Source organism: Nicotiana sylvestris, chromosome 11, assembly GCF_000393655.2.
Source record: "Nicotiana sylvestris chromosome 11, ASM39365v2, whole genome shotgun sequence".
Lineage (NCBI taxonomy): Eukaryota > Viridiplantae > Streptophyta > Magnoliopsida > Solanales > Solanaceae > Nicotiana > Nicotiana sylvestris.
Window position 1 is genome coordinate 85,439,018 of NC_091067.1, and position 72,089 is coordinate 85,511,106.

Below are 72,089 nucleotides of genomic sequence, written 5' to 3' on the forward strand. Positions count from 1 at the left end.
CTTCCCTTAATTAGGGAATTCAGATTCAAATGGGTAAAAATGATTTAAGGAAAGAAATTGAATAAGCACTTTGTGCAAAGCATTCAATTAGGGGCAAATACATAAAATGTTATTTAATGATAGGATTTTGAAGTACACGGTTGTACAAATAAGGTAAGAAATCAATTAGTAGCCCGTAAATCAATGGTCAGGGATCTTGTAATTACTGATCCATGAATGAACCAAGTCATAAAGCTGAGAAGGGTTTTAAAATTAAGTCGAGTCATGAGGAAAATCAGCAAACAAGGAAGGAAAATCAACTAGTCCTATTAAAAAGAAAGTCTGAACTAATCATAAATTTGAAAACCCCTTTAGAGGGAGGTTCATCACATATAAAGAGCATACAAACATGTTGAGTTGAAAGAAGGTGTTGTGCCATTGCAAAATCAGTAGGTAGTGGTTCGTCACATAAGTCAGTAATACAGAAGAGAAGTATCATTCTGATAACATGCAAAAGATCATGTAAAAAGAGTTTAGAATTGCCTGAAAACTAGGATGACCAAGCTCAGTTCAGAGACTCAAAATTGGTCTGAAAGAGTTGGGGTTTTTGAAATAAAACCTTAGTTCAAGCAAATCACATAGCCAAACCTGGAAGAACCCCCAAATTCTAGGGTTTCCGCCATTAATCGAGTGTAGAGATGAGAGGGCAAGTAATAAAATTCGAAACAGGTTCAGAGGTCTCAGAAAAGAACTGAAACTTCTAACATATTCCTTTCAGCAACAAAACTCATGAGAAAACAAGATAGAAAAGCAACATGCAGAACACAACAGAAGAGATCAAAGAAAATAGAGTAGGAGAAGCTAACACGAAACATAATGGGAAAAATTGATAAAAACAGTAGAAGAAGCATGCTAAGAAGTTCTAAAAGAAACATAAACAGAGCTCAGTAGACGGAACTTAATAAGAAACACTTAAGAACATAGTAAAGGAAGTTACAGTAGGAGAAACACACAAGAACACAGTATAGGAAAACACCGTAGAAGAAGAATACAAGAACACAGTAGAAGAAAATACAAGAGCACAGTAGAGGCAAATACACAAAACGAAAAAGAAAGTCAGAGCAACATTTAAATGCTTTTCAGAAAACCCTAGATCGAAAAAGAAATGGTTTTGAAAGTAGTTTTTTGAAAGAAAAGCTAGAAAAATCGTTTAAAAGCTTAGGGAAAGCATAGATACATAACGGAACTAAAGGAATCGGAAAAACCTCGAAGGGTTAGTGTTTCAGAAGAACCCCAGTAGTGAGAAAAGCTTGGAAAAGTTACCGATCTAAGTAGGAGAGGTCGTGGTCAGGCTCAAACAACCATAGTACGCCGAAGCAAAGCCGGAGATGACCATGAAACTTCGAATCGACAGAGGTATGGATACGACCCTTCATGGTCAGGCCTTGAATGTTAAGAAATCAGGCGCATGGATTCCATAGTAGGCCGGTGTAGGGTTTCTATAGCCTTGGAAGCCATGGATTCCGGTGGTTTTCTAAGTGGAAATGGTAGGAGGTGGCTAGGGTTTGAGAAGTTTTGAGAGGGTTTGAGAGAATGGGGGGTTCAGAGGCGACTTGGTAGGTGGAAAATGATTTAGGTTTAAGGGGGTAATGGGTAATTAAAAATGGTAAGGTTGAAATGTGGTTGTTGATCATTTTGATCAACGGCCTGGATTAAACGGGGGGCGGGCGGGTCATTTAAACGGGCTGTAGGTCGGGTAATTTTAGGAATTGAGCGTGTCATTCGAAATTAAAATTAGGTTGGATTAGGTGTGCAAATTAGGCTGAAACTGAAATGAAATCTGATTAGATTTTAAATAGCCACTTTTCCCCATTTATTTTTATAAAAATAGCAAACTAAAATCTGGAAATAAATTTTAAGTACTAAAATGATTTATAATATATAATTATCAATTTAAAAATACTGGACTTAATTTTTATAAATATGAATGCAATCAAATCGTAAATGAGGCTAATATTGCAATTACATGCAGTTGAGCTTTAAAAATACTAAATAAATTTGTAAAAGCATGCAAAAATTATTTGAGCTGTAGTTTAGCATAAATATGAGAATTCAACAAGTGAATCACCAAAAATGATAATTTTTGGCACTTATTGGATTTTTCTTGATAAAATAAGCCAATAAAATTGATTTTAAAAGCCTTTAAAATTAAGAAAAAATAATGAAAATATTTGTAAATACTTATATATGCATACATATGCTATTTTCAAAATTATTTTGCATATAAAAATATACAGAAAAAATTGGGTATCAACATAGCGTTGTTCTCCCTTGATCCCTTGTCGGGACTCTATTTGTGAATTGGTTTTAAATTGTATTTGTGGATCGGGTTGCACGCCGCAACAATGATATAAATGTATCGTGTTGTACGCCGCAACAATGATATAAATGGGTTGGGTTGTATGCCGCAACAATGATATAAATGGATCGGGTTGCACGCCGCAACAGTGATATAAATGGATCAGGTTGCACGTCGCAACAATGATATGAATGGATCGGGTTGCATGCCGCAACAGTGATATAAATGGATAGGGTTGCATGCCGCAACAATGATATGAATGGATCAGGTTGCACGCCCCAACAATGATATGAATGGATTAGGTTGCACGCTGCAACAGTGATATAAATGGATCGGGTTGCACACCGCAACAGTGATATAAATAGATCAGGTTGCACGCCAAAACAGTGTTGTTATTTTTTGCTGTAGAGCTTAAGTTTTTCTCATGTATTTCTCTTAATTACTGTTGGTATTGATATTCACCGCAGCATGTACCCCCCTCCCATCTTTACTTATTTATTCTGTATCATTTTCCGCTGCATATTATATACTGCACAGGTTTATTTGGAGTCTAGTCCTAGACTGGTCACTACTTCGTCGGGGTTAGGCCAGGCACTTACAGGACATGGGGTCGGTTGTGCTAATACTACACTCTGCACTATGTACAGATCCCGGAACAGCAACTTTTGGATAGTAGCATTGGGTGACTGCCTTTAGTCCAGCTAGAGATCTCGAGGTAGTTCTGCAGGCATCCGCAGGCCCGGCGTTCTCTTCTATCTTTAGTTGTATTATGTTTTCATCTATTTCTGAGACAGACAATACTTTTCTTTCAGACGTTTGTATGTAGTATTCGTAAATAGTTCGTGTTATTGTGACACCGGATTCCGGATAGAGATGTATGTTGGTGTAGTTGTACTGGTTATGGTTATTTCCTCAAATTAAGTCTTCCGTTTGTTCTTATTTATCGCTAATGTTTCAATGTTGATTACATGTTATTTTAAATTGTTAAAAAGGGGTAATAAGGGAGTTAGAAATTCTACAATACGCGGCTTGCCTAGCTTCCACGAGTAGGTGCCATCACGACTCTTGAGGGTGGGAAATTCGGGTCGTGACAAGTTGGTATCAGAGCTCTAGGTTACATAGGTCTCACAATACACGGACAAGATTATAGAGTCTGAGGTATCGGTACGGAGACATTTGTATTTATCCCCTAGAGGCTACAGAGTTAGGAAAAATCTTCACATCTATTCTATCCTATCGTGCGATTTTGTTTTCTTACTGCTAAGTTGAAACCTCTACTCTTGTTCTTTCGCGAATGGCGAGGTCACATATTGCTTCTTCAGCCGAGTAGCCGCACAGGCCGGTGATGGATCAGCTATGTCTGCCGATGCTTTGTGTATATTGGACAGGTTCACCAAGATCTTCACTACTACTTTCAGCGGTGCATCTTTTGAGGATCTCCAGGATTATCTAGATAGTTGTCATTAGGTTCTTAGGAACATGGGGATAGTAGAGACCAATAGGGTCGATTTTGCTACTTTTCGGTTATCTGGATCCACCAAGACTTGGTGGAGAGATTATTGCTTAGCCAGACCAGCCGGATCACCAGCTTTGAATTGGGAGCAGTTTACTCAGCTATTTCTGGAGAAGTTTCTCCCTATTACTCAGAGAGAGGCCTATCGGAGGCAGTTTGAGCATCTCTAGCTATGACAGTTACTCAGTATGAGACCAGATTCATCGACTTGGCTCAATATGAGACCAGATTCATACTTCCCACCGAGAGATAGGGTGAGGAGGTTCATAGAGGGACTTATCCAACCTATTCGACTTTAGATAGGGAGACAGGGAGTGAGATTTCTTTTTAGGAGGCGGCTAATGTGGCCAGGAGAGTAGAGACGGTTCTGTCATAGGGAGGTGGTCATGGGCTGGACAAGAGGCCTCATCATTTAGGCATATTCAGTGGTGCCTCGTCTGGAGGTAAGGATTCATATGATAGGGGCCATCCTCCTAGGCCCTTTCAGTCAGTACTTCAGGTTTATCACGGTACTTCAGGTTGTCGTGGTTCTCATATGCAGTATTCTGATCAGCAGTCCTACAGTACACCACCAGCTCCTATCAGTGCACCACCGCTCCAGAGTTTTCGGGGTGGTCATTCAAGTCACTAGGGTCAGTCTCAGTTTCCTCAGCCGCAGCACTCAGGTGGATGCTATGAGTGTGGTGAGTATGGTCATATCTGAAGGGCTTGTCTGAGATTGGTGGGTACTCAGTCACATCTGCAGGGTTCCCGTACTATGTTTCAGGCACTAGGTATTCCACCGCCTGCTCCGCCAGCTAGGGGTGGGGGTAGAGGTGCTAGAGGTGGAAGTAGAGGTATTAGAGGTGGAGCTCAGACCGCTAGAGGTGGAGGCCAGTCAGCTGTAGGCCGTCCCAGAGACGTAGTCTAGGGTGGTGGGGCCCAGCCTCGATGTTATACTATTCCAGCCAGGCCTGAGGCTGAGGCTTCCGATGCAGTTATCACAGGTACTGTTCTGGTTTGTGGCAGGGATGCTTCAGTTTTATTTGATCCAGGGTCTACCAACTCATATGTGTCATCTTATTTTGCACTGTATCTGGTCATGCCTAGTGATTCCTTGAGTGCCCCTATATATGTGTCTATACCAGTGGGTGATTTTATTGTGGTAGATCGAGTCCATCGTTCTTGTATTGTGGTGATTGGGAATCTTGAGACTCGAGTAGATTTGCTTCTTCTAGACATGGTTGATTTTGATGTTATATTGGGGATGGACTGGTTATCACCTTATCATGCTATCTTGGACTGTCATGCCAAGACTATGACCTTAGCCTTGCTGGGTTTACCTCGTTTAGAGTGGAGAGGGACTCCTGGTCATTCTATCCGTAGTGTTATCTCTTATGTGAAGGCTCGGCATATGGTCGAGAAGGGGTGTTTGGCCTATTTGGCTTATGTTCGTGATTCTAGTGTTGAGGTTCCTTCTATTAATTTTGTGCTTGTTGTTCGTGAGTTCCCTAAGGTATTCCCTTCAGACCTGTTGGGTATGCCACCCGATAGGGATATTAACTTTTGCATTGATTTGGCTTCGGGCACTCAACCTATTTCTATCCTGTTGTATCGTATGGCCCCACCCAATTTGAAAGAGTTGAAGGAACAGTTGCAAGACTTGCTTGAAAATGGTTTCATTATACCTAGTGTTTCGCTTTGGGGTGCGCCGGTTTTGTTTGTTAAGAAAAAGGATGGATCGATGCGAATGTGTATAGATTACCAACGTTGAACAAGGTTACAATCAAGAATAAATATCCAGTGCCGAGGATTGATGATTTGTTTTATCAACTTTAGGGTGACAAGGTATTTTCAAAGATTGACTTCAGATCTGGCTACCATCAGTTGAGAATTAGGGCATCCGATGTCCCTAAGACAGCTTTCCGTACTCGATATGGACATTTGAGTTCTTGGTGATGTCATTCGGGTTGACAAATGCCCTAGCAACTTTTATGGATTTGATGAACCGAGTGTTTAGGCCTTACTTGGATTCATTCGTGATAGTCTTCATTGATGATATTTTGATCTATTCCCGCAGTCGAGAGGAGCACGAGCAGCATCTTAGAGTGGTTCTTCAGACTTTGAGGGACAGTTAGTTGTATGCCATGTTTTCGAAGTGTGAGTTTTGGTTGAGTTCAGTTGCATTCCTGGGTCATGTCGTATCAACAGAGGGTATTCAGGTTGATTCGAAGAAGATTGAGGCAGTCAAGAACTGGCCTAGACCAGCATCAGCTACGGAGATCCAGAGTTTCTCGGGATTGGCAGGCTACTATCGTCAGTTTGTGGAGGGGTTTCATCCATCGCAGCCCCGATGACTATGTTGGTCCATAAGGATGCCCAGTTTAGGTGGTCGGACGAGTGTGAGGTAAGCTTTCAGAAGCTCAAGACAGCTTTGACTACAGCACCAGTGTTGGTTTTGCCCACAAGTTCAGGGCCATATACAGTTTATTGTAATGCATCTCGCATTGGTCTTGGTACAGTGTTGATGAAGGATGGCAAGGTCATTGCTTACGCTTCGCGACAGTTGAAGATTCACGAGAAAAACTATCCAGTTCATGATTTGGAGTTAGCAGCCATTGTTCATATGTTGAAGATTTGGAGGCATTATCTGTATGGCATGGTATGTGAGGTGTTCACGGATCACAAGAGTCTGTAGTATTTGTTCAAGTAGAAGGAATTGAACTTGAGGCAGAGAAGGTGGTTGAAGCTATTAAAGGACTATGATATCACCATCTTATATCATCCGGGAAACGCCAATGTGGTGGTCGATGCTTTGAGTAGGAAGTCAGCCAGTATGGGCAGTCTTGCTTATATTCTGTTCAGTGAGAGGCCGCTTACTTTGGATGTTCAGGCTTTGGCCAATCAATTCCTGAGGTTGGATGTTTCTGAGCCCAATGTTAGCTTGCATGGTCGCACATTCTTCCTTATTTGAGCGTATCTGTGATCGGCAGTATGATGATCCCCATTTATGTGTCCATAGAGACACGGTGCAGCACGGAGGTGCCAACCAGGTTACCTTAGGTGATGATGGAGTTTTGAGATTGCAGGGTCGAGTTTGTGCGCCTAATATGGATGAACTTCGAGAGTTGATTTTAGAGGAGGCTCATATCTCCCAGTACTCTATTCATTCGGGCGCTGCGAAGATGTAGCAGGATTTATGACATCATTATTGGTAGCATATAATGAATAAGGGTATCGTTGCATATGTGGCTCGGTGTTTGAATTGTCAGTAGGTTAAGTGCGAGCATCAGAGTCCTAGTGGGTTGTTCCAGAAGATTGAGATTCTTGAGTGGAAGTGGGAGCGGATCACTATGGACTTCGTTGTTAAACTCCCACGGACGCAGAGGAAGTTCGATGTAGTGTGGGTTATTGTTGATAGGCTGACCAAGTCAGCACATTTCATTCATGTGGCAGTCTCCTATTCTTCCGAGAGGTTAGCTGAGATCTATATCCGGAGATTGTTCGTCTTCATGGGGTGCCTGTGTCTATTATTTCGGACCAAGGTAAGCAGTTTACCTCACATTTCTAGAGAGCAGTTCAGCGAGAGTTGGACACACGAGTTGAGTTGAGCACATCATTTCATCCTCAAACGGACGGGCAGTCCGAGCAAACTATTCAGATTTTGGAGGATATGCTCTGAGCTAGTGTCATTGACTTTGTAGGCTCGTGGGATCAGTTTTTTCCTTTAGCGGAGTTTTCCTACAACATCAGCTACCAATCAATTATCCAAATGGCTCCTTATGAGGCTTTTATGGTAGGCGGTGTCGGTTGCCGGTTGGATGGTTTGAGCAGGGAGAGGCTCGGTTGTTGGGTACGGATCTAGTGCAGGATGCCTTGGACAAGGTCAGGATTATTCAGGATAGGCTTCGTACAGCTCAGTCCAGGCAAAAGAGTTATGCCGACCGCAGGTTCGTGATTTGGCATTCATGGTCAGTGAGCGGGTATTGCTTCGAGTATCGCCTATGAAGGGCGTGATGAGATTTGGGAAGAAGGGCAAGCTTAGCCCTAGGTTCATTAGCCCGTTTGAGATTCTTGATCGAGTGGTTGAGGTGGCTTATAGACTTGCATTGCCGCCGAGCTTATTAGCCGCACATCTAGAATTTCATGTGTCCATGCTTTGAAGATATCACGGCGATCCATCTCACGTGTTAGATTTCAGCACTGTCCAGTTGGACAAGGACTTGTCTTATAAGGAGGAGCCGGTACCTATTCTAGACCGGCAAGTTCGTCAATTGAGATCGAAGCGTTTTCCTTCAATTCGTGTTCAGTAGAGAGGTCAGCCTACTGAGGCATCGACTTGGGAGTTCGAGTCCGATTTGCGGAGCCGTTATCCCCATCTTTTCCCTGACTCAGGTACTTCCTTCTTATGTCCGTTCGAGGACGAACGGTTGTTTTAGAGCTGGAGAATGTTATCACCCAAAAGGTCATCACTTGTTTTTGAAATGAGTTATATGTTCCGAGGCCTTAAAAGCCTCTTTCAGCTTCACCTCAATTTGCGTGTGCAGTCCGGGCACTTAGCCGGAAAGCTATTATGTGAAAATCTGTGAAAAATATTGAATTTTGACTTAAAATGCATTTAAGTTGACTTCATTTAACATTTTGGGTAAATGGACCTGGACCCGTGATTTGACGGTCCCGGAGGGTCCGTGGAAAAATATGGGACTTGGGCGTATGCCCAGAATCGAATTCCGAGGTCCCAAGCCCGAGAAATGAATTTTTAAAGAAAATTATTTTCTGAAATTATTTATGAGGTTTGGAAATAAATTATGATTAAAACATGATGGTATCGGGCCCATATTTTGGTTCTGGTACCCGATACATATTGTATATGTGATTTAAGATAAGTCTATAAAATTAGGTAAGTAACGGAGTTGAAACGACGTGAATCGGATCGTTTTTGAGAAAAATTGAAAATTTTGAAGTTCTTAAGAAATTTCATGATTTTGATGCTAAATTCATAGTTGTTGATGTTATTTTGGTGAGTTGAGTGCAGGAGTAAGTCCGTAGGGTATTTTTGAGGTAGTGTGCATGTTTGGTTTGGAGCCCCGAGGGCTCGGGTGAGTTTCGGATAGGCGTCGGAGTGTTTTTGGACTTAGAAAAATCTGGTTTTCTGATGTTGCTGGTGTCCAGTTATTTTGTACCATGCGATCGCATAGGAAGGTTCGCGATCATATAGTGTAAATTTTAGGGTCCTATTTTATGCTATTCGATCGCATAGGTCCTTCCGCGATCGCGTAGAGTAAATTCTGGGAGTCACAAATTGTTCTATGTGATTGCATTGTTTCTTCCGCTATCGTAATGTGTTAAACAAAGCGTGGGAAGGGAATCCATTTTCTTCTATGCAATCGCACTGCCTTGACCGCGATCGTAGTGGCCAATCTCCCTTACCCTATGCAATCGCATTCCTTTGTCCACGATCGCAAAGGGCAATTTTGCCCAGTCATTTAAACAGAACAGAACACATACGGGATTAAACCAAAATTTCATAACTTCTTCTTCCAAACTTCAAATTGGGCGATTTTTGAAAGAGAATTTCACCACAAATTCATAGGTAAGTAATCGTAGACTCATTTTCTTCAATTTCCATTAACACCCATTATATTTCTAGGCTTAAATCATGTCTTTAAGGGCAGAAAATTAGGGATTTGGGTAGAGTTAGGGCTTTTTGTATATTTGGGATTTAGACCTCGTTTTGAGGTCGATTTTGGAACTAATTATATATTCGGGCTCGTGGATGAATGGGTGATCGGGTTTTGGTCCCAACCTCGTATTTTGATCAAGCGGGCTCGGGGTCAATTATTGACATTTGGGAAGAATGATTGGAAAGCTATAATTAAGCATTGGGATTAGATTGTTTAGCGTTTTATTGATGTTATTAAGTCGATTATCTCTAGATACGATTGATTTGAAGCCAAATTCAAAAGGAAAAGCGGTGTTTGAGGTTTGAGTTGGTCGTGGAAGTTCGAGGTAAGTGTTTTGTCTAACCCTAGCTTGAGGGATTAGGAATTGTGTCCTATTTGCTACATGTTACTTGTTGAGTACGACGTATAGGAAAGGTGACGAGTATCTATACGTTGGTGTCAAGCATGACCATGAGTCTTAAATTGAAATTGCGGCATTCTTAAATAATACTACGGATGCTTAAGTTGATGATTTTCTGCATTGAGCAAGGATTATGATTATTCTCGTAAAAATTACTTGTAATTGAGTATTGGTGTTAGTTGAGGTAGTCAAATGTTGGAACAAGTTTGGTTATAGCTGATTCTCCCTTGCTGGGATGTATTTGCTTATACTGGTGATTCCCTTGCCGGGATAGCATTGTTTCTTCCTTGATCCCTTGCCGGGACTCTATTTGTGAATTGGTTTAAAATTATATTTGTGGATCGGGTTGCATGCCGCAACAGTGATATAAATGAATCGGGTTGCAAACCGCAACAGTGATATAAATGAATCGGTTTGCAAACCGCAACAGTGATATAAATGGGTCCGGTTGTACGCCCCAACAGTGATATAAATGAATCGAGTTGCACATCATAACAGTGATATAAATGGAACGGGGTTGTACGCCGCAACAATGATATGAATGGATCGGGTTTCACGCCGCAACAGTGATATAAATGGATCGGGTTGCACGCCACAACATTGTTGTTATTTTTTTGCTGTAGATCTTAAGTTGTTCTCATGTATTTCTCTTAATTACTGTTTGTATTGATATTCACCGCAGCATGTACCCCCCTCCCATCTTTACTTGTTTATTCTGTGTCATTTTCCGCTGCATATTATATACTACACAAGTTTATTTGGAGTCTGGTCCTAGCCACGTCACGAAGTCGGGGTTAGGCCAGGCACTTACCAGCACATGGGGTCGGTTGTGCTGATACTACACTCTGCACTATGTGCAGATCCCATAGCAGTAGCTTTTGGACAGTAGCATTGGATGACTGCCTTCAGTCCAACAAGAGATCCCAAGGTAGTCCTGCAGGCGTCCGCAGGCCCGGCGTTCTATTCTATCTTTAGTTGTATTTTGTTTTCATCTATTTCTGAAACAGACAGTACTTTTCTTTCAGACATTTATATGTAGTATTCACAGACAGTTCATGCTATTGTGACACCGGATTCTGGGTAAAGATGTATGTTGGCGTAGTTGTACTGGTTATGGTTATTTCCTCAGATTAAGTCTTCCGCTTGTTCTTATTTATCGTTAATGTTTCACTGTTGATTACATGTTATTTTAAATTGTTAAAAAAGGGTAATAAATGAGTTAGAAATTCTACAATATGCGGCTTGCCTAGCTTCCACGAGTAGGCGCCATCACGATTCCCGAGGGTAGAAAATCCGGATCGTGACAAATACTAAATAAAAAAATTAACAAACGTATTATAGTAAAAAAAAATGCATATAAGATGATGACGAGGATTATGTAAGGAATTTATGATTTTGAATATGTGTAAAACAAAAAAAGTAAATAATTATATAATGTTAAAAGTTATGGTTAACAAATTCAGACAATGGACAAAGATTATATATTGATTTTTTTATTAGTATTATCTAATATAACCATTTGAGGTGCTAAATATGTTAGCATTCTCTCATGTAAGGTTTACAATATTATTTTACAATATGCTAAATCTTATAATTATTTAATAAACATATATATTCATGATTATATTTATTAATTATCCGCGCGTTGTGCGGGTATGTATACTAGTGTATATTAAAAGGAGAAGATTTGAGGAACAATGAAGTACCTACGCATAAAGGCGAATTCAAATAATGAACAAAGAGGAAAACCTTCAAAAGAGTGACTGGTTTAACGTAGTCATGCAACTCAACAACTTAAGGAGAATACTTATAGACCTAAAAGGAGTTTGAAAAGTTTATCGAAATTTTACCAAAAATATTTAGGGCTTTGTGTTTAATCTATAAATTTTATACTCATTAATTGATACCTATACAATTAATTATCGTATCAACTTATATATACCGCACTTTCAATCTTTTTCTTCTCCATATAAATAGTCCTCTAAACTTAACTTACTGAAATACTCAAAACATTTACCTAAAATATGTAAAAAAAAAAAAAAAAAAAAAAAAAGAAGCCTTACGTAATTAAAATTGTTACTAACCTTTTTTAATAAATTTGTTAAATTATATAGCTAATAAGGAAATATTTAATATACAAAATTTAGTCGATTTAGAATTCCTAAATATTAGGAAAATAATTCAATGGTTCCGGTGTACAAGAACAAAAGGGATATCCAGAATTGTAACAACTATAAGGATATTAAGTTACTAAGGCATACCATGAAAATTTGGGAGAGGGTGGTAGAAGGGAGGATAAGAAGGGCGGTGTCTATATCGGAAAACCAATTCGGGCTCATGCCGGATCATTCTACCACGGAAGTTATCCACCTTATCAGGAGGTTGGTGGAACTATACAGGGATAGGAAGAGGGATTTGCATATGGTATTTATTGACCTAGAGAAGACGTATGACAAGATCCCTAGAGACGTCCTTTGGAGGTGTCTGGAGGTGAAAGGTGTGTCGGTGGCTTACATTAGGGCAATAAAGTATATGTATGATGGAGCTATGACTCGGGTTAGGACTGTGGGAGGTGACTCAGAGCCTTTTCCGGTTGTTATGGGGTTACAGCAAGGTTCGGTGCTCAGTCCGTTCTTATTTGATCTGGCTATGGACGCACTGACACACCATATCCAATTAGGGTGCCTTTGTGTATGTTGTTCACTGATGATATAGTTCTTATTGATGAGACGCGAGGCGGCGTTAATGGGAGATTGGAGGTATGGAGGCAGACCCTGGAGTCTAAAGGTTTCAATTTAAGTAGGACTACGATAGAATATGTGGAATGTAAGTTCAGCAACTTGACGGGGGAAGCGGAAGTGGAAGTCATGCTTGACTCACAGGTCATCCTCAAAAGAGAAAGTTTTAATTACTTAGGGTCAATTATCCAGGGAGATAGGGAGATCGACGGGGATGTTATGCACCGTATTGGGGTGGGATGGATAAAATGGAGATTAGCGTCTGGAGTCCTGTGTGACAAGAATGTGCTATCGAAACTCAAAGGTAAGTTCTATAGAGCGGTGGTTAGACCGACCATGTTGTATGGAGCTGAGTGTTGGCCAATCAAGAATTCACATATTCAGAAGATGAAAGTAGCAGAAATGAAGATGTTGAGATGGATGTGTGGGCACACTAGGCTGGATAAGATTAGGAATGAAGATACTCGGGAGAGGGTGGGCGTGGCTCCCATGGATGCCAAGATATGGAAAATGTGACTTAGATGGTTCGGACACGTGCGGAGGAGAAGCCTAGATGCACTGGTTAGGAGGTGTGAGCAGTTGACTTTGGCAGGTACGAGAAGAGACAGAGGGCGGCCAAAGAAGTATTGGGGCGAGGTGATCAGGCAGGACATGGCGCGGCTTCAGATTTCTAAGGACATGGCTCTTGATAGAAACATGTGAAGGTCGAGCATTAGGGTGGCAGGCTAGGGATAGTCGAGAGTTCTTCCCTCTTTATACCGGGTAGACTGATAGAGTTTTGTTCAGGTTTGTTAGCGGTCTATGCTGTGTTCACATGGTTGGTTGCATAGTTTTGTGGTATTGTCCCTTCCCTTATTCGTTGTTGTTATTTTCTTTCTGGCATCTTTTGTTGTTACATGCCTTTTCTTTTGGTTTCTTTTCTGATATTATTGTCTCTCTTGTTGAGCCGAGAGTCTCCTGGAAACAACCTCTCTACCCTTTTCGGGGTAGGGGTAAGGTCTGTGTACACTCTACTCTCCCAAGACCCCACTTGTGGGATTTTACTGGGTATGTTGTTGTTGTAACTATTACGAAATAATAGAAAAACAATTATATGAATATTTTCTCTAGTGTGAAATATGTTTTTAAAAGGTAAAAAAGGCAAACGATATTTCGCTAATAGCATTCGTACTTTTAATATTAGAAAAATAATTAAATTATAATATTAAATTATAATATTAAATTATCTACCTTTTACCATAAAACAATAATTAAACACGTGCAACTTTGTCCAATATGAAGTGATGGTACACTAAAACAATTAACAGAAATAAAAGGTAAACAGAACATAAAAAGGAAAAAACTTACCTAACGTGTTATGCTTTGTTCTCAAAGATCCAAAACAGAACGAAAATTAAAGGATAAAAATTAAAAGAACCCTCAATTTAATTGTATATGGCCAGCAACAATCTTCCTAGAAGAGTCATCAAAAGTGATATTTTCCGTTTGCACTTTTGATGTTTGTGTTCTTTGTTTGACCCTTCGTTTGTTTCATACAGAAGTTTTAATTTTAAACCAATTTGTGTATAATCACTCCTTTAGGTATTCATTGAGAGGCATAGCCTATTCATTCCCCAAGAAGGAAGTAATTTGTGTTCCTAAAATAAGTAAATACTTAAAGGACCCAAGAAAAAAGAGAACCTAATCTGTCAAGAAGTAAACTCTACTGTTGAAGAATCCTAGTAAAGTTAATAATTATTATGACGTGGTACGTAGCTAGTTGAAATAAGAAAGGATTTACATAAGTGAAATTTATCTATTCTACACTATATTAAAAGTACGAAGGCACTTAGCGAAATATTGTTCGCCTTTTCTACCCATGTAAATATAGAGTTTACACTAGACAAAATTATCAGTTGCGTATATTTCCTAATATTTAGGAATTGTCATTTATGTAGAAATCCATAATAACAAAATTGAACTTCCAGATTCTTTGGTTATTCCCTTTACAACTGAAAAAGAATCTCTAGATCATTTATTCACTATGACATTCTCAAACGTACAAGCATGCTCCTCTAATTCTTGTTCGACAGAGTCTCATGTTATCCTAACCACAAAGAATGATTTTGTGAATGAAATCAATGATATTCTTTATAGCAAAATTTCCAGAAAAACCAACTACATTTATTGCTATTGATGAAACAGTTGAACCAAATGATCAAAGTTAATTTGAAGACCTATTACACACTTTAAATCCTGCTGATTTACCTCCTTATAAATTAACTTTGAAGGAGAACCGGCCCATTATAATGTTGCGTAACTTGAATCCATATAAAAGTTTATGCAACGGTACACGATTGATATGCTGTGATATTAAGATACATGTTATTAGTGCTAAGATCGTGACATGCGATTTTAAAAATAAACACGTATTTATCCCAAGAATACCATTATTATTCACAAGATGAAAGATTACTAGTTCAATTTAAAAGAACACAGTTCCTAGTAAGATTATGCTATGCTATGACTATAAATAAGGCACAAAGTCAGACTCTGGATTTCGTTGGAATATATTTGCGAGAACCTGTTTTTTCCCACGATCAACTTTATGTTGCCTTATCGAGAGCAAAGAGTTCAAATTGCGTCAAAGTGCTGATCCGGCCGTCCACACTAGCCAACCATGATAACCATTCTACATATAATATTGTTTACGACGAAATTATCCGAAAAACGTCCTTGTAAGTCTTCTGTTATCCTAAAATAGAATAATTTTTCTGTTTTATTCTGTCTTTCTACTCACGTACACTTTATTTTATTTTTTATATGATTACCAGTACTCATATCTTGTTTTTTTCCTTGCCGGATAGGCGATAAAGTTGCCACTAGACCTTTACTTACCTCAAGCTCCGAAACAAGGTCAGTAATAGTTCACCATCATAGTTTAATATTAATGCTTATAAGATCTTATTTGATCAAATATAATTGATCATCTACTTATTTTACCAGTTGGTTATATCTTGTTATTTCAATATTTTCCTAAAGTTACTTGGAATCTTGTGTTACGCTTGGTCATTTACTTATTCAGTTCAAACTTAATTTTTGAAAGTCAAAAGATATTATCGTCATGTCTGAAATCAACCCAACATATTTACTAATCAGCTACAGAATTATTTAAGTTTGCATCAATGTTTTCTATTTTGGTTACTTATGGCGGATATAATTACAAAAACAGAAAGACGTGAAATGCTCATTTGCAACTGAGATAAAAGTTATACAACTAAGATTAACTCTATAAACCATGTAAGATCATTGCTTAATGAATTCAAAATAGTATATGATTTGGAGTTTGGAGTTAAATCTGACAGCTATCCTTTTCTTTCGTTTGCTTGGTAATATTTTTAAATATTTCATGCTTGTAATTGACCCATTAGCTGGTCAATCTTTTAGACAAGCTTTTCTATTATACTTTTTTCCTAGAACCATTTTAGCTGTGGAATGGGTTTCCTGTAGAGACATGTGCATTATTTGTATCCGATATGGAAAGCGATTTTTGTTTCCAACAGCTGTTAATTATCCCTAAATCTTTTATTAGTGAAATCTGGCTTGTGCAATATCCTTCGTAAATGATGCCTGAAATTCAATTATTTTGTTTGATAATAGATGTCTTCTTATCTGAGTTGATATGCTGGAAATAAGGGAATTATAGTTGTTGGTGAGAACTGTAAAAAAATTACAGATCTTAGCCTTTGGTTTTGTGATAAGTATGTGACTTTTTCTTTCTCAACTAATGTTATCTTAGTTTTAGTTTGTGTCTCAATCAAGTGTCTTGATAAGATTGGGGACAACCTCTCCCATGCTTGCATTACTTTCTTCTTCAATTGTCATATAAATCTATTCTTCAATGCTCTTTGAAATGAGCATTTATCCTTTTGGACATGGTTTTATTTGTATAGCTGCCTCTGCTGCTGCAAATGGTTGCTTGTCCATTGAAGATTGAGTTTGTCTAGGCACAATTTTCATCTTCTTTTAATCCTACCTGGCTGAGTCCCTTGGATATGTTCCATATTATGACGTTTGACAAATAATTATATTTAGTTGGTCCTTGCCTTCACAACTTCTCTTTCATTAATATTCACCAGTTATATTCTTCCACCGGAGATAGTTTAAACTTTTTTTTAACCAAATGCTCGTTATTAGCTACCTGATTACTGATATTTTGGCTCAAATAAGTCATTAATCTCTATTTGATTACCAACGTAGGGAATAAAACACTTGTGGCTATTACTAAAGGTTGTTCTCTATATCATTTGAATGTAAGTGGCTCCCACCAAATTGGGGATGTTGAAACAATAGCCATCGCAAGAGAATGCCCTGAACTTAGTTACTTGGATGTGAGTGTTCTCCAGATATGTCCATTTATACTTGTTCTATAAAGTGGGATAAACAATGGATATGATGCAAAGACCGTACGTGTGTGTTTAACATGTCTACTTACATTTGTCAACTATATAAATTGATTAACTTTTCTAAAGTACATGATACTTCGGTATTTCAATCTATTGGGGTAGACACTATAACCTTGGTTGCAGTTCACTGTGGAGATGAAAATTCTTGAGATTTGAATTGCCTAGGGCTTCATGTTGTTGGTAAGTTATTGAACATTTCTACTTGAGATTTTGTTGTATATGCAAACTGGGACTTTGTCAGGATAAAAAGAATCAGTTGGGGATGGGCATAAATTCATTTGTATGGAGAATCTTGTCACTTATTTTCCTCTTGATATTCTTAAATTTATCATCTCTTATTAGGTCTGCCTTCACAACTACCAAGCATTAGGGAAGTTGACAGTCATGCGGTACAGTTTCCAGGTAAAATATGTAATAAGAGAAAATTACTGGGAGTAAAAGAATATAACACCTTACCACCACCAAAGTAAGAAAAAAATGTGTTATATTTTGACAGAACTTCTGATGAAAATTTTATTGTAACAAGGATCATATTAGAAGGCTGCGCGTGTGTTACGCCCTTATCGTCCAACAACACTACGCTATCGGAGTATAAAAAGGTAATTTGAGTGATAATCAACGTCTTTTTGCTGCTGAAATTCCGTCTTCACTTCCCCTCGACAAACGATGATCGCAATATGGGGTCAAATCTTGTGTTGTCTTGTGTTCACGGACAAGCGCTGGAATAAGAAAGTATTACTAGAGTACCAATAGTTGGTTATACAGTTAACATTATTGTATTTATTGGTTCATACATAGCTTTTGTTATGTAATATTATATGTTTGTACTTTGCTTAAGATATTTGAATAAAACGGGACCAGAACTTTTTTCCTTCTTAATTACATGATCTGAATAATCTAGGAGCAGAACTTTTTTCCTTGTTAATTACATTATAATCTTTTATCATTACATGTCTTGTTATTTTCTTTGCTTATTCTATTCAAGGTATGGAGTAGGTGTGCGGCTTGTTCCCTTCATATGTGTAGGATAAAATGGTTAAGGCAGCCATGATTGTGGTATGCTTTTTCAAGGCAGCCATGATTGTTCCCTTCAAATCTTTTGCGATTGTTCTTATATTCATTTAATATAACCATCTTTTTTTTTTCTTCCATTATATTTTGAAGCTTTTGAACTAAAAGAGATTAAGAGAAAAATATAAAATGGGATCTTTAGGTGGAGAAGTAGTACAACTGAAGAATAACAAGGTGATGTGGTTATATCCAAGGGTGATGAGTGTTCATCCTTCTGAAAGATGGGGTCATTCTTCTTGTTGCTCTATTGACTGTATTTTCCTACTCCAAAATGGATGTTATGGATTGAAAAACTCTGAGTTAGTTTGGCCGTGCTTTCATTCCTTCATGTTATTGTATAGTTTTGTTTTCATATATTATATACATCTTTTTTTGTTTTTCTTGTCCTAATGTTGATAATTCAGCTCAACTGAATTGGTGTATACATGCATGGTCCTTTCTTGTTTTTTCGTCCAGAAAAAGAAACAAGAAAACGAAAGAATACAATTAAAGGGAAAACAAAATGAAGGAACATTCAATTTTCTGCTTTAAGTTTTGTCTCCTTCAATTTGTACTTACTGCAGTTAGAACGGTAGATGTTACATTAATCTCTACCAAATGAACAGCTTGCCAGGAGTATGATTTTCTGAAAAAAAATTCTTTTTCTGTATGTAATTTGTTTAAAGTTTTCACATCATGTATTTGCCGGAATAAAAATTTTTATACTAATATATTTTTAAATCATGAGTACATAAATTAAGTACTTGGGAATTTATATAACTTTCTCTTGTTTTCACTTACACACTTAAACATAGATCATAGTTGAACACATTTACATAGCATATAAAAATCCTCAATAGAGTCATGCCGTAGTTTTCGATGTGAAATGAAGAGCTTCCGAAGTGAGTAGAGTCAATTGAGATGGCTTAAAGAACAAAAATTTCAGTCTTTACAAAGCTCGACGTACTACAGGAATAAATTAGATGTCAGGTTTCAAGACTATCAATTTAACTGGCTATTTAGTGGGAATTGGGCCCGGGGCGACCCGGGCTTCTCCAACTAGTGTATATATATATGACTTTGTTCTTGTTGGGCCCGAGTAAAGCCCAGGATCCCCTTACTAGTTTATTGAAAAAATGGAAAAAGACGATTCCAACGATTTAAAAACACCCCTGAGCTGTTGAAGGAAATGCCAGCCTGCCAAGCCTCAAAGCGGTCAACCCGCGCCATCTACTTCGGAACTGCAATCTCTTTTACACAAGACTGCAGGCTCATACAAACGAAATACTAATTGGACAATAAACTTCTTCCTATTTTCCTTTCACGTAAATATAACCTCTCCTTTTGACACAAATCTTAGCTAACACAGTGCAACCAAAATCTGAAATTAGTACGTAAATGGTTTGCGCACACACTCAAACTTGCTTAATGCTAATATGGATAGTAGGTCATACTTACTCGATGTTAGTCTGGTATAAGCAAGTTTAGTATGAATAGCGTGGTCATACTTATCCGATGTTAATCTTGGTATAATCAAATTCAACTCGCCGATAGCTGGGGAATAGCAGCTGTTGGAGCATCCATTGAGAACAAGCAAAAACCGTACAAGAATTCTTTGAATTGCATTAAGCCAATCACTCATAGTCTCAAAGAGAAAGCTATCCAAACCTTCAAGTTTAGTTCTACGTAGATGACGGGTCGAGTAGTCCAAGTAGTCTACGTTTCTGTGAACACACAACATCAATACAGCAGATGACGGGTCGAGTAGTCCAAGTAGTCTAAGTTTCTGTGAATACGCAACATCAATACACACTTAGGGGTCGTTTGGCAGGATGCATTAGATAAGCTAATGCATGCATTAGCTGTGTATTAATAATACATTGTTTGGTAGACATTTTGAACTTATGCATTAGTTATACATCCTATTTGGTATTATGCTAGGCATAACTAATGCATAAAAAACAATGGTATTAGCAATGCAATGAGTTTTAATGCATGCATTAGCTTAGTTAAAGACAAAATTATCATTCAAAATTTATGCTTGATTAAATTATGCTAGTTAGTATATTAATGCAAGTTCAAAATAATCCAAATAGTGAGAAATAAAATTATATCCCTAGTAAATAAATAAATACATAGCATATTTCTTTTTTTATAAATAAATATTTAATTTTATTTTACAATATAGGTAGACAAATAAAATAATTTTTTTAAAACTTATTCATATAAAAACATTTCTCAACATATGTTTCTTTTAAAAAATTAGAGTGTGGGCTAGTTTTGAGGGCATTTTTGTAAACAAATAATTCTTTTAGAAACTGTGCAATGTTTTAATACATCAAACCAAACAATGGATAAGAAATATGACAGCATAACTAATACCATCATAACTAATGTAAGCATAACTAATACCAGCATTACTAATACACCCTATTCAGCATTATTCTTATATACCCTACCAAACGACCCCTTAGAAATAAAATAAGACGCTCATCGCATAATTACTCTCAAACTATAATAAGATAGGACTAACAAAACCAGTAACTGATTAGTACGACCCTCAAATTATAATAAGATAGGACTAACAAAACCAGTAACTGATTAGTAAGCAAAGCTATCAACATAGATAGGTGCAGCAGCATCTGGCGCATCTGGGAGCCCCGTCTTCTACCCGATAGTGTCATCATCAAGTGCCATCACCCCAGGAAGCGGTACCCCCTCCAGAAACTCCAAGCTGGCAAACCCTCCCATTGAAATGTGGCTCATCTTGTCTGCAAGCCTCATCTTTCTAACAGCCGCAACAGTATCGCTACCCACTACAATTGTTTCAACTCCAGTTCCACTAAGTTCTGCCAATTTTTTTGCAATAGCCTGGATAATATACGCCAAGAAAGAAAATATAAATGCAAAACATCAATTAAACTCATGGTAAAACTAAACAAAATCTTCATTTTATACCTTAGTTCCAGTAGCAAACTTGTCATACTCAGACACTCCCATAGGTCCATTCCAAAGGATTGTTTTGGCGGTCTCTAGTTCTTCTTCAAAAGACGAAATAGCACGTTTTCCAATATCTAACCCCATCCGATTATCTGGAATTTTGGCTGATGGAACAACCTAAAAGGCAAAAGGAAAAAAGAATCAGCCATCAAAAGTCAGAGACAGTTGCTTCAAGTAGACAAGATAACATTGCCACAAACCATTTTACCTCAGATTTAGCAGCAGGCGAAAACTTGTCGGCTATCACTACATCATCAGGAAGCATTATAGATACACCTTCTTTTTTTTGCCTTCGAAATAAGTGACAGTGCTGAACCAATCATGTGATCCTCTACAAGTGAGAATCCAACAGATAAATTTTGGGCCTTGTAGAAAGTAAAGATCAGACCTCCGCCAAGGATTAAAATGTTAACCTTCTCCAAAAGGCTTTCTATCAGGTCAAACTTAGTTGAAAGTTTTGATCCACCAACAATGGCAGCAAATGGCGTCCCTGGTTTTTCTAGACGTTTAGAAAGATAGTGAAGTTCCTAAAAGCATCAAGTTTTGCGGTTAGCAACAACTGTGTACAAAAATTAAGCCACCAACAAAGCAGTAAAAGAATTCCAAGACAAACACAGAAACTGTTTTAACCACCAATTTAACCATTCAGTTGTACTCTAAGCAGTTGAGCTAATTCTCAGTACACGGTTCTCCCAACCTTAAGAAATTTTTTCCTTACATTTTCATGTCCAAAATCATAATTGGTACCTTTTCCATAAGGAGTCCAGCTGTCTCCCAGATTCAATGCCCCTTTTGGCAACAATTTTCTGATGATGTATGGGCCTTTCCAGTTAGGAGCAAATTTTCCTATGGCTTCTTGATGATGGGGGAGAATACGCCTTAAGACGAGTTGCCCCACTTCAAAGTTTCTTGGCCGCACTTTCTTGTTGTAGGCACGAGCCATTCTTTGTTGATACAACTACCCGTGGCAGACTGCAGCCATTCGCTTTTCATCGATCAGGGTTTACTGTTCCAAATGGGTTTTAACCCACTCACAGTCTTCAATTTCAGCTTCAACAATGATCCGGAGAGAAGGGATTTCAACTTCCGCGGGTATTACGGATTCCGTCCCATAAACCAAAAGGTACGGGGTTGCTCCGACCGATGTGCGCACAGTGGTGCAATACCCCAATAATGCAAACGACAACTTTTCATGCCACTGCCTGGAACTTTGAATCATCTTTCTCAAAATCTTGATTCATTATTTCACAATTCCACTGCCTGTGGAAAATTTTCATGCCACTGCCTGCTCACAATTCCCATCAAATTGTTCCAATTCTCGATTTATTCCTTAAAAACCTCTTCTTCATCATATTCCATTTCTTGATTCATTATTTCACAATTAGACAACATGTTTGGATCTGGGCATGAAGTCCGCAATCATGTCATGCTATTTAAAGCCGCATTATTAGAACTGAAAGAAGAAATAAGAAAAAGTAACAAAATCAGAAAGAATAAAGAGAGATGAACGATGAAATATTAATTTCATTTCATTGAATTTTGAAAATAACAGGGTTTACATTAGCATTTAAAGATAGGAAACTAAAAGAAAAACATCTCAGTTACACCCTGAAATAACTCGTGATGCAGAAAAGGTGGCAGGACTGGACTACTGGGATTCTCGCCTGATTGGGAACGGAGTAGCCTTCCAGTTTTGCAACTTGGCATTGGGCCCCATATATAGCACCTCAGCGGTGCTTGAGCCTTCTCCCGGCTGAACCATGTGGGTTTCATACAGCATTTGCCTCATAGCCCCACAAATTTCTTCAATTTCCTCGGCTGTGAAAGCCTCATTTTCTTCTTCTTCATTGTACTTGGGCCTGACAAATGTTCTGTAGAGATGCGAAATTGGCTGAGATAAAACCCAACCATTGCTCTTTCGTTGATTTGCCCACGTCACATCAGCTTTTGTGGCGTGAAAACCCACACCGAAGAACTTCTTGGTGGCAAGTAAGGTGATAGGTTCGGTGATACCTTGCAATGATGCCCCGAGCCCCTTCCCGGGTTTATAACCATGCCTGATCATTTCCTTGGTAACCATAACTGACGCTTTTAAGAGAAAAGGTTGAGAGCAAGGGCTTCCTTCTTCATATTGGTCTGCGACCACAACCTCGAAAACTTGATAGACTATATGTTCACTACCTTCCCTAGCTTCGAGGCATGGGACCGACGGGTCCCGATAGATCGATTGCTCATCCTCTCCGTGGACTATGATCTCCTGATCTTCATATTCCAATTTCACCATCTGGTGGAGAGTGGAAGGTACTGCTCCTGCCGCATGAATCCAAGGCCTTCCCAAGAGGAAATTATAAGAAGTATCCATGTCTAGGACTTGAAAGGTCACCTCAAAATCCACAGGTCCAATAGTGAAAATCAAATCGATCTCGCCTATGGTCTCTTTTGATGCCATCAAAGGCATGAACACAGACGTTGTTGGGCCTGATTCTCTCAATCTCGTTCTTCATTCTTTGCAGAATTGAGAGATGGCAGATATCTACTCCGGAACCGCCATCCAGCATGACTCTCTTCACATAGTACCCCTCACATTTAACTGTTAAGTGGAGGGCTTTATTGTGGGTGACCCCCTCCGGGGGCAGGTCATTCTTGCTAAAGGAGATCTGATTGATTGTGAAGAATCTTTCTGCCATCCTCTCCAGTTGTTCCACAGTAATTTCAATCGGAACGTAAGCTTTATTGAGGGTTTTGATCAATACTTTCTGATGTTCAGTTGAATTCATTAATAGAGACAACAAAGAGACCTGAGCAGGAGACTTTCGGAGTTGGTCAATTATCTCGTAGTCCGCAGTTTTCATTTTCCTAAAGAACTCTTCTGCTTCTTTGGCACTAACTGGCTTCTTGAGTGGGAAACGCTTCTTCGTGGCATTATTCACTTCCTCCAGATTGAGGTATTTCTCAGCCGGGTTAGTTTCATTTACTTCTCCAGGACTTCTTTTCCTTTGTAGGTTACTACCGCCTCGTTATAATTCCATGGGATGGCAGTAGGATCTGTCATGGGCCTCTGCGGTGTGCGGCCAATAACCACGGGCTCATTCAGCCTTGGTGAAATTATTGGCCTCCGTACCACATAGGTCCCTTTTGGCACATACATTTTAGATCCTTTGTTCAGCTCAAACCTTCTTGGAGGGCTCAATGTCACTTTTCCTTTCCTAGGACCCCGGGGCACATAAAGGATGGCATCTTTCGAGGGTACTACCTCAGTTTTGGTTTCCACTGTTTTTTTTTGTGTTTTGAGGGGTGGGTTTACTCTTTTTCTCCCCTTTTTCTTGCTTTGCATCAGCCTTTGGCTTTTTCTCGATGTCAGCGATTGCAATGATGGCTTTCAAGGCAGGATCAAACTCTTTATCTTCACAGATCATTCCAATAACCGGTCCATTGTTGTGAGCCGGTAACGGGTTGTTGGTCACATTAGGAATGTCTTCATCCTTTAACACTATGCGCTTTTGTTCTATGAGATTTTCAACAACCCTTTTCAAAGTCCAACAGCTCTCAGTGTCATGCCCTTCCACCCCAAAATGATAGGCACATCGAGCGCCAGGTTGGTAAGAAGGTGACTCTGGGTTTTGCCTATTTTGGGGTACGGGTTGTAACAAACCCATTTGGACCAATTTAGGGAAAAGGCTAGAATATGACTCACCAATAGGTGTGAAGTTCGTCTTCCTAGGCGGTTCCCGAGCACGAGCATTGTAGGGAAAATTATTTTGTGGAGGTCGGGGATTATACTGAGCTTGGTGGGGAAGTTGATTTCTGGGAAATTGAGCTCGGTTTTGGTGAAATTTTTGTTATGGCCTAGCGTATGGTTATGCATTCATCACTGCATGTGGTTGAAGATCCATAGCATAGGCCACATCTTGATGGGGGTAGTAGTGTTGTGGGGTTCTTTCAGAGAAATGAAGTCTGGCCGAACGGGGTTTTCTTACACTTGAAATTGACATTGCTACTTCTTCCTTCTTCTTTCGGTTTGCTAATTCTCCAGACCCGCCTTGGATTGCTTAGGAGATAGCCCTTATAGCAGACTGACTCAAGATTCGCTCTGTTTTCAACCCATTCTCAACCATTTCACCGATTTTGATGGCTTCGGCAAACGGCTTTCCCATTGCAGACATCATGTTTTGATAATAATTAGCCTCTTGGGCTTAAAGGAAGACACTGACCATTTCTGTTTCGTCCATTGAAGGCTTGACTCTGGCCGCTTGTTCGCGCCATTTGACAACATACTCTCGAAAGCTCTCCGAGGACTTCTTCTTTAGATTTATAATGAATTTTTGTCAGGGGAAATGTCGATATTATATTGAAATTGCCTGACAAAATCCCGAGCCAAGTCGTCCCAGATATGCCAACGAGATATATCCTGATCCATATACCATTCAGAAGCAATGCCGACCAAAGTCTCTCCAAAGTAGGCCATAAGAAGCTCTTCTTTTCCGCCCGCGCCCCGCAACTGGTTGCAGTACCGTTTGAGGTGGGCAATGGGATCCCCATGCCCATCATATTTTTCAAACTTTGGGGTTTTGAAACCCAAGGGTAGATGTACGTGCGGGAATATGCACAGGTCAGCGTAAGATACGCTCTTTTTCCCATACAGACCCTATATATTTTTGAGACTTTGCTCCATGCTTCTCATCTTTCTGGTAATTTCCTCTTGTTCAGGTGTTTTTTTGGCCTTTTCCTGCCCTGTGGTAAACTCGTACCAGGGCGGCTGAGGGTAAGCATTGGTAGTAAACTGGGTAGGTTCCAGTGGGAAAAATGGTGCTTGAAATGTGAAGGAAGATGAATCGAAGTTAGTCCTGGGTAAAGTAGGTTGTGCCATAGCTGAACAAGCTGGAGCGGTGAATATGGTTGAAGCTGCACCTGAAGCTAACACCTGGGGACGAGACTCAGAAGGTGTTCCAGCAAAGTGGGCTGAAATGGTAGGATATCCTAGTGGGGTATTTGGATAACTCATGGGGATGTTGGAGGTCCCAATTGTCCTGGGAAAAAGCTCAGGGAATCCAGGGATCGCACTTAGTGGTTCTTTTCCATTGGCCCAGGCGTCCCACATTTCCATCATACGGAGACGCAAAATTCTATTTTCCTCAGCAGTTGCTGACTCAGAAGTTGGGATGGTCGAGATCGGACTATCCTCTGGAATAGGAACTGTTGGCAGAGGAATTTCCGAAGACATTTCAATGCTTCCTTTTGACCTTGTGAAGTATGAATGTGAAGCCAGACTACCACAAAACCAACCACCTTACTATAGAACCTAACTAACAGTAAACAACAAACCGGTCAGTTTGAAGTAATTAACACATAGGTAATCGCACGTTGGGGTGTGATGCACCTATACAGTTAAATGTGTTTCTACATGTTTCGCAAAAATTTGCATGTTTCATCCCGGCTCTGCTTATTTTCCCCAATTTTCTTTTTCTTTCCACTTTTGGCTTTTGTACTTCTCCTCTTATTCCTATTTTCCACTCTTTTCTTTCCTCTCTTTCCTTGCTTTTTTTCGTTTTTCTTTTGGTTTTTCTTTGGCTCTCTTTTTCACATCCCTCTCTTATTTGAGTTATTTACAAAAATATGACCGGATCCGATGAGGATTGCCTACGTATCACGATGCCGCGTGAATCAGATCATTACGTAGTTCAAGAAAAACAAATGCGAAAAATAAAAAAACAATTTTTGGGAATTTTCAAATTTTCATTAATAAAACTCCTAAACTTTCTATTACAAAAGACTTTCAATTACTCATTTTCTTGGAATTTTTAAAAACTACCAACAGACTCTAAAATAATTTCCAAAATACAGACTCAATAAATGAAAAATCATGAATACATCAATTCTTAGACTCCTGGGGCCCGTGGGACATCATTCGGTCTCACGGGCCTACGTGCGAGATACCCTTGAAGCCGCTCCAAATCAATCATTATCTGGCAGACAAATGTCATTACAGCAGCGAAGAAAGTGGTCTGAGTCATATCCTCACATGCATGGCATTTCATGACGATATAGTAGGCAATGGCTCTAACCCTCTCTCGGACAATACCCTTTTCCTGAAGTAAACGCCCGATTTGCTGATTTCGAGCTTCCAACACTTGAGTGTCATGATGATTTTGATTCCGTAATTGTTGCATAACTTCGTCCATTTGGGCCATCAGAGCATAACAATGTTCCCTATCGTCTTTAAAATTCCTGTCATGTTTGTCCGCCTCATTTTCAAGAGTGGTTAGCTTTCTCTTTAAATTGGCGATTGTCCCCTCATATTTTCTTTTCATTTGTCGCACAAACTCTGCCCGCCCTTCTGCATTCTCTGCCAATTGTGCTCGGACTTTTGCTAGACTAGCCTCAAATTTTTCTAGGTCATCTTGACACTCAAGTACTTTCTTTCTCATACCGCTTATAAGCATTTCATCTGCCCGGCTTCTTTCCAGGTTTCTAGCAACTATTCTCATTTTATGGATTTGAGCTTTGAGAGCTTCGTTTTCCTGAGTTAGCTTTTTCTTTTCCCCTTCATCTGCGGCAGCTTGGATACTGTGGCCAAATTTGAGGTCCCTGATTTGTCCCTCTAATTTACTTATCTTGGCCCTATAGCTTTCTTCTTTTGCCAACCAGCCCCACTGTTCCTGCGAGTCGTTAGTGAATTGTTGGACATGGGGTCTCTTAGCAGGTCTCTCGGGCTCTCGAGGAATTTGAAACCTTTTGCCAAACCAAACCATATAATTGGGGTCCACCTCACCTTTAGCTAGATCCCGCACCATAGTCTTGGGTTCGAGAAATCTGCACTCATTCCAAACTTGGCGAACTCTTCCTTCTGGAAATACAGCCTTTGGGCCCAATTCGACGACATGTACACTTAAATCTTCGTCATGGGGGACGGTTTGAAATCTTCCCAGTTGGCGCAAAACCCTGTGAGGAGTATATGGTTGGATGCTTCGGATGCCCATTAGGAGAAAGTAGCACACTTTAGCTGACATGTATACGACTTCGGTGGCAGGGAGCCATCCGAACGTCCACTCAATTTTATCCGAAGTTAAAGAACTCAAGTGTGCAAACCAAGCTTCGGTACCCTCTGGAAATTCAACCCCCACCACTCGGCTTTCAAATTCTTCGATGCAATCCAAACCGGTCATGTCGTAGTTCATATACCCGACATGGTGGCAGAGATGTTCCAGTATCCACAATTGTAGTAGTAAGTTGCAGCCTTGGAAGAATTTTTCCCCTTCTCGATAGATGGTCAAAGCTCGGTAAATCTCAGATAAGATCAGGGGAACCAAAGTGCTATTAGCTTTCTTGATTGCGACATCAACCATTCCCACGAGGCCCAATTCTATGTTGCCGTCTTTTCGCGGACATATTATAACACCCAAGAATGCTACTATAATAACCAAACCCCGCCTTGCCTCCCATTTATCTTTATTTCCGGTATGGGTCAGACCAGTATTCGGTGCTTCGAAACCTTGGGGATTGCCATAGCGTTGGTACAGAAACTGGAAAGTGCAAAACCCTTCAGATAAATTCCCATCCTGAATATCCCGGCTAATACTCAACATATCCAGAAACTTGTGAGGAGATACTGGTCTCGGTGACACCAGGTACCGACTTCTAAAGTTTCCGCTAAGGCCGGCGTAACCCGCAATTTCCTCTAGCGTGGGTGTGAGCTCAAAATCAGAAAAGCGAAACACATTGCGAGTCGGATCCCAAAAAGGTATCAAGCCTTTAATCACGTCCAATCTTGGCTTGATGTTCAAAAGTCCGACAAGACCACCCAAAACTTTTATCACAGTTCCTCGGCTACCTTTTCCTAGGTCATTCCACCACATGTGGAGCTGTAAGGGGATCTCTTCAAGAGCTGCGAAGGGTTCGCTTTCATCTGTGCTCATCCTGCACATTTATTAGGGTGATTTAATTTAAAAGATTATGACTCATTTTGACTCAAGAAAAGGTTATCACTATTTATTTTTTAAAAATTTTCATAAAAAATCCGACTTTGCAAATACGGCCTTTCAGTACTTCGGGGAAAGAAGATTTTAACGCTGTGTTTGCTAAACGGCCAAAACCTTAAAAAAACTACTAAAGGTGGCTGTTCTTGCAAAAACGGCCTTCCGGCGCCCTTTTGGGGACATTCAACTATTTTAGACAAGAATGACATCACCTTACTTATTTACAATCAAAACATAAAAATTTTGTTCTTTTTGTGCTATTTTTACAAAACTGAAGCTGGACCCGATGGGGGTTGCCTACGTATCCCACATCCAGTGAGAATCAAACTAGCGTAGTTCGGGAAGACCAGAAATAAAGTAAATAAACTAACTCTTTTTTATGGAATATTTTAATTTCCGCAAGAAAGAAAATATTTTTGATTTCAAAATTTTTTTTTTTAGGGAATTTCGAAAGAAATATTTTTTTTAATTTAGACTTTTATTGTTTTTTTTTGGAATTTCGATAGAAAAAAAAAACTTCTAAAGAAGAAAGAAAAATAATTTTGGAATTTTATTTTGAATTTATGAAAGAAATGCTTCTAAAAAAAATGAAATATTTTTGAATTTTGATTTTTCTTTTCAATTTTGAAAGAAAAATGAAAATATTTTTGAATTTTTGGAAGAAATTAAAAGAAAATATTTTTGTATATATATATTTTAAAACAATTAGGATCTAAAGAAGCAGTAAAAGAAAATATTTTTGTATATAATGTTTTTAAATAAACAATTAGTTTCTAAAGAAGCAAGTAACGAAAAATATTTTTTTTTTGTTTTTTTTTTTTGGATTTTTTGAAAATTGGAGTCTAAAAAAAAGACTTTTCTAGAGAGGAAGTAAAGGAAATATTTTTGGATTTTTTTTTTGAAAATTATGGGCCGGAACCGATGAGGTTTGTCTACGTATCTCACATCCAGTGAGAATCAGACCCGCGTAGTTCGCCAGTTTTGATAGAACAGGGGAAACATGACAGTTGAAAACTTTGGCTCATTTGGAGATGACTTCTTTTTTTTCGGAATTTCGGCAGAGTTTCAGAATTTTCTAAATACCTACCTCTCACTCCTATATTATTATTATTTTTTTTTTTTTGATTTTTTTATCTTCTTCCTCTGTTCTAGAAGTCGGTCAACATGCAAGACGAAACAAACAGATGCGCAAGTAGCACGTAAGATGCATCAGGATGGTCTTTTTCATTTGAGTACACCTGTCCTAGACAGACCCAACCCCTGTGTTGAGTCTCCAAGGTCAAATGCACGTGATGCAAACAAACGTTCCTACTAGGGATCCGGCATGAGGCTTGTTATACTAGATTTAAAAACTTGGGTTTATTGTTCTAGACCTAGCTTACCCGAGCGGACAACTCGAGCCGGGGGGGAGGGAGCATACCGGGAATACAGAAGCTTCACCGGCTTTGCAACTTGTTTGAACCTCGTTCTAAAATTGGGATAAGACTCTAACAGAAAAGAAGTCACACGAAGTGCACACTTCTTAGATGATTTAGAAGACTTTGGGAGAGGAGGGTTTCGTAGCAATTTATATACATTCCAAATAATATCAAAGCGGTAAAAACGGCATTTAGCACATTAGGCTCAACATGTAAAAATCAAATAAAACAAGCCAACTATAACAGTTATTCTAAGCTCGAATTCTTGAACCCTGAACCAGAGATTTTGGGTTCCTTCCCCAGCGGAGTCGCCAGAGCTGTCATACCTCCTTTTTACACACCCGAAGGTAGTACAAGGGAGGTTTTCCAATTTAAGTGACATTATTCGAAAAGAGATTATTTATTCATTTTTGTTTAGAGTCGCCACTTGGGATGGTTTGTTTTCTCGTGTCCCAAGTCACCGGTTTATTTTTAAATCCCAAATCTAGGAAGATTTCGACTTTCCTTTTGAAGTCTGCGAACCATAAATTCTGAGTAAGGAATTATGTTAACCCGAGTGAAGGTGTTAGGCACCCCCGGATTCCGTGGTTCTAGCACGGTCGCTTAAACTATCATAATTGGCCTATTATCTAATTTTAAAACATGTTTTAGCCTATGGTATAATTTTAAATTATTAACCACTTTTAATTAATTTTAGAAAGATTCAACGTTATCTAAAACACGTCTTTGAACCATGCCACACGAAATGCACCCGTGGTCCACGACACATTTTATTTAACGTTGTTGAGATTTAGATTTGGGTCACATGAAATGCACCCCCGAGTTTAAGGAAATTAATTTAAATAGCGCGCCTAGAGCAACTAGGCACTTTCAAGTCTGCGAGGGCCATGGAAATTCAACTAATGGCACACCTCGATTCTAATTTCAAAGGACTGTACTCAACTAAAGCAAACTACGGATGTTCATGATTAGTGAAGATGGGCTAGCTTATTAATATATATATATATATATATATATATATCCTCTGTTAACAAACAAGCAAATTAGCTGGATTCAACTACTTCTGAAAAATAAAATCAAATAGAGCCCATATTGCATTAGCAAACTTATTCAATCTACACCAATTACTCTAAATCGAAACTTCATTGATACAGAATAACAGTGAAAAAGAACGAAACACTACTAACAAATAGATTCAACTATTACACCCACTTTGCTGCCAAACATTAAAATTCTTAGACACCCAAATCTTTATGTGCGAGAAAGATAGCAAATTCATATATCCTTATCTCCATATGCCTAAAACCTTCAAAGACCATCTCTGCCTTTTAAATTTCAATGAAAACTATTGCTTTTAAAGTTTAAACCCAAAAACCACAACCCTCGCCTCAACAAAATAGATTAAAATTAAACACAACCTTGCCAATCAACAAAACAAAAGAAAAAGAATTAAACACAGATTTGTTTCCGCCGGCTTCATCATCCAGCACATAGTAAAGGAAAACTAAAGTGAAAGAAACTAAGTAATGGAAGCAAAGTGCACTACGTACACCCAACACAAATAACACCTCTATCCATGTTGAAATTATCAAACTTCTAGTTACGTTCTTCCACTTTATAGGCTTAAACCAATGAATCATAAGAAAAACTAGAAGCAATTGACACACGTACATGTCTGACATTTCAAATATGAAGTCATTTTGGAGTAGTGAGGTGAGCAGAACCTTAAGTGTTTTAAATCAATGCCAAAAATAAAAGTAGAGAAGAATAATGCACGAAACTGAATTGAATTCCACAGAAGCCAAAAAAACTGCCAAAATAGCTAAATCATGAGGCTAGTAACCAAACAACCAATTGACAAAATTGACAACCACAAAATATAGGAAAACAATAGAAACTTCAAATCGACTAAATAATGCCACCTATTTTGCACGGACAGAATACTCAACAACTGAAATCGAGCAAACAAATCTGAGGGTAGATTCACATTAACCAAATAAAATGAAGAAACTAAAGTAATAATGAACCTGATAATCCAAAATCTCAGTAGTGAAGAAAAATCAGCAATTCTGTTTCCGAAAATTCGACTGAAAAACAGCATCAAAATTCGAGGCCAGAACCACGACACGACCGGAGAAATCAAACGCGATCTCAACGGCAAACTCGAACTCGGCTAATTTAGGTGGTCGTTTCAGCTGGGTTTCACTAATGTTCTGCCGCTGCTGCTTTCTCTGAATTTCCAGCAAGATGGTCGGTTGAAGATTTAGATATGTATGTGTGTTGCGTAAAGAGGAGATGGTTGATTTTCTGGTTTCAACTCTTTGTGCTGTTCTTTAGAATGGAGAAATTAAATTGGCTTCTTTTTTTTGTTGTGCCTTTTCTTAATTTTTAAGAGAAAGAGGACGATGATGATTTTTTTGGGTAAGGGAAATGGCTGCCCTTTTTAGCCAAAATCATCTGCCGTTTTTCTTGGGAAGAAAGGGTGTGAGATTTGTTGTATTTTTCTGTTGCTTGGAGAAAAAATTCAAGAAGAAATTTTTTTAAGATAAGGTCTTGATGTGTGTTATAGGTAGAGAGAATAATGAAGAGTGGGTAGATGAAATATTTTTTGGGGAGAGTGAAAAACATGAGTGGGGAAAGTGGGGAGAGTGGGAACATGAGTGGAGAAAGTGGGTAATGAGTGGAGAAAGTGGGAGAGTGGGGTACATGAGTAGGGAAAATGAGGAAAGTGGGTATCGAGTGGAGAAAGTGGGGAAAGTGGGTAGTGAGCGGAGAAAGTGGGAAAAGTGAGGAGAGTGGGGAACATGAGTGGGGAAAACAGGGAAAGTGGAGAAAGTGGGGAAAGTGGGTAGTGAGTGGAGAAAGTGGGGAAAGTGGAAAGAGTGGGGAACATGAGTGAGGAAAATGGGGAAGTGGGTAGTGAGTGAAGAAAGTGGGAAAAGTGGGTAGTGAGTGGAGAAAGTGAGGAAAGTGGGGAGAGTGGGGAACATGAGTGGGGAACATGGGGAGAGTGGGGAACATGAGTGGGTAAAATGAGAAAAATGGGTAGTGAATAGAGAAAGTGGGGAAAGTGGGGAGAGTAGAGAAAAGTAGGAATAAATTCAAACATGATAAAAAATAAGCTGTTCACAAATGGCAATGTGAGTGCACTTTGTCTTATTCCTTACCCCTTTTATTTAATTACATAATGAGCACAAATTCGTTTTCCAATTTTGGCCTAGTTGAAAGTTCTTTTATAAATCAACCAAGGTCAAATGCGAAAAAAATCTGTGATGAAGGAATAACATCTATCTATTATTAAAAAGAAAAAAGTTATCCATGATAATTTGCTAAGTGTTGCGTTAATAAAATACCATTTGGCAATTTCAGGACAAATTAGTTGAAGTTAGATAAAATTAGTTTGTTTTTCTAAATTTGAATTTTAAAATACTGAAACAATTACTATTTTTTTAAAATGATTTTTGAATTTGAATTTCAAAATACTGAAATAACTATCTTTTCATATTTTAAAAAATTAACTTATCAACAACGACTAATTTTTAGGAAGTTACCAAGAAGTAATAAATTTAGTTTGTTTTCTAAATTTGAATTTCAAAATACTGAAATAACTATCTTTTTAAATTATTTTTTGAATTTGAATTTCAAAACACTGAAATAACTATCTTTTCACATTTTAAAAAATTAACTTATCAACAATGACTAATTTTTAGGAAGTTAGCAAGACGTAATAAAATGTGGGAACGACATACTCTAATGATGATAATTATTTTAATTTAAAAATAATGAAATATCAAATGTTTTACATTCTTTAAAAAATTAAGTTACGAACAAGGGCTGGAGCCTTTTTATTTGCTTTATCATCGCGCCTTTCTGTCTAAAATTTTAAACCCTAGGTAGTGTGCACTTTAAACACCCCACAATGTACCTCCACGATTTCTAACTCCTAACCCACAAATCCAATCTTAAACGGATTCTCGGTAACATAATTCTTCAAATTTTTCATGTCTGTTTCACATTTTTACAGTATATACCTCCAATTCTTTCTCTTTTCTTCGCATACCACTCAAAAATTCTGAATTACAGGAGGTAAGTTATATGATTTGTAGTTCTAAAACACTCATTACATTTCTAAGAGTATTCTGCGTTAATTCATTGATTACACTATGTATTAGTGTCTTTATTTTGATTTACATTTCTTCTCAATTACCAGAGGACTTAATGGCGGTTGAAATAAATTTTGTTAGCGAAATTAACAGCAAGTCAATGAGTTAGAAATTGAAGCTTCGTATTGTTAGGCTTTGGGAAAATTTGGATCGGACAGACCTGATAGCCTTTTTTCAATTGACATTATTCTGATGGATGAAAGGGTGTTGTTTTCAACTTTACGATTACTTTCTATTTTGTATTGTTTACATATGCGTAAGTATATTATAGTCATATATGGAATAACTTAGTCATTTTTACTAATTGAGTTTTTTTTCGGGCAACCGTATTCATGCAAGTATTGGGCAGGTCTTTTATCCAAAGGTTCAAACAAGAAATTAAGGAAATGAGTTTGTACATCATGAAGAATTTTGTGGTTTGTCTAAATCAATTCTAATAACAGTACATAAGATCAAAGTTTAAGTTTTAGATTAAAGATGAATTTCTTGATATTGTTAAATCCTTAAGCATTTAGGTGGGCAATTAGTTTTGCTTGCGGTAACTTTATCCTTCTTTCTTTTATTTCTTCTATCTGTCATTCTAATGAAATTTTAATAATGAAGATAGTAATTTATTTTAGAAGACTCCAAAAGATCTTTTTTTCCATGTTGGTATTATATTTTATAAGAAGGTGAAAGAACAAAAGACTGTGTTTATATATATTTATGTTTGAGTAAACTTAAGTACCATGGAAGAAGAATCATAAGAGTAAATGCAGATGGTAAGTTAGGCAAGACGCCTATAGTCAAAATCCTGCCAAATATTTTACATAAGTTGTTATACATACTTGAAAGGTAACTACTTGCCTTTTTTGTAACAAATGAAAGTAATTATAAAATTGAGGTGTTCTTTATCGAAAATGACAATCTGATTGCTGTCTTATAATATTGATTTTCACTTTCAGTTAACATTCCGTAATCTATTTTTTGTTCTTTTATGTTTGGTATACCAATTGTTATTTCTTTGGTATATCGTAAAATTTATTAATTCCTTTACAATCTTCATTTATATTGTCAATAATAATTACCAATTGCTATATTATTTTGCACAGATTTTCTTCACCAATATTATTGTAAATGTTATTGGGGAAACTGTGAGCTATGAGGATGTACAGTCTATAAAACAAGATGATAACATTAGTATGTTCATGAACATTGTGATACAAGATTATGAGTAAGTTTTCCACAATCTTTTAACTGGATAAATATTTCAACAATTCTTTATTTTGATTCCATGCTTAACCTTATTATAATTGTAGGAGCAATAATATCTCTACAACTTTTTGGGGTGATTTTGTGGAACAGATCAAGCCACATTTGAATAGATCCAATGATAAGCCAGTTGTCGTCGTCATGCAGTTGATTAGAGAACAGTGCACACCGATATCGAGGTTATTAAATTATATACTTTGAAATACAATTTTCTCTATTCAAGTAGTAAACTCTAATAAATTACTTTTAAGGAACAATATTCGGTGAGTAACACTTGGCACACGTGGAAGCTTTGGATCAATTAAAATCTTCCTCAAGTTGTTGACTTTTGCTTCAGGCCTCTATAAGTTATACTAAATTTATGGCTATTTCAGATTAAATTTTAGTCTTAATATTTATTAATGTATCTCAAGTTAAAAAATGATACATAATAGTTTTGTGCGTGGAGAAAGCTCACAAAGAATTACTCAAATTTCATATCACATGACTCATTCTGTAGTTGATGAGCTAGCATCTGGAAGTGTTGGAGTTAAAAAAAATTTATTGCGGATTTGAGTGACTGTAAGCATGTAAGTACCTACTTTTTAAATTTGTTAATTTTTAATTAGCACAACTTTTATCTTATCTTTCTCTACATGACAGTTGTATATACAATTTTTATGCGCAACAAGAAATTTCTGGGTTGTAGCAACTATAGTACATGTAGAATTAGACCGTGGATGATGCTATTTCACATGCAAAAATTGCGCAAAGAAAGCAGTCAGAGAGGAGAGGAAATTCTATTTTAAAAAATGCGGGCAGATTCAATTTGCCACTCATAGGTATGACCATAATTTGTACTTTCTTAACTATTATTAAAGATTAAAAATTTAAAAACAGAAACTCTTTCAGGTACAAGCTACAAGTCAAAGTGATGGATTATACACGTACAATTTCTTTGCTGCTGTGGTATAGGGATACAACAAAGATTATCGAAAAGTCGGGAAATAATTTAAAGAATGCTATAGTTGAGGTATAATACAATTGTTTGGAAAAATAAAACTATCAGCATTGAAAGAAATGGTACCTGATCCTTTTCCCTGCATTCATTTCCTTTTTTATTTTTGCGTAGTTGATTTTGTGTCTATATTTGTGTCTATATGCATGCGATGACTGTTAAACTTGAAAGAACTTTAGGTTAACCAATAGCGTCAAAGTTCTTTAAAGTTTAAGTCACAAGGTCATTAAGATCTGACAATAAATTTCAAATGAGCTTACTGCTATATTTGTATGCCTTTGCTCTTTTTAGATTTACTTGAGATGTTTAATAAGTTTGAAAGGATGATAATAGTTTTCTGTTTTTAGCTGTCCCATAAGTTTACTAAAGTTAAGATAATTGTAGTTAATCACTAAAAAAGTTAAGATCTGTTTATAATAGTTCTCTATTTTTAGCTTATCACTAAAGTTTTCAAGATAGGTATCCTGCAACAATGGTTGAAGAAGATTCGAATGCACAGTTATCAGAAAATAAGATCAAGAGAGTATTAAAAATAAGAAGACATCATAAGTTGTTTGGATGTGTAACTGTTGGAGAAACTAAGAACTGTCTGATTAGTTAGTTTATTGGTTTTATTAATTATGAATAGAATGTTTGAATCATTTCATGTTTTTCCTGGTATTGAACTTTTCCTGTTTAGTTAATTTGGTATTTTCATTTGTTATGGACAAACTATTTGAATCAGTTCATGGTTAGTTTATGAGGGAGAAAGAATAGATAATTTCTCTAATAGTTCTCTTGCCCGATATGAGTTCTGCACAATATGATACATCATCTAATTATGCAGTGCCGTCCTAGGATAAATCCTCAGAAACTCTCTCGTGTTGCTCCCTGCTGCCAAAAATGGACACCCACGACATATTTCTTCCTGGACCTTCATAATAAAGTTCACAGTAACTACAAACAGGTGACAAAACATTTGGTGTACCATTCTTACTATGAAGCAAATAACCATAATATTTATATGAAGGCACAGATGTACCCTTCAAAGTCTTTGAATACACGTAGGAATTAGAGCCTTCCACCAAATAGTGTGTTGCTAAATTTGCTTTGTCTTCCAAGGGAGAAAAATATTTAGGATAAGTGAGAGCACATTTCACCTTAGGTTTGGTGAGAGCGTTGGAATCTTGCAGTCAGTATTGATCTCAAGGCTACTAGATCTAATTTGTACTAGCAATTTAAATTATTTTGCCATAACTTGATAGGACCATATTTTGTAACATCAACTTAGATTTGAGATACTCTAAGTTGGTCATGGCACCAAGTACAATTGTGGTGGGAATATGAGATTTTGTATCAAGATTTGGAATAGGTTATGACATTTGTGGGAATATTCAGGCAAAGTAGCTGAAACATTAAAGCAAAAAGCAGTAGTTGCTGGCTGGGAAGATGCACAAGTATGACACCATGTGGGAGACACAATATTTAATGCAAAAGTTAATGAAAATATTTGGTATTTTCAGTAGGAGCAAAAGCGATGATTAGTTATGCTCCGGACGATGGGAAGGGTATTGAATAAGTTGACGCAGAACCTTTTACTGTCCTTATTTTGTGAAGGAAATGAACTTCAATCCCCTCCAAATGAAAATGTAAGACTGCTCTTTTCTTGATTATCTATATTGATTTTATTTTAAATTTGATACAAATTTTATCCTTGAACTTTGCGTGAATGCATAAATATTGGTGATCCCTAGCATGGATACAATCCTATGAAGTCCTCCGCATAGATACAATCCTATGAAATTCATATATTGTTTTTCGATTTAATTCTTTTGAATGTGATTGCTAAATTTATTCTACCATATAGATCTGTTTCTACTATATCAGTTTTTTCCTTTAAAACAATCCGCGCATCACGCCGGTACGTATACTAGTTGAAGTGTACAAAGCAAGGTCAATTTAGGCCATCTCCAATCCTCCCCCATTTCTCCATAACGGGGGCAACTTTTACCATAATAGAGCTCCAACCCTCCCCATTTTTGCCTTCAAAATAGGGATGAATAGTGTTCCTCCAAATATAGGGGGCACTATTCATCTCCCAATTACTATTCATACATATTTTATTATTTAATTTCTTTAATTTATCTCTTTATATATACCTAATTATGTTTATGTAATATCTTTATAATATTAATTTTTACATCTTAACTTTGGCGTATAATTTTGATAAATTAATTTTCGTGCATTTATTATTTTTATGTAAAATTGTAAGTTAATTTTATTATAAGTTATAATTGTACAAAAAATATATAATCATCTCAAAAAATGAATGGTGCAAATATAAAATATTAGATGTTGCTAAAATTGAAAGGTGTGAATATAAAATATTAGATATTACTCCTCCCGCCCGTTATGTTATTCAAGGACAAAAAAATAATATGGGCTATTATTTAGCTGACGGTATATATCCGAAATGGTCAATCCTTGTGCAAACTATTCGTGAGCCACGTTCGGTAAAGAAGAAATATTTTGCGATGAAACAAGAATCATGTCGAAAAGATGTTTAACGTGCATTCGAAGTTTTGCAACAACGTTTTGCAATTATTGCAGGACCGTCACGTTTTTGGCAAAAAGAAGTGCCGCATGATATAATGCTACATGTATTATACTGCACAACATGATAATCGAGAATCAACGTGATCTTAATGTACCAATTCAAGATAATTTGGAAGGTCCACCTCCAACAGTATAAATGACAGTAGATGAAAATCAACGATTTCAAGAATTTTTAGCTCGACATAGAAGAATTAAGGACAAAGATGCTCATTTTGTACTTTGTAATGCATTAATAGATCATTTATGGGAGAATACTAGAGGTTGAAGTTGAATATTTATGTAGTATTTTGAATGAATTTTATCGTTATGTAATATGTATTTAATTAATTTTGTATCGCAATGATTTCACTTTTATTTGAATTATTAGTTAATCTATAATCATTGCTTGCAAATTATATTATTTAAAATTTTATGAAATTATTTTAATGGAAATTACAAATTAATTAAATAAAAGATGAAATTTGTTTAAAGGGAATTAAAAATAAAATTGAAATGAAAGATAATAATAATGTAATATTGAAGAGTGAGAAGAATATAAAAAAGAATTGGGGTAAAGGTTGGAAATGCCCTTATTAAGATCTCCATCAGCATATCTATGCCCATTTGATGCGAATGACACATTAGCCTTTTCCAATGCGGATAAAAGACAATAAAATAAATTGGTTAAGACTTATTGGTTTTTGAAGCTGTTTCAACTCTAAATATCAGAATCAATGTCCTGTGAATGAAGTTAGTAAATTGGTTAAGTCTTTTATCTATGAGAAGTTTTATTTTGTATCGCATACAACTGACACAATGTTTCACAAATTTGTGGACCCCAATCTTACACTTCTGAATTCACAGAAATTTGGGTCCACAAAACTATGAGACAAAAAAGTTATCTCATACAATTAGTGTCAGTTATATGAAAAACAAAATAAAATTTTCCTTTATTCTATGATGATTGTTTTAACGGAAAAGGGTTTAAAATGCCCTCAAATTATTGAAAAAGGTTTAAAAATGACTTTCATCCACCTATTGGGCTAAAAACACCCATCTATCCACCTTTTTGGTTCACTGATGCCCTTTAATCGTTAGGTCAATGCTATTAAAAATAATTACTTTAAAAAATATTTTGCAAAATATTTTCGTTTTTTTAAACTAATGCACCAGTAGTCCACTAATTTAGTAATTTTTTTTAGTTTTCACAAAAAAACAATTCAGTTTTTACAAAACAATTCAGCATTGACCTAACGCTCAAAGGGCACGAGTGAACCGAAAAGGTGGATGAAGAGGTATTTTTAGCTCAATAGGTGAATGAAGGTTACTTTTAAACTTTTTCTAATAGTTTAGGGGCATTTTGAACCATTTTCCGTTGTTTTAAAGATTGACGTTTGAAGGTGACTTTAAAAAGGCAGGAAACACTTTGAGATAGCCCTTTTTTGATTAATAATATACAATGTAGGTCTTGTCACCCTATTCAACCCTAGAAAACATATTTCCTATGTGCAATAAAGAGTTCCAAACATAGACAAGATCACAAGACGACAAAATTTTCAAGGAGGAAAAAAAGCTCTCTACCATGTAAAAACAGTGCTTACAGCCGCTACCATTATAGAACATATCTACTGTTTCCTTAAAACTTCCTCATAAACACCACATATCATGGCTGATTCCCTCAAACAAACAGACCAGTGTAATCAAGTTTCAGAACCACCAGATTTAGGATCCATGCAAATTGACGACGTAACCCTGCAAACACAAACACTTTCTTTTCTACAAACACTACTAAGCGAGAAACATCTTTTGCCTTGTTCCTCAACCAACCTAATACACTCCTTAAACACTCTAGATCTAACAGATGAATTACTTCATACTACCGCTGACGATGACTCTTTTATACCAATTTCCTCAACTGATAAGTCTTGTATATATGAACCTTGGAAGTACTCTGTTATAGTGAAGTTTTTTGGTAAAAGGATTACACACCAAATCATGTATGATGAGCTGATGAATTTATGGAAACCTACAGAGGTACTTCCTCTAATTAATTTGGGTTCTAATTTTTTCCTCATTAAGTTCCAAAAAGAGGAAAATATGATCAAAGCTTTGCATGGAGGTCCTTGGTTTATTCTTAGTCATTTCCTAACTGTACGAGGATGGGAGCCAAAGTTTAAAGCATCGTCCACTCAACTTACATACTCAGCTATATGGGTACGCATGCCTGAGTTACCTACCGAGTTTTATGATTTAGAAATACTCTGTGGGATTGGATCAAAGTTAGGAAGACTACTAAAGATTGATACTTGTACCTCAACTACTACACGAGGTAGGTATGCCCGTATATGTATTGAAGTACCGTTGTAGAAACCTTTAAAAACACATCTATTCATAGGACACCACAAACAGGTTCTTCTCTATGAAGGACTGGATTTACTTTGTACGCACTGTGGTAAATTTGGTCATCCAGTTCTTAATTGTCCTGAGATAATTAGTCTACCTATGGAGAATAACCAATTCAATAAACAACATGACAATATTAACACACCTACTGCTACTCTCTCGAAGGATAATGAATGGAAAACGGTGGTTTTTTCCAAGAAGAAGTTACAACCACCCAAACAACCACAAATGGGAAGAGAACAGGAAGCGGTAAGGGCGGCTACAGAAGTGGTAGAGGCGGTGCTTCCATTACCAGGTAAGTCTGCTAACCCTACATTACCTGTTTTGGGTCGGGTCACTTTACAAGAGCAAATGAATCTGAATCAGCCCAATATGAAATTATACAATCAATTTCATATGCTCTCTAATGCTGGGTCGTCAGACTCCCCCCAAAATCTTTCTAGTAAAGGCCTAATAGTTGATAACTTGGGCAATGGGTCTCTTTCTACACAACAAATACACAAAACCCATTTCTATAAGCATGAAAAGTGGCCGACCATATCAATCAATCCCTTTATTCCTAACCCTAATTCTATAGCTCCTCAATCACCATCTTTAGTTAATTCTCACACGTCTTCCCAAGAGTGCATGCCACATACTCAAGACATGCCATGTAACCAAGCCTTTACACCCTAAAACCTATTAAACATAGACAACTCAGAAGGGACTCTTCCTAAGATAGACACATCGGACCAGACAATTAATAGTATAGTATCAACTTTGCATGCTACAGTAAATTTTGTTCCTTCTCAACCTAAACTTCCCCAAAACTAAGGTAATTACCATGTGAAGATCATCATGATCAGTCCTCTATCCTTTCTACTCTAAATTCAAATACGTATCCTCACTCAACTCAAACTCCAAACCCTTTTACTGGTATAACTTCTGCATCACAGAAACATCAAACATCCTTAGATAATGCAGAGGCCAACGTTATAGGTATGAGTCGGAATCTTCGATCCAGTAGCCAATTCTTCCATCTACCTCGTCTCAAAATGGCTGGTCCTCAGTTGCCTCAGAGCTCATCACCTCTGATTTACACATCTCAGCCGATGACAACCGATCTCCCTCTCCAATCTTGGCTAGAAATGGGGTTGCAGGGTTATGCACTGATATTCACCCTATAACTCAACAACCAAAAGGTGGTGTTGTTGATACAAAATCTGACTCACTTAGCGGAAATAGTGACGGAAGGAATGAGGTTGTGAATAAAGGCTTTCAATCTGAACCAATGGTATACAACACAGACTCCTCTTCCGATGGACCAATAGGCTTCAAGTTCAACTCAACAACCATGGTCACACCAAATGGCACAAATGAGTCCATCGTGGGAGCAAACTGTAAGCCTCTTACCCTTCTATTCACCACATCACATGTGCCAGATTTTTGCCCCGTGGTTTCAGCCCCTGGACACATTCAATCAACTCTCCCTTTATTCCAGTCCACTCAGTCCCTTAGAGAGTCTTACTCCACCAAACAGCCCAGTCCACTCTCCCCCTTCCATCTACACAAGAACTAGATAGAGAGACAATAGAGGAATTGATAGCAATTCTTGCGGAGATGAGGGAGACAAGAACAAAATTTTGGTGGTTAAAAGGGATTCAGTTTTACAACCTCAAGGAACAGTTCGAAAAAAGTTTATTCTAAAGTGTTCACCAGAAATGGTTACATGCAGCCTCAATTTTCGACCAACCACCAATCCCGACGTAGGAATGTATGCTATGGTGATCATACCAATACTTCTTCAACTTCCACTGAGTCTGGATTCACTAGTGACTCAAAATCCTTTGTCCCAACCCAGGAACCCTAATTCTTACATGAATTTTCTAGTTTGGAATTGTAGGGGTTCTCACAATCCAGAGTTTATGAGACATTTTAGGTCTTTTTTAGATAGCCATAGACCTACTCTTGCTATTTTACTTGAAACCCACATGCATGACCATGAAAGGCTACGTGAAGAATTTAACTTTAGTAACATGGCTCAATCTCCTGCAAATGGGATCATAGGAGGATCAGTGGTTCTTTGGAATGTTGTTCTCATCAATGTAACTGAAATGAGAGTTGGGGAACAGGAAATACATTGCCTTGTCCAGGTTAGTCCTACAAAACCTACTTGGATTTTATCTGCTATTTACGCCAGTAGACTCTATCAATTACGTGACATGCTTTGGATAGTTTAATTAACCTGTATGTTAATAATGGTATGCCTTGGCTAATAGGGGGAGATTTTAATGAAATTTTAGAAGCTAAGGAAATGTTTGGGGGTGTACCAATTAATAACAATAGGTTAGATAAATTTGCTAATTTTATGAATAGATGTAGCCTTATTGATTTGGGTTTTCAGGGCAGTCGGTTTACCTGGACTAATAAACAAAGAAATGGACGTACCATATTAGAAAGGCTTGATCGTTTTTTGGCTAATTATGATTGGCTAAATTTATTTTCAAACTCCACAGTTATACATTTACCTCGTACTCACTCTGATCATTGCTCTTTGCTTATTAATTTGGAACCTCCTCAACCTCTTTATAATAGAATTTTTAGATTTGAGACTATGTGGACATCTCATCCTCAATTTCAAAAACTGGTTCATGCAACATGGATGAATGATGTACCTTTATTACCTACTACTGAAAATTTTAAGAGAATATCTACACATTGGAATTTCAATATCTTTGGTAACATTTTTGAACGAAAAAGAAAATTACTAGCTAGATTAGCAGGCTTACAGTCTTTAGTACATTATCCTACTAGTGTTTTCTTGCATAATCTAGAAACACAATTAACTTTGGGATGCAGTCACATTCTTCGTTCAGAAGAGGAATTCTGGCAGTTAAAATCTAAAATAAATTGGTTGAAGGAAGGATATGCTAACACTAGATTTTATCATCTATCTACCCTTCATAGACGTCGTAGAAATAAAATAACTGCTTTACAAGATAATGTTGGGAATTAGGTAGACTCTAGTACTGAAATTCGTAATCTAATACTAAATTACTACACTAATTTATTTCATACTGATCATCTAATCTCAAAAGATATAACAAGGACTTCTTATAATTGTCATATTTCTTCAAATGATTTACTTATGATGGAATTACCACTTCATCAAGAAGAAATTTTAACAGCTTTGAATAGTTTTAAACCATACAAATCTCCAGGACCAGATGGATTACATCCAATCTTTTACCAAAAATACTGGAGGGAGATAGGTGCTAAAGTCACCTCTTTCTGTTAAAATGTGTTTAATTCTAAAATTATCCTAGTAGATCTTAATAAGACTCTTCTTTACCTTATACCTAAGGTAAAACATCCTACACGAATCCAACAATTTAGGTCTATCAGCCTTTGTAATACGGTCTATAAATTAATTACTAAAATAATAGTTAATAGACTTAAACCAATTATAGGAAATATTATAGGACCAACACAAACAAGCTTCCAACAAGGTAAAAGAGCGTGTGATAATGCCATAATAGTACAAGAAGCCTTAAATTATCTTGCTAAAATGAAAGGGAAATTTCCTGCCATGTTATTAAAGCTTGATTTAGAAAAAGCATTTGATAGATTAGAATGGTCCTTTATAAGACATGCTTTAGTTTACTTTAATATTCCTCAACCAATGATCTCTTTAATTATGTCCTGTGTGACAACTACATCAGTCTCTATTTTAGTCAACGGTTCGAGTACCCAATATTTTACACCTTCAAGAGGAATTCGTCAAGGAGATCTTTTGTCACCCTATTTATTAATTATGTGTATGGAATTATTATCTAGAAATATATCACAATCAGTGGACTACTTAAATTGGCAACCTATCCGGATTTCTAATAAGGGTCCATCACTATCGCATCTTTTCTTCGCAGACGATATAATATTATTTTCTAAAATAACTACTAAAAGTTCCTATGCTATTATTGATGTGTTAAATAACTTCTTAGAATGCTCAGGGCAAAAGATTAACTTTGATAAATCTAAGTTATTTTTCTCTAAGAATTGTAGTACTAATGATAAGGTTTTTGCAATAAACTCATTTATTATGAAAGAAGGAACCTCTTTCAGAAAATATTTAGGATTCCCCATGTTCCAAGCAAAGCCTAGAAATGCTGATTTCCAATTTTTGCTTGATAATTTCAAGAATAAATTAGCAGGCTGGAAGTCTAAATTCTTAACACTGGCAGGAAGAGCCACTTTAATAAAATCTACATTAAATCAACTTCCTAATCATATAATGCAATATATACATATTCCTTCTAATATTCTCCATAAGCTAGATCAGTATCAACGAAATTTCCTATGGGGTTCTACTTTGGAGAAAAAGAAATTGCATCTTGTCAAATGGGATGATATTACGAAGCCAAAATATACTTGTGGATTAGGAATACAAAAGTTAAGATATAAGAACAATGCTTTATTAGCAAGTTTAGCATGGAGATTATTTAATTCACCAAACACTATGTGGGTTAAGGTGTTACTGTCCAAATATCTACATACTTCTCATGCTAAAAGGAATTACAATATTTGGTCTAACATCATCACTGGTTGGAACCTATGCCAGTTAGGCATAAAATGGAATATAGGAAGAGGCACACACATTAGGCTATGGGAGGATCCATGGATTGCACCTGGTACAACTATTAGATCAACTATCTATGGACCTTTACCTTTGGAGTATCAAGACATGACTATATCATCCTTTACTGATAATGAGAGATGGGATTGGAATAAAATTCCTTTTGACCTAGCCAATACCATTAGACATCTAATTCAATCAGTTTATATTTCAAAATATGGTAACAAAGTTGACAAAATTTTCTGGGATTTAACTCCTACAGGTAATTTCAGTACTAAGTCCATGTATAATATATTAGATGCACTAAATAATATTAATATAACAAATTATATAAATTACGACTGGATTTGGAGGCTACCTATTCAACCCAAAATCAAAGGGTTCATATGGTTGCTTTTTAAAGAAAGACTACCCACTATGGAATATCTCAAACATTGCAACATCATTCAAAATGCTACATGTCAATATTGTCATGAGAAAGATGAAAACACTAAGCATCTGTTTCTAGAATGCATTAGTACTAAAACATATCGGCAGACTTTGGGTATACTTGATTATATCATTTACTTGTCATAAGATTCGAATGATTCTAATTGGATTCATAAGCTTATAACTTTCAAAAACTTTTATGTTCCATACAAGATAAATCCAACCACATACTTGTCTTTGAGTTTATGGAATATATGGTTAGCCCGGAATAATAATTGTTATAAACATAGTACATCAATAGCTTCTACAAAGTTAACTACTCAACAAGCTGCTGAATTTACATATCTTATTGCTAACAAGCATACTATTAGGAGAAAGAGACAACAAAATCTTAAATAGAAACCTCCTAAATTTCCTTTCTATAAACTAAACACTGATGGTGCCCATAATAATAGTAAGTCTGGTATTGGTGGTTTAATACGAAATGCAAATGCGGAATGGGTAATAGGATTTGCAGCATCAATTACAGCGGAGTCACCAACTACAGCAGAAATATATGCTTTAATGCAAGGACTCCAATTAGCTCTTGATCGTAATCTACTACCACTGGAAGTAGAAGTGGACTCAAAGGATTTACTAAGATTACTCACTTCCACTAAAAACATACCTAATAATTTAATTTCTGATTGCAGGTACCTCCTGGACAGGTTGGGTAAACCTATAGTAATGCATGTGTACAATGGAGTTGCGTACAAGCTAGCAAAGGAGGGCTGCAATTTTGACTTACAATCAATGGTGCATATTTTTGATGACAACCCAGTTTTAGCAAGGTCACTTTTTGAGAGAGAAAAAAGTGTAGTGCAGGACCTGTTTTGGATAATGATAGGCCTAACTCTAGTGATTACAATATTGTAAATATGGATGTTAATAGTAGTAGACCTATGCGTAGTAGTAAAATAGTTGGACAAAATATTATAGCACCCAATGAAGGTGCATATGCTTGTAATAGGATGCAAGGTATGCATCCTGCCTCTGTACGCAATGTTTAATATAATATAACTTATCTTTTAAATCAAAAAAAACATGTGCGGAATGGGAGGTGGATGATGCAAATCGTTTGTTTTTGCATTGTCATGAATAACCTGGTTGGTCGTACTTCTAAAATTTGCTTATTTTGGAAAGAACTTTTAAAACAAATACTTTTGAACAGAAGTATTTTCTAAAAAAAAGTATTTCTGGTGAGAAGCATTTTGTGTTCCACAAATAAAGTTTAAAAGTAAGTTTGAGCAGTAATAAGTGTTTGCCAAGCTTTTAACAAGTGTGTTATTTTTCTGAAAAGTAGTTTCAAAGTTCGTTTAGGGAGAAGCTATGTTTTTTTGCTTTTGAGAAATATGCTTTTGCGTCTACTCAGAAGTATTTTTTTTCCTCCTAAAAGCTTGTCCAAACATCTTAACCTTAGAAAAAAGTACATTTGACAGAAAAACACTTTTGACAAAAAAAAACACGACCAAACAGGCTATAAGTTACCTGGTTATGGGAGATGTTCCTCAAGTTGGATACCAAAGTGGTCGTCTCTTTAAAAGAAGCTTTAGTATTTATTCAGGATGCAAAATCTACATCGACAAGTAGAGGTGTGCGTAGTTCCTTCTTGCTCTCACTTGGTGGATTTGGAGACGAAACTATAGTTGTACGAAATGAAAAATACAATTTTTTGTTTCTAAATAGCTTTTTGGTGCAATATGGAATATGGCATTCACATGTTAGTTGACTTTCTTAGTGTTTGAGCAAAAAGTGTTAACTTTTTTATCAGATCAATTAATAATGAATTAAATGGTGAATCGTAGTTGAACTTAATAAATTCTAGACCGAATAAAATAGAGCCCTTATGAAACGAGAAGTGCTCAAGAGCATTAAATAACGGATTCAATATCCTATGATTGACAATAAATAGGATAATGCGAATTGTAATAAATGTAAATGATAGCGATGAATGCCATGAGAAAGGATCTACCACCAAATTATTGCATGACTGGGATTTTCCTTTCTTCTGTTAGCAACGTGGAAAAGTGAGAGAAGCAGATGGGTATGGAATATTTGGATCTTATGAACGAGAATTGAACAACGTGTGCTTCTAGAATATAATCAATGAATAAGACAATTTTTGAATATTTTCTCTTGTCAACCTTTACAATGTATTTCTCTTCAAAACTCTAGTCCCTTTTTGTTCTCTATCTCTTCCTATTTATAAGGGATATTCCTAAAAAACCCTAAAAAGTATAGTATAAAGAATATTCAAAGGAATATTCGTTATCTATTTTCGAACCCATTCTACCTCTTTTTCTTCGTCTTGGCTACCCGTTCTTGGCTCCAACCTTTCTAAGAGCAACCTTAGGTCGTCAGACCATGGTAGACCCCGTCCTTTGTCTTATTTAACCGTTACTGCCGAGTTGCCGATTTTGGGCCTATACAGTTAGTCCCTGCGCTTGTTGAGGTCGTGGTCCTGCACGCCCTCGATAAGAGGACATGACTTGCCTTTGTTTCAATGGAATTTGGCTGCTTGAATAACCCGGGTCGACCAAGATCGAGAAAACGACCCAACCAGGGGAGTCACGATTGGTGTGATTGCCATGGGGTGACATCATAGCCACGCGCGTCATCATTACGTATATTCCCAAGACAGCATCTGCGTGCCAATTGCTTTGATTTTGATGTTGTTGAAAATCCTTTGACTCGATTCTCGTGCCATCCACCTTATAAATAGATAGGGGTTTCATTTTTCAGAAGTTTCTACCATCATTTTCCTTGCATGAGCATTTCTTTCCTTCGATACTCTTTTGCCAGCTTGTGTTATCGACTCTGTTTTCACGATTCTTTCTTTCTCCTTCATACCCAGTTGTTGCCCTTTTCTTTAGGTTTAGTAGCATACCTTTCATCGTTGAGATGTCGCAAACCCTTCGAATTTATGATGAAATTTCTGATGCCACTCCGTTGTCGGTGGCTCCCCCTTCCGCTAGCAAGGATCTTGTGGCTGAAAAGGGTGGGAGATTTCCAACCATGGAGGAGATAGTTCCAAGAAACCCCTTGTCTAGAAGCGATTTTCATAAGGAACATGCTCCCGCTCCCGTTCAGGTGATCTCCGAAACCGGGATGTCTCATATAGCTGTCCGAAACTGGGCCGTCTCATATAGCTGAGCTCCAATCTACATATCATATCCCTTCTCATGTTGAGATAGTGCCGGCTGGTGGCGACATCGTGGAGGTTGATCGAGCTGGATAATGTGCCTTTTATGTCTATCCTTTCTTAATTGGTTATACTCTCCCTCTTCTCCCGTTGGTAGAGGAATTCTGTAGATTCTACAACGTCTGCCCAGCACAACTATCCCCGTATTTATATAAAGCTTTCATGATGCTGACAAAGTTTGTGGAACTGGCCGGTTGCAAGGTCGATATACGCCACCTATTACACTTGTTTTCACCAAGTTTTTACAGAGGCACTATGATACACCTATGACATCGCGATACCAGAGGGCTCGCAGTTGAAATGGATGATAGGACGAATCAAAAGTTTTAGCACAAGTACATTTTCATCAAAACCGAGCACTTGGTATCGGACCTTGCTGGATTTCCCGAGCAGTGGAACCATAAGCGTAGTTGTTATTGGCATACGTGTGTGATATTCTTTTCGTCCCTTCGTTCTTCATTCATTTGTGGTTTCTTTGTGTTGTTGCTTGTTTTGTCTTTTTTTAGTCAAGAAGCGTGCACCCTTTCCTGTCGTCGGCATTGAAGACTGGGTGGCTCGCGTGTTACCCTACATGGCGGGTATTCGTGACTGGGTGGTTTTCTACAAACATTTTGTACCAAAGGCCCCGTCTAGTAAGTGTTACTTTTGTTTCCACCTTCAGTTATCTACCATCGTTTGTTGATATGATCTCCTTATGGTGACAAGTCAACGGGCTTCCAAAAAAAATATCCAGTGCCAGCATTTCTCCAGGTTATTGCATCGGCATGGATGCAATTTACTCTGGCTGAGTCCGTCCGTGGAGGTCGTACTCAAGCCCTATCAGCTAAGGACTCTCCTCAGGATGCTGCTGTATAGGATGAGATCTCCTCCGGACCTATCTACCACCCTGTGAATAAGTCGTCTGATGGAAAGGAGTCGCCATCGAGAAAGAGGCAATGAATGGATGTCGGGAAGACCGTCGCCACTAGTGTTGAAATGAGGAAGGGCATTGTCCCGAGGGCAGCATCCGTGCTTGTGCCTGACGCTGGGGCTATTTTTATGGCGGATGCTATTATGGCATGGATTTCTCTCAGGGCCGAGGGGGTACATCAAGGCGGGGAGCCTGTACGGGCCATTGAGGGTGGTGCGCCATCGGTAGCCGTAGAAAATGGGGTGCCGCTTGCAAAGGATGATGGTTCGGGGTCAGACATTGATCCTGAAGAGGTGCGTGCCTTTTTGGATAGACACACCTGCGTGGAAGTAATGACGGAGGTTCCTAACCGACACATGATTGTTCCCGTGGGTTATGACCTTTTGGCTAACTGTGAACAGGCGGTATCGTCCTTCTCCCCCTTATGCGCTGCTTCTGAGAACACGGTGCTGCAGACGATGAGTGATGCAGAGCTCTTGTTGAGTATTTCTAGCATGGCTTTGCGAGTAAGTGTTTTTAATGTTAGGATTTTTTTCGCATGCGTAATCTGCTTATGCTGACTATCTTTCCTTTGTATGTCAGACTCTCATCATAGTGAATGAGTGCGACCGACGGGATGAGCAGAGGACGATCATTTTTAAAAAGATGACCTCCAAGTAATAAGAGTATCGTACCAAGCATCGAGCGTTGGCCGACGTTTTTAACCAAGATAGCGAGTTTCAGCTATTTCGTGACGGGCTCAAACAGAGAGAGGAGGAATTGGCGAGAAAGGTTGAGGAGCTGAAGAAGCCTGATGAAGAGCTGATGAAGGCCATAGGTCAATGTAAAAGGCCAAGGAGGATGAGGTCGAGGTGAGAAAAGGGGTGATAGCCGAGAATACCGACCTTCAAACACGGGTGGTTTCCTTAACTGTTGAGCTTGCGCAGAGATAAATGGAGGCTACCGATCTGAGGGGCGAGTTGAGCTTTAAGGCTGAGGAATTGACTCGTTCCAAAAAAGGCAGGGAGGCCGCCATATCCGAACTAGCGGCCTTGGATGACGCCCTCCGTATTTGTAGGTCTGATCGGGATAATGTGATGGATATGTCGGCGCTCAAGGTAGCGAGGTTAGAAGAGCGGATCCAGGATCTGTAGGTGGAGTTGTCCGGATTAAATGCACATGTTGTTGCTGTATATTTCCAAATTGTTATTTTTGTTTGCTACGCGGTGAAGCTCCTGGCTTTTCGGCCGCTTGTGTGTAATGTTTTGGCGTAGTCGATTATAGATCCTAAAGTAACTCGATTGAGCTCGAGTGTAAAGTAATTCGAGCGAGGTCAAATATAAATGATTCTGTCGAGCAAAGGTTGTAGGGGATGGCCATTGACCATAGGGGTGTCATTTCGAGCAAAGGTTGAAATGTTAATATGTTATGCTTCGAGCGAAGTCGAATTTTTCTTTTGGCGATGGCTGTTGGTTGTAGGGGTGTTATTTCGAGCAATGTTCGAATAGTTAACCCATTATAATTCGAGTGGTCAAATCCTTCTTTTTGAAATGACCGTTGGACGTAGGGGTGTTATTTCGAGCAAATGCCGAAGTGTTAACCTGTTATAATTCGAGCAAAGTCAAATTCTTCTGTTGACGATGGTCGTTGGTCATAGGGGTGTTATTTCGAGCAAAGGTCAAAATGTTAACCCATTATAATTCGAGCGAAGTCGAAATCTTCTTTGATAGTCATTGGCCGTAAGGGTTTTATTTCGAGCAAAGGTCGAAATGTTAACCTGTTATAATTTGAGCGGTCGAGTCCTTCTTTTGGCGAAGACCATTGGCCGTAGGGGTGTTATTTCGAGCAAAGGTCGAAGTGTTAACCCGTTACTAGCGGTCGAATCCTTCTTTTGGCGACGGCCGTTGGCTGTAGGGGTGTTATTTCGAGCAAAGGTCAAAGTGTTAACCCGTTATAATTCGAGCAAAGTCGAATTCTTCTTTTGGTGATGGCCGTTGGTCGTAGGGGTGTTATTTCGAGCAAATGTCGAAATGTTAACCCATTATAATTCGAGTGGTCGAATCATTCTTTTAGCGACGGTCATTGGCCACCGGGCTATTATTTCGAGCACAGGTCGAAATGTTAACCCTTATAATTCGAGCGCAGGCGAATTCTTCTTTTGGCAATGGTCGTTGGCCGTAGGGGTGTTATTTCAAGCAAAGGACGAAATGTTAACTCATTATAATTTGAGCGAAGTCGAATGTAAAGATGTTGCTTTATTTCATTCCTTGGAGAATATCTTAGTGGAGAATACAGAATACTGCTTTACTTTATTCACTGGAGAACACTATACATGTTTGTTTCATACATATATTGGAGAAGTCTCCATGTATCTAGTCCATTCATCGTTCGGCCTGGAGAAGCAGTCGGTAGGCTGGACGATGAATTATACTAGAACTTCGAGATGTCCCCTTCGTCGCCTCGTTAAAAACCTCCGCGAGAAAACCCGATTGGGACAAAACCCAGGCGAGGGAAAAAAAGTACGACTTAAAGGGCGTCCCTTTTCAGAAGTTGAAGTATTTAAGGTGGGCGACATTCCAATTGTTTTGTAGTAGTTTTCCTTCCATTGTTTCTAGTTGGAATGCTATTTTGCTTACTGTTGCCGTGATTTTGTATGGCCCGTCCCAATTGGTTCCTAGTTTGCCTTCTTTTGGGTCTCTGCTCGCTTGTGCTTTGACCTTGAGAACATAGTCTCCAACTTTGAGTGGTCGTATTTTGGCTTTTTTGTTGAAGTACCTTTCTGCTTGTTGTTTTTGGTCTACCATTCTTACGTAAGCCATGTCTCTTCATTCTTCTTCCTCGTCAAGATCTTGTTTCCTGTTCTCGTCATTGTTTTGTCCGCTTTCATTGAAGTATCTCAGGCTTGGCTCCCCGACCTCGACGGGTATCCTAGCATCAGTCCCGTAGACTAGTGAATATGGCACTTTGTCTGTGCTAATTTTTTGCGCGGTGCAGTAGGCCCATAGTACTTCTGGTAGCAATTCTGGCCATAATACTTCGGCGTCTTCAAGATTTTTCTTTAAGATATTCAATATTGTTTTGTTGGAGGATTTGGCTTGACCGTTACTGGTAGGATGATATGGCATGGAGAGTATTCACTTGATGTGCCATTTTTTGAAGAACTCGGTGGTTGTTTTCCTGGTGAATTGAGGCCCATTATCGCAGTTGATTTCTTTAGGGATGCCGAAACAACATATGATGTTCCTCCATATGAATGTGGTGACTTCCTGCTCGCGTATTTGGGTGAGCGCACCTGCTTCCACCCATTTGGAAAAGTAGTCAGTTAAAACCAAAAGAAAACGTATCTTACCTCGCCCTGCCGGGAGGGGTTCGACGATGAACAAGTGTGAGAGATCACCCAAAACATCTTGGTTTTTTCTTCTCTTTATTTTTCTTACAAGTTTTATGATGAATATTGTTTTAGTTTATTTACCCATAGTTATGAGTAGCTAAATCCTTTGTCTAAGGTTTTGATGGAACCTATTTGGGGATGAACTTCTTGTTTATGTTAATACAAATTGCTAGTCTCAATCTTTATTTGTTCAACTTTGTGTATGTTGTAGTTAATTGACAAGATCCTCAATTAGTTGTGCCTATTTAGTGTGCATAACTCGGGAGAGAGTGCATATTTAGGTTATTGTTGAGCAACACCACTCCCAAAGTATAAGAGGGATCTATAACTGCGGGTTTAAAGGCGGGATTAGGGATAACGAAGCCTTGGGTGCAATCTTAAGTGAACTGTGTTAATTAAAGCTAGCTAGTGTATCTCGGGAGAGTTCAATAGTATATTACTGTGATTACTCGGGAGAGATTTACGGTAAGAAAAGTGTTCATGACTGATAGAGGTGTGTTGGTCAATTTGTATGAAGCATAAACAGAAGGGATTCCATCAATAGGAGAAGTCATTACCTTAGCGTTTTCTCATTATTGTTTACAAACTTAGCATCATTAGTTTACAGCTGTTTATTTAATTGCAATTTTAGTTATTGAAGACACCATCAACTGTTATTCAAAAGTTTGGGAAATTGGTTCTCAAGAGTTTAGTGGGTCTAAAGATTGTGATTGATAGGTTAACTCTCTGTGGATTCAACTCTGGGCGTAATACTCGGGTTTTATTTGCAACGTCCGCAGAGTCCATTTTAGAGGGCATAGTTGGGCGTGATCAAATTTTGGTTTGATGAACGGCGATGGTGAAGTGATAGACTGGAGGTGTTCGCCTGCTTAATGTATCATAGGTGCGTACATTTGTCACTATTTGCACCTCTTAACGTAATATACTACTTCCTTCTTCATAGTGGGCCAATAATAACCTGCCCGAATGAGGCATCTGACGAGGGCTCGGTTGCCTGTAGGGCACCGCAGTGGCCTTCATGTACTTCATCGAGCACGCGCTTTATTTGATTCGGGCCTAAGCATTTTGCAAAGATATATATACATACATATATATATATATATATATATATATATATATATATATATATATATATGCATTTATGATGTTGTACCTGGCTGTCTGCATTCAAATCTTTTTGGCTTCCTTTTTGTCTTGTGGGAGTACTCCCTCCTGCAAATATGTCATGATGCGGTTGCGCCAGTCCCAAGTTAAATTTATAGAGAGTACCTCAAGTTGGTCTATTGACGAGTGAAGGAGGGTGACCACATTTTCTCTAATGATATTTTTGGTGGCTGCTGCTAATTTGGCAAGGCCATCAGCCTCGATGTTTTGTGCTCGAGGTATCTGGTCAAGTCAACATTCATCGCATTCTGGTAGTAATTTATGAATTTCTGCCTGGTACTTTTGTAGCCTCTGCTCTTTGATTTGGAAAGTCCCTGTAACTTTGTTGACGACAAGTTGTGAGTCGCATTTGAGGACGACTCGTCGTGCTCCATATTTGAGAGCTAGCTTTAATCCTACAATTATAGCCTCATACTCGGCCTCATTGTTAGTCATATCGGGGCACCGTATGGATTGGAGTATAACTTCGCCTGTTGGGACATCGAGTACGAGTCCCAATCCAGATCCTGACGCATTGGATGTGCCATCGGTGTATAGGACCCATAGGTCGGGTAGCCAATGAGGGGTGCAAGAGGCTTCTTGCTCAACCTCAGGCATTATTTTGGCAGTGAAATCGACGACGAAGTCGGCGACTACCTACAATTTTAGCGCTATTCGTTGCTGATATATTATATCGTGGTCGCTCAATTCTATGCCACTTGGCTAGTCTTCCCGATAATTTAGGTTTATCCTGCAGGGAAAAGGTCGTTACCACCGATATGGGATGGCGCTGAAAGTAGGGTCTAAGCTTTCGTGAAGCTATAACGAATGCTAGGGCCAATTTCTCGAGGTGGGGTACCTCGTTTTGGTGTCGACCAGGGTTTTGCTAATATAATAAATAGGGGATTGCGTACCTTTCAACCAAGGTGGGTTGCTGTGATGGTAAGCACCCTCCATTTCTAATCAAGAGGTTGTAAGTTAAAGTCACCCCAAGAGCAAGGTGGGGAGTTCTTGGAGGAAAGAATGTCGAGAGTCGATTGGAAACAACCTCTCTACCCTAGGGTAAGGGCAAGGTGAGCGTATACACTACCCTTCCCAAACCCCACTTGTGCGATTATTCTGGGTTGCTGTTGTTGTTGGGGATTGCGTACCTTTGTTTTTGCGGACCAACACTGCGCTTACCACGAGCTTTGAGACAGCCAAATATATCTGGAGGCATTTGCTAGGTTTCGCTTTGGCGAGCAGTGGGGGCGAGGACAAGTATGCCTTTAGTTCCCTCAAGGCATCGATGCATTCTGAATTCCACTGGAGCCTGTTGTCTTTTTTCAGCACGTTGAAGAACTTGTGGCATATGTCGGATGACCATGAGATGAATCTCGATAGGGCAGCTGTACTGCCAGTCAGTTTTTGCACCTGTTTCTTGCTGGTTAATGTTCAGGTATCCCTTCGATGGATTTGATTTGATCTGGATTAACTTCTATGCCTCTTTGTGATACCAAGAAACCGAGAAATTTGCTCGAGGTAATGCCGAAGGTGCATTTTTTGGGGTTCAATTTCATGTCGTACTGCCTCAATATACCGAAGGCCTCTTTCAAGTGGTCGATGTGATCTTCTTTCCTTTTTGATTTGACCAACATGTTATCGATGTAAACTTCCAACATTTTTCCGAGTTGATCTTTGAACATCTTAGTGACCAACCTTTGGTATGTTGCCCTTGCATTCTTCAACTCGAATGGCGTGACTCTGTAACAGTACGTTCCCTGGTGGGTGATGAAAGAATTTCTCTCATGGTCCTCCTCTTCCATGAGGATTTGGTTGTAACTCGAGTAGGCGTCCAAGAAGCTTAATAATTCGTGTCCCGTTGTTGCATCGATGAGCTGATCGATGTGAGGCAACAGAAAAGAGTCTTTTGTCCATGCCTTGTTTAGGTCTGTGAAATCCATGCACATCCGCCATTTCCCATTTTTCTTTTTTACCATGACCACATTTGCAACCCATTGGGGGTATTTTGATTCCTGGATGGAATTGTTAGCGAGTAGCTTATCCACTTCATCGTTGACGGCCTCGTTGATTGTGGTGTTGAATTTTATTCTTACTTGCCACACTGGTAGGTAGAGTGGGTCGATATTTAACTTGTGTGTGGCAACGTCTTTTGGGATACCCGACATATCTGCATGGGAGAAGGCGAACAAATCGACATTGTCAATTAAAAACTTATGAAATTTACCTATTTCTGAGAGTTTATGTCCGATGTAAGCCTTTTTGCTGCTATCGTTGTCGTCCAATTGGATGGGATTGAGGTCTTCTACAGTTGACTCAGTGGCTTCCACGATGTCGGGGTCACTGATGACGTCTGTATACACATCGAGTCTGGTCCAAGACTTTGGTAATTGCTATGCTTTTGAGTTTTTTCCCTTTAGCTGTTGAGTGTATGTGCAATCTTGGGCGATAAAATAGCATTCTTGGGCGGCATGTTGTTTGCCTTGGAGGTTGAACATTCCCCACGGAGTAGGGAACTTGATCACTTGATATAGGCTTGACGGGGTGGCTCTCATGGAGTATATCTATGGTCGTCCTATGATGGCATTGTAGGATGTGTCTTGGTTCATGACGTGGAACATTGTTTCTGGGATAACGCCTCCGGCCATAATGGGTAGCATTATCTCCCCAGAGGTTCGCTCAACTGCATTGTTAAAACCTGTTAGTGTTATGCAACATGGTACTATCTTGTGTTAAAGTCTCATTTATGTGAGGACTCGATGGTGGATAATACATGCGTCATTTCCGTCGTCTACCATTATTCTTTTCACATCAGTATCTAAAATACGTAAAGTAATAACAAGACATCGATATGTGGGAAATTCAAACCGTCGGTATCTGGCTTATCGAAGATGATACTATCTTCGAAGTCGTTGTACAGTTTGTGGGTGATCGACCGCTTCAATTTGTGTGTGGTGGTGAACTTCACATGGTTGATCGTTTATTTATCGCCCCCGCGGATGATCATATGGATGGTATGGGCAGGGGAGGGTGGCTTTGGAGGACCTTGGTGTTGTTCACATCCGCGGCCGAAGTTGGCTCGTCCCCGGTCGCTCATCAGTTCCCTTAGGTGCCCTTGGCTCAACATGTTTACTACCTATTCCGTAGAGCTATGCAGTCCTTGATTTTGAGGCCCCGCTCCTGGTGAAATTCGTAGAGGACGTTTGACTTTCAGTTACTTAGGTTGGACTTCATCTTTTGCGGCCATTTTGCCTTTGCGCCCAACTTCTCTAGTGCGTACACTATCTCTGAAGGGGAAACACAAATATTGTGAGCAGATAAGAGTGGAGGCATACCTTTTTCGTTTTGTAGAGTCCCTATGTGTGGCCTGGACGGTCCTTTCGCATGTCGAGGACACGGTGGGAAGGTTGTTCTGACGTAGGGTTGATGCCTTTCACGGTTGGGACGGGGGCTCGACTGATCTCTTCGACCATCGTTACGACGATCTTTTCTCAACTCCGTTTGAACTGATGTCAACCATTGGGTCGAATTATTAAGGTCGTCCTCATCGGCTCTTACCTTGGCGCAGTAGGCATTGTGGATTTCTTCCTAAGTGGTGGGAGGGTATTTCATGAGCCTGCTTAATAACTTTCTGGTTGCTCTTGACCCGTTCATGTTCAACCCATTCTGGAATGCTGCTACCGCCATCCCTTCTGATACATCTGGTAGGCTCATTCTCACCCTGTTAAACCGGGTGAGGAAGTCCCTGAGTCCTTCGCCAGGCGATTTTCTAACAGCGAATATATCATTCACCCTGGCCTCTACCTTTTTAGCCTTGATATGGGTGGTGACAAACTTATTAGTCATTTCCTCGAACGTTGCTATTGACCATGCTGGCAGTTGTGAATACCAGGTTAAGGGTCCCCCCATTAGGATTTTGCCAAACTTTTTCAGTAACACTTATGGTACTTGCTCCTTCGAAAGGTCGTTTCCCTTCACCGCTGTGACGTAATGGATGATGTGATCCTCGGGTTCTGTAATACCATCGTATATCTTCAGGTATAGTGGCATTTTGAAGGTCTTGGGAGTGACATGTGGAGTCGCTTCCTCGCTGTACGGTTGCTTAATGAACCGGGCCAACGTCTCATTTTGGTAGCAACTTTGGAGCACCCGATATATTGTCGGCCCTTTCATGGTACTCCCTCATCTGGTCGCGGAGTTCCTTGTTTTCGTTTTCCATTTCTTCCATTTTCTTCAGAATGGCTACAAGTTCTCATTACCTACATCCACAGTGGTGTAGGTGTTACCTGTTTGGGGAGCGGGTTGTTCGTCAGTGATCGTTGTGATATCTGCTTGTACAATGCTTCTATTCTCCCTCTGAACGGGTTTGTCGAGTATGTTATTCAGAGTACTCGTCAGCCATTCCTCCAATAACTTCTTTACTACTGGCGATGCTTCCTCAGCTGTGGACATTGACGCTCATCTCTCGTGTGAAGCGGTTACGCTTTCATGAGGGAGAGGTGAGTCACTCTGCCTGAGCGTAGCGCTTGGTGTCACATTCTCGTTGCCTTCCCGGTCATTCTCATTGATGGTGTTCAAAATGTTGGTGGTGACACCTACTATTGCTTTCTGTCTCGCCTCTTCTTTTCCTGCCATTGTTGGTTTGTACAAACGAATGAGGGATGGCTGTTTTTTTTTACCTAGAAGGAACTAAAATTTCAACTAAATAGCTCCCCACAGACGACGCCAAATTATTTGAGCAAAAAGTGTTAAACCTTTTTACCAAACCAATTAATGATGAATTAAAGGGAGAATCATAATTGAACTTAATAAATTGTAGACCGAATAAAATAGAGACCTCGTGAAACGAGTGGTGCTCAAGAGCATTAAGTAACGGATTAAATACTCTATGATTGACAATAAATAGGATAATATGAATGTGTAATAAATGTAAATGATACCGATGAATGTGATGACAAAGGATCTACCACCAAATTATTGTATGATTGGGATGTTCCTTTCTTCTGTTAGCGACGTGGAAAAGTGAGAGAAGCAGATGGGTATGGAATCTTTGGATCTTATGAACGAGAATTGAACAACGCGTGCTTCTAGAATATAATCAATGAACAAGACAATTTTTGAATATTCTCTCTTGTCAACCTTTACAATGTGTTTCTCTTCAAAACTCCAGTCCCTTTTTGTTCTCTATCTCTTCTTATTTATAAGGGATATTCCCAAAAAATCCTAAAAAGTACAGTATCAAGAATATTCGACAGAATATTCGTTATATCTATTTCTGAACCCATTATGCCGCTTTTTCTTTGTCTTGGCTACCCGTTCTTGGCTCCAGCCTTTCTAAGAGCAACCTTAGGTTGTCACACCATGGTCGGCCCCGTCCTTTGTCTTATTTATTCGTTACCGCCGAGTTGCCGATTTTGGGCCTATACACTTAGGGCATGTTCGAAAAGTCAAACAAAACTGCAAAACATTAAGTGGACAGATAGAATGAAAGGACAAATGGCTCTGAATTCATCTAGTATGCCAATATTATTTCTTTTACGCTATACGTAGTCTGCACCCACTTGGTGTTGTCTTTAAGGAGCTGATAAAATGTTTTAACCATAAAAAAGTAAAAATCTTGAAGGTTAAAAGCACAGATGTGTCACTTTATTAGCATTTTGATGTAAACATTTGAAGGTATATGCCGCATACAGTTTGATAGAATTCAATGTTCCTATGGAATGGTATGATATATTAGATATCACACATAAAACATGACGATTAAGATGTTCTAACACCATGCTTATAAAAAAACAAAGCAGTTTCCCCTAGTTGTTTCCTCAGGTTATAACAATTATCTGTTGTAGCCTAGATGTGTTAGAACTGCCAATTCTTTTTGCCCTGCAATTGTTTCATGTAAAATTTTTTTTTTTTGTCAACAGACGAACTTATGTTGATTTAAATTGTAACATTACAAGGAGCTTGTTGCAATACATTACAAAAACTGTAATCAAAATGTTGATCATTGGAGTGATCATATTCTAAAAATGTGGGACTGTAGGACAAGTTTGTCATGCATGTAGGCTTCACCAATCTTGGGTAGGCAGTGCCTTGTTGATCAGCCAGAAGGTGTGGTAGAAAAAAGGTTGGTGGCTAGGTGAAGATGGTTGTATAGTCTCTGACATTGATAGATGAACCATGTTGAGCTAGAGTATGTGCAACATAGTTTTGCTCCCTGTATCTGTGGATAATTTGAGGATTACCCAGCTGCTGGATTAAGTACCTGCATTCCATTAAGGTGGATGAGTAGTGCAAATATCTTTGTTAAGCATTGATATTACCTCAGTAGAATCCACGTTCACTTCCAGTGGAATGAGTTGATGAAGCCATGCTAGTTGCAAACCCTGTAAAAATGCATTTAATTCCATGTAGGTGGAGTTACCTGTAGATCTTGTACCCATGAAGCCTAGTAAATACTGACCCATTGTATTACGGAATATTCCTCCTATGCCATTGTTAGATGTATTGTTTTTGGCCTCTCCATCAGTGTTTAGCTTAATTGTTCCTAAAGGAGGTGGATGACATTTGACATACATGTGTGTGCGTATTTGTGCTTGTGCATTTTCTATAATAAGGTAATGATATTCTACTGCCTGTGTTATCAAATGTTGTGTTGAAGGAGGTAGGTATGAGTTTAGATTAAAAAGATAGTTGTTCCTTAGCTTCCAAATATGCCATACTATGTATGGGATAAGGGTGCTTGATGGCAGGTTGAAAGAAAGGCTGTGAGTGTTATTGATTAAATGATGTATGATTTGGATGGGTTCTAGGAGTTGGATGTCACAAGCCTATAAAGTATTGTCAATCCTCAATTGAGACCATATGGTGGTCGTGATAGGGCACTGGAATAGTAGGTGGTTAATTATTTCTGTGGTTTGAAGACAAAGAGTGCACATATTTGATTGGGTGACGTTTATATGGTATAAGTAAGAAGCTGTGGCTAATCTTTGATGTGAGACTAGCCACAGGAAATGAATTATTTTTGGAGGTAGTTTTAATTTCCAGAGCCAATCATGAGCGTAGGTTGCTGTTGGTTTTTGTAGAGAAAGGTATAATGATTTAGCAGAGAATTGGCGATTGGGAGTGATCCCCCAAATGAGCTGGTCAAAAGCGTGAGGGTTAGTTAAAGTAGGGATATGGATTTGATTAATCAATGAAAGGATGTGTTCCGGAAATACAAAGGATAATGAGTTTGTGTCAATTTTTTGTGTTGATGATGTGGTGGCTGAGTGTGTCATGTATTTCATGAGAGTTTAGCGGTCTCTGCATAGAATTTCGAAGGGTAATATTAGGTCCAAGTCATGGCTCGTTCCAAATGTTGATATGTGTTCTCCTTGCAATATTCCATACTAATCCTAGTTGGCATAATTTTCATCATACTTGTATATTTTCCCATGTAAGGAATGTGGTGGATATTTTGGGGCTGTTTTTATATTTATTCAATAGTAGAGATGCCCAGATGGTATTTGGGTTTTTAAAAAGGCGCCAAGCTAGGTTTCCTAATAAGGCATTATTTTTAGTAGTTAAATTTTGAATACCTAGGCCACCTTTGTGCTTAGGTCTTTGTACTAGTGACCAATTAAGCAAGTGAATTTTCTTTTTGTGTTCAGTGGTACCCCGTAGGAAATTTCTTTGATACCATTCATTCTTAGGATAACTTGGGAAGGAATTTTAATATATTGCATTATGTGGTTTGGTAGTGTATTCAAGGTAGATTTTATTAAGATAGTATGTCCCTCTATTGAAAGCATATTAGTTTTCCATCCTAACAACTTAGCTTTAAAGTTGTCTAAGATGTATTGAAAATTGCTTGATGTTGGTTTATTAACAAACAAAGGGAATCCAAGGTACTTACTAAAAAAGACACCCTCCCTCATGTTAAAGGAGGTTAGGACAAATGATTTGTCCACTGGTGTGGTGTTTCTGGAGAAATAAATTTTTAATTTTGTGAAATTGATACTTTATCCTGATTTTTGTGTAAAATTTGTAAGTGTATCAATAATTGTGTGTACACAGGATGTCGTTAGTTTGGAGGTCAAAGTGATATCATCCGCAAAAAGAAGATGTGAGAATTGTGGTCCTTTGTTAGATAGTTTGATTGCTTTCCATTGTTGATAATCCACCGATTGGTGTATTTGTCGTGAGAGTCTTTCCATGCATAAAATGAAGAGGTAAGAGGATAAAGATCTTCTTGCCTGATTCCCCTCGATGGATAGAAGAAATGTGAAGGGTGACCGTTGACAAAAATTGAAATAGAGGTTGTTGTGATGCAAGACCATATTATAGGGATGATTTTATGAGGGAAATTAAAGAAGTGTAATGTTTCTTTAATGAAGCCACATTCCATCTTGTCAAAGGCTTTTTCTAGATCTAGTTTAAGCAAAATATTTGCTGCTTTACCTTTCTTCTTTCTAAAATATTGAATAATTTCTTGAACGATTATGGCTTTATCTGCTGCCCTACACCCTTTTAAGAAGGCAGATTATTCCGGACTAATTATTTTATTAATGAAAGGTTTGATACGATGTACAATTATTTTAGTGATTATTTTAGAAATAGCATTGCAAAGCCCGATTAGGCGATATTGAGTGATCATTGAAGGGTTTTTGACCTTAGGAATGAGGCATAGATAAGTTGTATTAATTTGAGTTGGTATTTGGAAAGAGGTAAAAACCTCATTACAAAAGGAGACTACTGAATGTGCAATTTGCGGCCAATATGTTTGATAGAAAAAGGGTATAATCCATCAGACCATGGTGCTTTAAGGGGTTGGAATGAGCTAATGGCCTGATGTATTTCCGGAGTGGTTAATGGGCGTGCCATGATTGTATGATCTGTGACAGTGAGTGTATGAAAATCATGTGTGGGCTTCTTAATGTAGGAGTGAATGTGGGTAGTTGTGAATAAAGTATTGTAATAGTTAGTTATTAAGGAATTTACTAGAGGCTGTTCCGTAATCCAGTTACCTCCTAGATCCTTAAGAGTTGTGATCTTATTCCTTCTCCTTCGTTGGAGTGTTGTGAGATGGAAGAACATAGTATTTGCATCTCCTTGTTGTATCCAATTGATTAGGGATTTTAAGCGCCAAAAATCCTCTTCCAGCCTAAGCAACTTATTAAATTCAGCTATGAGGTCTTTTTTCTAATATTTGGAGGAAATAGCTAGTGGTGTAACTAGGTGATGATTGTAGACCATTGAGACGGACCAGAATATTTTTTTATTTTTTAAAAATGTTCCCAAAAGTGTGTTGATTCTAATTTTGGACATCTTTTGTGAAATCCTCAATTGTTGTCAATAAGTGTTTATTAGGAGTCCAGTTATTGGTAATTAGAGTAGGGAATGATGGGTGGGATGTCTAAATTGTTTCAAATCGAAATATTTTTTTACGAGGAAATTTATGTTTTAATTAAAGGAGTAACGGACGATGATCCGAATGGCTTCTAGGAAGATGTTGTACATTGGATTCAGGAAATACATTGAGCCATTCATAATTACAAACAAATCTATTTAAGCGTTCCAAAATTCTATTAGCTAGGAACCTTTTGTTTGTCCAGGTGTATCTACTCCCTCTAAAGCCTAAATCTAATAAATTACAATAGTTAAGACATTGGATGAATTGGTCACATATGTAATTATTGATAGGAATTGCTCCATATTTTTCATTTGCACGTGTTATTTCATTAAAATCATCCCCGATTAATCAACACATATGGATATTATTATGCATTGTCATTAAGTGATCCCATAAAGAATTACGTGCATGCAAGTCATTTTTTGCATATATAGCTAAATGTCGACGCCCCCTTTTTCTACATTTGGAGTCGAAATCGGGTATACGACATTGGGAAGGACAACTCTATTCCCTTTCGAGAATTGGGTTTTGGAGTTTTGAAGAGTCGCCACCTAATGATTATAGTGCATTAGGTCACTTTAAGAAAGGTTTGAGATGTAGAGACCAGAGATTAGTGTAAGGACTAGAAATTATCCCGAGGGGAAGGTGTTAGGCACCCCTCAAGATCCACAAGTATGGTTCCCGGCCATACTACAATTGTGACTTTAAGAAGACAAGTAGAAAAATAAAGTAAAGGGCTTCACATTGCTTTGCAAACAGATTTAAGAGTTGAAGAAGTAGAGAGTTTAGAAAATTAGTTTTAAAAGAAAACTTAAAAATTAACAAGTAAAGGGGAAAGGGGTCCTAGGTTTACCGATAATATGGATCACATCAATGCAATATCCGGCAATCGCTCCTCAGAAGAGGGGTTGCACGTGATATTAGCGCACCAGTCATCATATCCATATTCTACCCTTCCCACCCCGTTAAGGTATTAAAGCGCAGAAAGTTTCGTTACCTATTGCATGCTAGTACCCGTCTCAATCCTATCAGTTCCGGAGGCATTTAGGACTACTAATCCTAAAGGGAAAAGGATTTGGGGCCTTTTGAGAGTTTTAAAGGACAAAATACTAAGGCGTCAATCAAAACACGTAATACAAGTAAAAGTGGAGGCAGATAAGCAAGTAAGGCTCAAGTAAACCTCCTTAAATCAGATAGGCCATAGAGTTTAGCATGTCTTGAATGTACTGGTTTGGTCTTAAAAAATTAAAGCGATAAGCGGACTGATTCAACACATACTTTTAGACAGGAAGTCCTCATTAGGTTCACTCGAATGCAGTTGTCAAAGACTGAATCACTTCAATTAGTCAACTTTACCTTAAATGTGGGATAGAACTACTGATTTTAAAGGAGTTGTAGAATAAGATAAGTTTCAGAAAAGATTGCAGACTTTAATACAAAGAAAATGGTTTAAAACGAGTTTCAGAAAACATACTTGTTTAAGAAAAGAGTTGCCGAGTTTTAACAAAAGAACTGAATTGCAGAATGATTCAAAAGGTTTACCAGATAAGTATAAAGAAGTGAATTCGGATTGATTTTAAAAGAATTATTTGTCAAATTATCAGGAAAGCGGTAAGTTTTCAGAAAATGTGTACTGATTTAAGAATATTTATTAAGAAGGAAAAAGATGCACTGATTTGGTTGCAAGAAAAGTTTTAAAGGTTCAGAAAACGTGCAGAAAGTCACTTAAAAAGGGTCAGTACTGTTTTAGACGAGTGAAACAATTCTGATTTGAAGTTCCTATAGGCATGATCTCTATGAGTTACTGATTTTAATACCTTTCAAACGTTAACAGCCTTATAAACATGATATCTATATGCTGATTTATCATTAAACCTAACGATTGCCTAAAGTCATTATAAATGCAGAAATGTAGATCCCTATAGGATGGTATCTATATGCATAGTTGCAGAAATCAGAAAGTTAGATCTTATATGCATGATTTCTACTTGTGAGATTGCATAGATTACCAGCAGAAGTCCTATAGGCATGGTTTCTACCCTTTTGTGCATAAAAGTAAATCCTCCCCCCCCTTTTCACTAGATCCCCGAGTTTATACAAATTATTACAAGCCAATAAAAAATAAGGCAGAAATTAAAAGTACATCAAAAATCACAGCTACATCCGAGCAGCCTAATTCAGACTTAGTATCTAACAATATGAGATTGAACCACTTCCGAGATCCAGATTTCCAAAGCCTTCTCTTATCTAGGGTGTTTCAGAGATCCAAGGAGTTTCAAGAACTCCAGGCAGTGCTTACACCCGAGATATTAATCAAAAAGAGTTATAGTACAGTGTGGAAGAGCCCACCCTCAGGTGTCCAAGTTCAGAGGGAGCTCATGGATCCCAACGCAAGGCTCACAAGAGGGGAGGGGGCAGAAATTAATGTTCTAAGAATGAGTGCAAGTGCAATAGAGGGGTTAGGGAGTGCCAAGTCAGGCTGGTGGTCATACCTAGTCATAAGGTAGACTGGAACACCCCTGACCAAGCCTGTTCAGCCAACAAATGTGAGCACAGACCTGTTGGAGGTCAGGCTATGGTCTAGACAATGATTAGGGCACTGTGAGACCATAGTCTTAAACTCAGAATACATGTAAAAGGGGAAAGGGGAATGGGAATTGAAAGAGTTTAGGACTCAGAGAGTCCAGTCCATATACATGAACAACAATGTTAAGTGTTGTCATGTTTTTCTAAACCATAACTCAACATACAAAGGGAATTGGGGGGTGGGAATTCATGTAAGCACAGAGAAAAGTAGTAAGTAACTTGCAGAAATCGAAACAATAAGACAAACAGAGGAAAAGCTAAAGAATAAACATGTAGCGGAGAGGCAGAATTCAAACAAAGAGGGACATACCAGTTGCAGAAAAATAAGCAGGAAGAAAAGCAGAATACTTGAAGCCAAAGCACAATCAGAGAAGAGGACTCTAGCTTATGAGTTCAGAGAAAAACTCGCATGCTCTTAAGAATAAAACTAAGAGTATTTGAGATAAGAAGTAGTGACTTATGATGTGTGTGTTCTGTTTTTTTTTTTTTAAAGAGAATAATATGGCATTTATAGTTTTGAAAACGAGTAAAGAATAAGGTAACAAGTATAACTTTAACAAAAATATGGGCATGATCACAATCAAAATCAATTAACACAAGACTTCCCTTTAATCAAGGGATTATTGCTCAAACGGATACTAACAGGATAAAAAATAAGGAAAGAAAACCAGTCTGTAAGCAGAATGGTTGTTGCTATAAGAGGAGAAGTAATATCATGCAATAGGTATTTTAGTCCAAGTACATGATTGTACTTATTTTTGGAAAGGATCTGGTAAGGCCAAACAAAGAGGGAGAATCAATTAACCCTTGACGGGCGAGTAAAAAAAAACCAAAACTGTACAAGGAAAAGTTTTGAAAATCAATCACGAGTTTGAAAATCAATCACAGAAGGGACTCAGTATATAAACGAAGTACACAAGTAATAGACATGTGAGGACAAGCTATGGCAAGAAGAAACAGCATACAGTAATAGCATGATAGCCACTTAGGTCAAACTTCATTAGCTTAGTAATAGAGAAAAGATCAGAAGCATGCAAAAGTTAGGTGAAAACCTTTCTAAAAATATAGTTGAGTTTGACAAATAGCAAGAGCTCAGAACAAAGGAATCACATAAAGAAAACGAGATGCTGAAGTAAAGGAATCAGACGGAGCAATTTCAAACAGGCGAGTTGCACAAACAAACTCAAGAACTCGAACAGACCCCAAAGAACTAGGGTTTTCGAAATCAATAGAGTTTAGAGGCGATAAGCAAGTGAAACAAATAAATAGTCTCAGAATCTCAAATAAAACCCAAAAATTAGGGTTTTCAATACTAATCTGGTGTAAACAAAGTAAATCAAACAAATAGACTCAGAAACTCAAACAAATCCCCAAAAATTAGGTTTTCAACACCAGTCGAACTTAGAGATGATAAGCAGATGAATCGATCAAAACATTACAAACGGACTCAGAAACCCTAGTTTGAAATCAAAAGATTTGGAAAAGGAAATTTGGGGAAAACGCATAAAACATCAAATATGGCACGGATCAAGCACAAATCTATACAAATAAACTTAAAAGAACCTCGAATAGGCTAGGGTTTCTGAGAACCCTAGAAACGAGAAAGGCTTGGAAGAAACAAGATCAGATCGGGAATAGATAAGGTCGGAATCAGGCTCAGGAGGCTAAGACACGCCAGAGCAAGGCCGGAGATGGCTGGAAACCTTGAATCGACGAAGGTCTGGGCGAAGACCCTTTGGAGTCTGGACTTGAAACTTCAGGTATCAAGCACGTGAGAGTAGTAGGGGTGAGTATAGGTCGTCCATGGTCAGAACAGCCATGGATTCCGGTGGATTTGGGGTTGAAGACGGTGGGAGGCGATTAGGATTTTGAGAATATTCGAGAGAGTTTGAGAGAGAAGAGGGTATTCAGAGGCGGCGGGCTAGGTGAAAATGAGTTAGGGTTAGGGGTATGGATGAATTAAAAAAGGAAAGGGGAAATCATGGCCGTTGATCAGTTCGATCAACGGCCTGGATTAAAAGGGGTTTGGGTCGGGTAGTTTTAAATGGGTTAAGGGTTGAGTTAAATGGAATTGGGCTGGTCCGAAATTTGGTTTGAAATTGGTTCAATTAGTGGTTAAAATTGAAATATAAAAGGGGTTGTAATTGAAATAAATGAGGCTAAATGTTAAACAACCATTTCTTCCCTTTTATTTTATAAAACAAATAGTAAAAAAGATTTTAAAAACAAATTAAAAGAACTGAACTAATAAATAACATATCAATATTAGTTTAAAAATATTGGAACCAATTTTATAATTATAAAATGCTATTTATCTTAAAGTAGGCTATAATTGTAATTATGCGCAATTTAGCTTTAAAAATAACAAATAAATTTGTAAAAATATGCAAAAATTACATTAACTATATTTTGGTGTAAATATGCGAATAAAATAAATTATTCACCAAAATAATAATTTTAGAAATAATTATTGGATTTTGTGCTACTAAAACAGACAATAAATTGGTTTTAAAAGCCTTTAAAAATTTGGGAAAAAAACCAAAACACTTGGGCATGCTTACGTATGCATGTATGCGTTATTTTAATAGCATTTTGAGTATAAAAATACATTGGAAAAAATTGGGTATCAACACTGAAAATAACCAAGTATTTGGGTTAGGAGGTACCTGGATAATAGAGTGTATGGCCTCTGGTGTAACCTCTATTTGGTCAAGCTTAAGCAATTCTTCATGCCATAGTAATGTTATACCACCTGAGTGCCCTTGTGCTGGTGCTTCTACCATGTTTGTAAAATCAAATTCTTCCTTCAAATGAGCATGGTTTTGTATATGAGTCTCTAGTAGTACTACCAGAGCAGGTTGGTGGTAGTTGAGTAATGATCGAAAATTCATCTTGAAGTCTTGTGACTGAGCTCCACAACAATTCCAGATTATAAACTGCATTTGATTATTGTGTGTGGGTGGGGGTGTGGAGTTTGTGGTGTCTCCATTTGGGTCAGTATTGGTCCCAGTAGTTAGGGGATCAAAACTAGCCATATTTTCCTACCTCTGGGTTGTTTGTAGGTCTTTGATTGAGTGAAAAACTTTGAAGTTCCAGTGGGTACATGATGATCACCTTTCTTGCATAATATTCTTTGAGGTCGTAATATTTGTTGTTGTTGAGGAAACATAAGATTGGCTGTGTTTCCCTGATGTCCGCCATTGTTGTTGCCACCTCGAGTTGCTCTATTTCGTCGAGTACGTTGGGAGTTGTTTGTGGTGGATGCACTGGAGTGGGTTGATATGGTGCTGCTTGTGCATGCAAGGGGGATGGTATATAAAAGGTTGACCTTTGTTGTATCTATGGAACTAGTGAGTGCGATGGAACTTGTGGTGGATAAAATGGGAGATCCATCGAAGATGTTTGATTGTAGTATAGTGGTGGGAGTGGGGTGTGTGTGAAAGTGTTGCATGGACGAGGGTGGGTGCATGGCCCATAGATATTGGTTGTAGAGTTCCACCCCCATCCTCATGCCTTCGGTTACTATCTGCGCAATGTCCGCTGGGTTCTGGAGTATGAGTATCACTTCTTGGCCTTCCACCTCCATCATGATGGTGAAAGCATGATCCTATAGGCTCATTTATAATCAACATTGAGGGTAGGCTTGTGTTGGTGGATATTGAGTGATGTATAGTGGTGGCAGGTTCCGAGGTAGGTTGTTCCGAGGGTGGTTGATGTTGCGATTCATTATTATGGGATGGTTGAAAAGAGGTGTGCTGGAGTAGGAGAGTGTTCTCCTGTGTTGGTGATTTAATTGTAGATGATTCATGCTGGTGTTAATTTGTTTTATGAGGAGGTTTGCATGTAGTAGTGGTGGTAAAATTTGGTGGTATGATTAATGGAGTGGTCAGCGGGTGCGGTTGATTAGATGGTGTAATTGATGATATATGACTGGTAGGGGTAATATCATGGGGGTGTTGCATGTGAGGTGGGTGATAGGTGTTGGGCTGAGTGAGGAGTGTGTTGGTTGGAAATAGGCAGTGAAGATGGTTATGGGCTTGTGAGAGTAGATGTATTAGGGCCATCATGAGGTTGGGTATTTGATTGTGTGGAAGTTAAATTTGGGGCTTGTTCTGACGGAGTAGACGAGATGGCCTCCATGTTAGTAGTAATATAAACGTGGCTTGGTGGTGCATGGGATTGGTTTGACGTGGAAGAAGGGAGTGATGATTGGTGGCCATTGTAATGAGTAGGCGTGCTGGTGGTATTTTGGTTTGGGATTTTGGTGGTGAGATCTGATTTAGAAGAGTTTGTGTTGGCCTTGGAAATGGGTAATGTTGGGCCAGATATAGTTGTGGCAGAATCCATCATAGGAATATCTGTATTTTCCTCAATTAGAACTAATGTTTTATTATTAAAAAATTTTGGAGGGGTATGTATGTCTTTACCTTTAGTAGGGGTGGTAGAAATTGGGAGTGATTCGTTAGAGAACTTACCTGTAG

The 72,089-nt window shown here is 38.2% G+C and overlaps 1 protein-coding gene, 1 long non-coding RNA gene and 1 pseudogene across 8 annotated transcripts; 2 read left to right on the forward strand and 1 right to left on the reverse strand.

The window, feature by feature from the left end:
* Window positions 1–12,251: 12,251 nt before the first annotated feature.
* On the forward strand, window positions 12,252–13,168 carry LOC138881265 (uncharacterized). Its single transcript, XM_070161481.1, has 2 exons — window positions 12,252–12,528; window positions 12,630–13,168. The coding sequence occupies exons 1-2, from the start codon at window positions 12,252–12,254 to the stop codon at window positions 13,166–13,168; spliced, it is 816 nt and encodes a 271-aa protein (XP_070017582.1).
* Window positions 13,169–20,436: 7,268 nt separating this feature from the next.
* On the reverse strand, window positions 20,437–33,145 carry LOC104245516 (phosphoglycerate kinase 3, cytosolic-like; annotated as a pseudogene).
* Window positions 33,146–34,405: 1,260 nt separating this feature from the next.
* LOC104249306 (uncharacterized) lies at window positions 34,406–39,802 on the forward strand. 7 transcript variants are annotated; one of them, XR_011403973.1, is made up of 8 exons: window positions 34,406–34,624; window positions 35,793–35,914; window positions 36,000–36,131; window positions 36,452–36,521; window positions 36,595–36,773; window positions 36,844–37,014; window positions 37,776–38,577; window positions 39,539–39,802. It is a non-coding gene; the product is annotated as an uncharacterized lncRNA (long non-coding RNA). The 7 variants fall into 7 exon arrangements; XR_011403974.1 differs by lacking the exon at window positions 39,539–39,802 and having other exon boundaries at window positions 37,776–37,895; window positions 38,327–38,634; XR_716697.2 differs by lacking the exon at window positions 39,539–39,802 and having other exon boundaries at window positions 37,776–38,634.
* Window positions 39,803–72,089: the final 32,287 nt, after the last annotated feature.

Bases quoted from the DNA above. Each gene is read 5' to 3' on its own strand.
- LOC138881265 (XM_070161481.1), top strand. From the start codon at position 12,252: ATGCCGGATCATTCTACCACGGAAGTTATCCACCTTATCAGGAGGTTG. The intron at 12,529-12,629 runs GTTCGGTGCTCA...CTGATGATATAG, and splicing joins TGTTATGGGGTTACAGCAAG to TTCTTATTGATGAGACGCGA.